Consider the following 72,089-nt stretch of genomic DNA (forward strand, 5'->3'; position numbering starts at 1 on the left):
TGGGAAGAATCAACATTGTGAAAATGACTCTACTACCCAAAGCAATCTACAGATTCAATGCAATCCCTATCAAACTACCACTGGCATTTTTCACAGAACTAGAACAAAAAATTTCACAATTTGTATGGAAACACAAAAGACCCCGAATAGCCAAAGCAATCTTGAGAACGAAAAAAGGAGCTGGAGGAATCAGGCTCCCTGACTTCAGACTATACTACAAAGCTACAGTAATCAAGACAGTATGGTACTGGCACAAAAACAGAAATATAGATCAATGGAACAGGATAGAAAGCCCAGCGATAAACCCACGCACATATGGACACCTTATCTTTGATAAAGGTGGCAGGAATGTACAGTGGAGAAAGGACAGCCTCTTCAATAAATGGTGCTGGGAAAACTGGACAGGTACATGTAAAAGTATGAGATTAGATCACTCCCTAACACCATACACAAAAATAAGCTCAAAATGGATTAAAGACCTAAATGTAAGGCCAGAAACTATCAAACTCTTAGAGGAAAACATAGGCAGAACACTCTATGACATAAATCACAGCAAGATCCTTTCTGACCCACCTCCTAGAGTAATGGAAATAAAAACAAAAATAAACAAATGGGACCTAATGAAACTTCAAAGCTTTTGCACAGCAAAGGAAACCATAATCAAGACCAAAAGACAACCCTCAGAATGGGAGAAAATATTTGCAAATGAAGCAACTGACAAAGGATTAATCTCCAAAATTTACAAGCAGCTCATGCAGCTCAATAACAAAAAAACAAACAACCCAATCCAAAAATGGGCAGAAGACCTAAATAGACATTTCTCCAAAGAAGATATACAGAATGCCAACAAACACATGAAAGAATGCTCAACATCATTAATCATTAGAGAAATGCAAATCAAAACTACAATGAGATATCATCTCACACCAGTCAGAATGGCCATCATCAAAAAATCTAGAAACAATAAATGCTGGAGAGGGTGTGGAGAAAAGGGAACACTCTTGCACTGCTGGTGGGAATGTGAATTGGTTCAGCCACTATGGAGAACAGTATGGAGGTTCCTTAAAAAACTACAAATAGAATTACCATATGACCCAGCAATCCCACTACTGGGCATATACCCTGAGAAAACCAAAATTCAGAAAGAGTCATGTACCAAAATGTTCATTGCAGCTCTATTTACAATAGCCCGGAGATGGAAACAACCTAAGCGCCCATCATCGGATGAATGGATAAAGAAGATGTGGCACATATATACAATGGAATATTACTCAGCCTTAAAAAGAAATGAAATTGAGCTATTTGTAATGAGATGGATAGACCTAGAGTCTGTCATACAGAGTGAAGTAAGTCAGAAAGAAAAAGACAAATACCGTATGCTAACGCATATATATGGAATTTAAGGGGAAAAAAATGTCATGAAGAACCTAGGGGTAAGTCAGGAATAAAGACGCAGACCTACTGGAGAACGGACTTGAGGATATGGGGAGGGGGAAGGGTGAGCTTTGACAGGGCGAGAGAGTCATGGACATATACACACTAACAAACGTAGTAAGGTAGATAGCTAGGGGGAAGCAGCCGCAAGGCACAGGGATATTAGCTCGGTGCTTTGTGACAGCCTGGAGGGGTGGGATAGGGAGAGTGGGAGGGAGGGAGACGCAAGAGGGAAGACATGTGGGAACATATGTATATGTATAACTGATTCACTTTGTTATAAAGCAGAAACTAACACACAATTGTAAAGCAATTATACCCCAATAAAGATGTTAAAAAAAAAAAATAAAAAAAACAAAAAAAAACAAAATGCCACAGGCTGGGTGGCTTAAACAACAGAAATTTATTTCTCACAGTTCTGGAAGGTGGAAGTCCCAGATCAAGGTCTGAGAGGGTTGGTTGATGGTGAGAGCTCTATTTCTGATTTGCAGACAGTACTTTGTCCTCACATGGCCTTTCCTCTGAGCTAGCAGAGAGACCTCTCTCTCCTCCTTTTCTTATAAGGTAACCAATTCTATAGGAATAAGGCCCCACCCTTATACCCACATTTAACCTTAATTACCTCCTAAAAGTCTTCATTTCAAATACCACCACATTTGAGGTTAAGACTTTAACTTATGAATTTTGAGGGGACACAATTCAGTATGTAGCAGTGCATTTAACATTTAACTGTAAAATATATCATTATCCCTTAGCCCTGCACTTCTTGAAAAGTCAGGATTAGGCTTTTCAGGTCAGCTTTGCACTTTTAGTCCTAACTTCCAACCTCTGGGTTCTGGTACCCTCCACTGGGCATCCATGAATCTCTGGCTTATACCTTATAGCTTATTTCATTGTGTATCCTTCTCTAGAACCTTAGTCTGAAATAAATTATAAGATTCTGATAGTAGGGACTGTCTTACTTGTCTTGAATTCATTCACTCAGGTAGTCACTTCATTATCAAATATGCATTGACTTCCACTATGTGCCAGAGACTATCTTCAAATAAACTTCTCACCAAGTCTTATATTCCTGCCCTCATGTTGGTTACATTTTGTGGAATAGGGACGGTGAGAGTGAATGACAGTCAAAAACAATTAAACTGACAGATAAGAGCAATATTTTTGCTCAGTAAGTTCAAAGAAGTTATTAAATTAGTGACTGTGATAAAGAGTAATGGGAATTCTCGACAATATTCATGGAAGAACTCTTTGATGTTAAATTACATTTAAGCTGAAGTCAAAAATGACAAAGCAACCACTGCTGCAAGGAGCTGTTTGTTTATGTTCCAAGAAGAAGAAACAGCATTTACAACATCTTAACATGAGAAATAATTTGGTATATTGGAAAAGGTGACCAAAGGTCTGGGTGGCCAATTAAGTTTAAATAGGATAAAATGACAGAGTAAATTTGGAGAAGTAATCAAGGGCCAGGTCACAAAAAAACATGTAACACAGTTTGGTATACAACAGGAGCTTATAAACATAGAGTAAATGAATAAAAATATCCAAAGTGAGTGGTCAGTGTAACCAAAAAAAGGGTGATTTGGAGATGTAATAAAACAACAGGCCCCTACCAAATACCCTAGAGCAGATCTCAATGTCTACACAAGGAAGGATGGAGACATAGTACTAAGCCCAACATCATCCAGGGCCCATGACATTGGAGGCACTCAACAATGTCAATCATTGTTCCTTCCTTCCATACTCCATCCATATATACTCTGCCCATTTTTACCCTTCACAGTTAGATGGTATATTTCTCTATAGACATACTTCTTAGTAGAAGACAAAAAAACAATTATTATTTTCCTACGAAAGCACAATATCCTTAAAGAAAAAGACTAAACTAACACTCAAGCCTTATCAGATCCTCCCTGTTAATTTAAACTAATAAGAACTGAATACCTATTAGGTGCAAAAGATATTGCTGTCTGCTACAGGAGTTGTAAATGTCCACAAGCCACTGTCTCTGTTTTCAAGGAGTTGATCATATAACCCACCTCCTCAGCAGGCCAAAATTCTACTTCCAATAAATGTACAAATGCATGGGGGTCTAATAAAGACTTGTCAAATGGCAACTGAATGGATGGGTGTATAAGGCAATTTGGAGATATAATTAAACCATAGGCCCCTGCCAAATATCTCAGAACAGACCTCAATGTCTGACCAAAGAAGGTTTCTACTAAATGTTAGATGAGAGAATAATATATAAACTATGCCTGCCCTCCCCAAACACACACACCATTCATAGGGTAATGTTAGTATAGTACGTGTGCTTATAACTTCTGACAATTTAATTTTCAAATTATGTGTCCAAGTCAATTTTCTTCTTAAAAAATTGCATATAAGAAGAATTTAGGTGGAGTAATGATACTAATTATTGAATGATAGCTCTATGAGGCTAATAACAATTGATGTCATTTAATTTATCAAACAAGCAATAAATCAAAACACACTGACCGGAAGCACAATGTATCTGATTTCTTCACTGAGACTCAGTAATTCTATTTACATGTGAAAAATAATACATAAAGAAAATTGGAATTTTAAGATTTCCCTCTACAAGTTCTCTTTAAAAGACAATTCTGTTCACGTAGCTGTAATTTTGCCAATATCAACAGTTCCAATGGCATTTTTTGGAAGGGTAATTTTGGCACAGCTTGGTTTAGACTAAGTAAGTACTGTATGATGTTTATACATTATAAAATAGGCATGTTTCTCAGGGACGTAAACCTGGGCTGTGAGATGTCATTATGTATTTGTTGATAGAGAAATCAACACTGTAATTAATTAGATCTGGTAGAACCATCAGCTGGCTCACCTGCCCCCACAGAACTGGTTCCAAGAATCTCTCTCTTAGTCAAATCCTGTTCTTGTTCATTATTTCCTTTCAGCTGAGCAGAGACAGAAGTCAGGAGCCCTTAACCTTAAACCAGTGTGCGTATCAACATTCTGGCTATTCTTTGGGGGGATAGTTTAGAACTGAAAAATCTATCCCCTTCCTTTGAAGTCTGTAAGAGATGGCAGCTTTGCATTAAATGCTTTATCTTCTTCCATCCTCACAACAGCCATGAGACTTAGACTGAACACAAAATCATGTGCTATTTTTCAGATGAGGATGAAGGTCTGAGTGGCCTGGTAGCTAGTAACTAGCAGATTGGTCTAGAGGGCTTACAGAATAGATTTTGAGAATCTTTATTTTCACACACTTCACCCTTGGCGTCATCAGTTCTTTATTTTCCCAATTGCACAGTTTCAAGCAGAGATCTGTTTTTATTCCTTCTGATGGAGGACCTCTCTGCCATCACTTAATTATAAATCCTGCACGTGATCCCATTTCAAAAGACTGGCAAACTGCAGTCATTTTTAAACCCAGTGGCAGACATTATCATAGAAATCTTTATGAGTGATGAAGAAAGAAACTATTAAAAGGAGAAAGTGGAGAGAAAAACTAAAGTTTCATCCCCAAGAAAAATGCTTCAGTCATTACATAAAAAAGAGGCAGTTTGCTGCTGGCACAAAAGAATATGGGAGGGATACTAAGGCAATTAGTGAAAAGAAATATTAGAATTTCCAGGACAGGTGGCTACACATACGTTTAAAATAGTAAGGGAAAAATTCTTCTTTCACTTTTGTAAGAGGTAATATCACTGAAATATCTTAATAGCATGTATATATATTTTATTTGTTAATTTTTCAATTTTAAAAACAGTATCCTAAAATGATTTAAATTACTTGAAATAAAGGGAAGAAAGTCACTTATATTTTCATCTCCTAAACACAGCTGTTTTCATGTCCATATGTCTTTCTTGTCTTTATATATAAACATACATTGTTTAATATAACACTCTTCAAAAATGTCATAGAATACTTGTATGGTCTATGCTTCAGAAAGTTCAGTTAAATAATGAATTAAGTTGTTCATCTTGTCTCCATTAGATTCACTTACTTTACTACTCACCCAGTATTTTATCCATGGTGGAAAAAAAATGAAGTTCCTTATATTGAATAGGAGGGAGGGGGGAATGAGTACCAACTGGCATTCTATCAGGGTGGCTTCTGGGTGATTGTCCACTGAGCCTAGGAGGAAGCTAACCAATTCTGAGTACTTACCCCATGAGTCAGGAATTGAACTAAGAAAAATGTTCAAGCAGGTATACATGTATGCATAATTTCACATACTTCTGGACAGATATGTACTATTAATCCTATTTAGTCATAGTAAACTATATTTTTGAATGATACATGATAATGATAAATATTTCCTTTATGAAAATAAAGTCTCAAAACTAACTTATTTTAGGACAAAAAATTTGATTTGAGGAAGCATGAGACTGTCTTGGGAGGACATCTCCTCTACTAAAACAAACCCAATTTAATAAAAAACAAAGAAAGAAACACTAATAATAACCTCATCATTGATGTTCTGTCTTGTACATGATTCTTAACCTCTCTATAGTTCTGTCCTTAAACAGAACAAGTCTTGCCTCTTAAGGCATTATCTGCCCCATACAGTGCCAATGGCTTTCTCAAAATTTTCTGAGTCCCCTTTGACATTATAGAGATGGGAGTGCCTTGCCTGCCATGAGCCTACACCAGATCTGTGTGATTTCTCCCACTTGGGAGTTCTTTGACCTTCTATTTTTCCCAAGGATATAACCAATGCACCTGGGAACACCAGTACTTTGCCTCCAGGTTTGCTTGAGGTTGGGATTCTTGTTCTAGGATGATGGCTGGTGAGGGTCCTTTAAGGTACCCATGCTGAATTTGTCTCATGGAATCACAAGACATTGGACCATCATAAGAGTACTGACCTGCTGATAATCTTCTCACAATATACCTGTAAATAAATCCCAAATAATTCAACAAAAAGAAAAAAATCACACACAAAGTGGCTGGAAGATTAAATAACTTAATGTCTATCAAATGTTCGGATCTGAATACAAGCTAAGAATAAGTGTAATGAAATAAGCAGAAGTGTTCTAAAAAGTTAAGTACAAAAAGAAAAATGCTTTTAAAAAGCTAAATGAATGAAATTCAAAAAACATAGCAAATAAGTGTAATAGCTATGTTAAAGAGTTATTTTTCATAATGAATAAATATCTATGTAGATCAAAGTTTAAGGGGAAAATCAGCAAGTTCAGTAGACAAATGGTAAGGATCACAGGGGCTTCATAAAATAGGAAATATCAATGATAATAATATTGAGCACTACACATTGATTTAAGGATGCCAAAGTAAAAGTAATAGAAGTTTGAGGCTTCCCTGGTGGCGCAGTGGTTGAGAGTCTGCCTGCCGATGCAGGAGATGCGGGTTCGTGCCCCGGTCCAGGAAGATCCCACATGCCGTGGAGCGGCTGGGCCCGTGAGCCATGGCTGCTGAGCCTGCGTGTCCGGAGCCTGTGCTCTGCAATGGGAGAGGTCACAACAGTGAGAGGCCCGCGTACCGCAAAAAAAAAAAAAAAAATTAATAGAAGTTTGTCTCTCAAATTGCATGTATTGGAAAAATGGCAATTCTCAGTGCTGGCAAGTATGAAGTAACAAGGGCATTTTAATACACTATAGGTAGACTAAGAGTCAACAGAGTTGATAAATAGAGTTTAATGTGGGAAATATATATGTTTAAAGAGATCCACATCAATATTTTTTATAGAACAAAAACCTGAAATGTTGAAAAAATATGAAAATAACTAGAGTACTTTCACATATTAATATCATGCAGCCTTTAAAATGGTGTTTACAGTGACCTGTCAGTCACTTGATTTTACTTTTTTATGCAATGTTAGCTGATAGACAGAGAATATAGTTGTGAATAACATGCATAAAATTTAGACAGAAATGCCTTAGAATATATTTTGAAATGGATATTTTTACATCATGTGTTCTTAAACTTGAGTGAAACTAAGAAACTTGTCTAAAGTGCCTATTCCTGGTCTACAGTCCTAACATTTCTGATTCAATGAATCTGAAGAGGAGGCACAAAAAGAATTTGTGATTTTTTTCTTTTGGCACTGAGATATCATTTTTCCAGTTTTATTGGCATATCACTGACATACAACACTGTGTAAGTTTATGGTGTACAGCATAATGACTTGACTTACATATATTGTGAAATAATTACCAAAATAACTTTAGTTTACATCCATCATCTCATATAGACACACACAAAGTTCAAAACAAAATTTTCCTTATGATGAGAACTGTTAGGATCTACTCTCTTAACAATTTTCAAATATTTCATACAGCAGTGCTAACTATATTTCATCATGTTGTACAGTAAATCTCTAGTACTTATCTATCTTATAACTGGAAGTTTGTACCTTCTGAACACATTCATGCAATTTCCCCTCCCCCCATTCCCTGCCTATTGTAACCACAAACCTGATTACTTTTTCTAGGGATTTTGTTTGTTTTTTAGTTTTCACATATAAATGAGATTATACAGTATTGTCTTTCTCTATATGATTTATTTCACTTAGCATAATGCCCTCAAGTTTCACCCATGTTGTTGCAAATAGCAGGATTTCCTTCTTTTTATGTTTTAATAATATTCCATTCTCTATATATTCACTACAACTTTATCCTTTCATCTGTTGATGGACACTTAGGTTGTTTTCATGACTCAGTTATTGTAAATAATGCTGCTAATGAACATGGCGGTGCAGATATCTCTTTGACATGGTGTTTACGTCTCCTTTGGATATATTCCCTGAAGTAGAATTGCTAAATCATATAGCAGTTCTATTTTTCTTTTTTTTAAATTTTTTGAGGAAGCTCCATACTGTTTTTCATAGTGACTATACCAATTTACAATTCCACCAACAGTTCTCAAGAGTTTCCTTTTTTCCATATGATAATGGGCATTGTAACAAGTGTGAGGTTATGTCTCATGGTTTTAATTTGCATTTTCCTAATGATTTGCTGTGTTGAGCATTTTTTCATGTATCTTTTGGCCAACCCTATATCTTCTTTGGAAAAAATGCCTATTCAGCTCCTTTGCCCATTTTTTTTTTTTTTTTTTTTTTTTTTTGTGGTACGCGGGCCTCTCACTGTTGTGGCTTCTCCCGTTGTGGAGCACAGGCTCCAGACGCGCAGGTTCAGTGGCCATGGCTCACGGGCCCAGCCGCTCCGCGGCTTGTGGGATCTTCCCAGACTGGGGCACGAACCCGTGTCCCCTGCATCGGCAGGCAGACTCTCAACCACTGTGCCACCAGGGAAGCCCCTCTCTTAGCTTTTGCTTGTCTGTAAAGGTTTAAATTTCTCTGTCGAATCTGAACGAGATCTTTGATGGGTAGAGTAATCTTGGTTGTAGGTTTTTCCCTTTTATTACTTTAAATATGTCCTCACACTCCCTTCTGGCTTGCAGAGTTTCTACTGAAAGATCAGCTGTTAACCTTATGGGGATTCCCTTGTATGTTATTTGTTGCTTTTCCTTTGTGGCTTTTAATATTTTTTCTTTCTATTTGATTAATATGTGTCTTGGCGTGTTTCTCCTTGGATTTATCCTGTATGGGACTCTGTGCCCTTCCTGGATTGATTGACTATTTCCTGTCCAATGTTAGGGAAGTTTTCAAGCATAATTTCTTCAAATGTTTTCTCAGTCCCTTTCTTTTTCTCTTCTTCTTCTGGGACCCCTATAATTCGAATGTGGAATTTAATGTTTTCCCAGAAGTCTCTGAGACTGTCCTCAATCCTTTTCATTCTTTTTTCTTTATTCTGCTCTGTAGTAGTTATTTCCACTCCTTTATCTTCCAGGTCACTTATCCGTTCTTCTGCCTCAGTTATTCTGCTAATAATTCCTCCTAGAGAATTTTTAACTTCATTTATTGTGCTGTTCATCATTGTTTGTTTGCTCTTTAGTTCTGCTAGGTCCTTGTTAAATGTTTCTTGTATTTTCTTCATTCTGTTTCCATGATTTTGGATCATATTTACTCTCATTCCTCTGAATTCTTTTTCAGGTAAACTGCCTATTTTCTCTTCATTTGTTTGGTCTGGTGAGTTTTTACTTTGCTCCTTCATCTGCTTTGTATTTCTCTGTCTTCTCATTTTGCTTAACTTACTCTGTTTTGGTCTGTTTTTCGCAGGCTGCAGGTTCTTTGTTCCCATTATTTTTGGTGTTTACTCCCAGTGCCTAAGCTTGGTTCAGTGGGTTGTGTCGGCTTCCTGGTGGAGAGGACTGATGACTGTGTTCTGGTGGATGAGCCTGGAACTTTTCTTTCTGGTGGGCAGGACCGTGTCTGGTGGTGTGTTTTGAGGTGTCTGTGAGCTTAGTATGATTTTAGGCAGCCTCTCTGCTAATAGGTAGGGTTGTGTTCCAGTTTTGCTAGTGGGGTGTCCTGCACTGCAACTTGCTCGTCATTGAGTGGAGCTGGGTCTTAGCATTGTGATGGAGATCTCTGTGAGAGCTCTTGCCAGTTGATATTATGTGGGTCCCGGAGGTCTCTTGTGATCCAATGTCCTGAACTCAGCTCTCCCACCTCAGTGGCTCAGGCCTGACACCCAGCTGGAGCAACAAGACCCTGTCAGCCACACAGCTTTTGGGAAGTCTGAGGTCTTCTGCCACCATTCACTAGATGTTCTGTAGGATTTGTTCCACATATAGATGTATTTTTTGTTTTATATTCCATATATATGTGTTAGCATACGGTATTTGTTATTCTCTTTCTGACTTACTTCACTCTGTATGACAGACTCTAGGTCCATCCACCTCACTACAAATAACTCAATTTTGCTTCTTTATATGGCTGAGTAATATTCCATTTTATATATGTATCACATCTCCTTTATCCATTCATCTGTTGATGGGCCCTTAAGTTGCTTCCATGTTCTGGCTATTGTAAATAGAGCTGCAATGAACATTTTGGTACATGACTCTTTTTGAATTATGGTTTTCTCAGGGTATATGCTCAGCAGTGGGATTGCTGGGTCATATGGTAGTTCTATTTTTAGTTTTTAAAGGAACCTCCATACTGTTCTCCATAGTGGCTGTATCATTTACATTCCCACCAACAGTGCAAGAGGGTTCCCTTTTCTCCACACCCTCTCCAGCATTTATTCTTTGTAGATTTTTTGATGAGGCCATTCTGACTGGTGTGAGATGATATCTCATTGTAGTTTTGATTCACATTTCTCTAATGATTAATGATGTTGAGCATACTTTCATGTGTTTGTTGGCAATCTGTATACCTTCTTTGGAGAAATGTCTGTTTAGGTCTTCTGCCCATTTTTGGATTGGGTTGTTTGCTTTTTTGATATTGAGCTCCATGAGCTGCTTGCAAATTTTGGTTGTATTTTTAATGTGTTTGTGGAGAGGAAGGTGATCTCCACATCTTACTCCTCTGCCAGCTAGAAAGTCCTCTCCTACTGAGTCTTCTCAGTCTTTTCTTTATTTCCTTTTTTTTTTCCTTTCTGTGTTTCATTCCATTTGAATAGTCCAGAAGGTCTCTATTTTAAAGAGAGATCCAAGTACCTGACAGGTTTCCTAGGGAAAAGCTGCACATCCCAACATCAGACGTGGTGCACAGTGAGTGCATTAGAGTCTCAGGTTAGTTGCAGTCAAGGATTCAGGGCCCTTTGTGTGTATGTTCATACAGTCGTCCCTTACAGTTGGTGCTGCAAGCCTGCATGGGTTCTGACTTTGTGGTTTCCCTGTACAAGTAAAATCTTCAAAAGAGTAGGGACACCCCCTCCTCTTACTGAAATAGTGGAATAGTATCCCAAGTGTCTATCTACAGACCTGGTATGTCTTTTAAGAAATACCTTCATTTATTGTCTCCCAGACACTGCTGATCAATGGCATTTTGAGGCTCAAGAACCTATTAAGGATTTCTACCTTCTGATGCTTGTTCAATTGGATCAAAATCTAGGAAAAGAATATTAAAGCATTATTTCTTGGCAGCTGCCTAATTCCCAACAATATTGTGTAACAAACAGTACTAAAATGTTCAGTACACTTGAGGATCTAAATAATACTGATGATGAGGCAATGGTCGAGTCTCTGTGGTCAGAGTGTTTGAAGTTTTGTACAGTTGTTTGAGGTCAAAGCAATAAGTAAGCCAGAATATTAAGTATTTCAAAGAAGAAGCACCAAAACAAGTCAGTAACATCCTAATGAGCTTTAACCTCATAGTTGGAACTGTCTACTGTCTATTCTATTTTCTATTTTCTAAATGGATATTTCCCAATGCCTTGATTCTCTTAAGTGTATGGGCATGGGAGCCTTGAGGTAGAAGGATAAACAAACAAGTTATTTATAAGTGATTTAATAGAAAAGATTGTATAAGGAATCAAAATAGGTTCTTTTGGATTCAATTTTGACAACTTTTAATCTTTTAACCATTTAGTTAGTTATTCCTAAGAAGAAGTATTTTGCAGAAATATAGATGCATTGCCTCTTTAGAAATTGACAACAATTTGAATATGGGCTACTATAAATTAGATATATAGATAGATCAAGTTTAATAAAAACGTTATTAATGTGAGTAGAAAGGTGCTAATGTTTACTCTTATGGTATTGGTTTACAGTAGAGATGTATTACAAACAATATGTAAGATCATAAGATACGATAATTCTTTAAAGGTCACTTTGGCCAATTCCTAAATTAAAAATAAAAAGGTAGGAGGGCCAAGCTTCAGAATATAGTGGCTAAGGCTATTGCCTAAAACCACACAACTATTTGGTAGATAAACTAAATTTTGAACAGACGGCTCCTGATCTCTAATTGAACGATCTTTCCACAAGCCTAAGATAGTGTTGCTCCAAAGTTTAACTTGTATTTAAAGTTTGTTGTTCTTATAAATTTGGGTTCTTTTATTTTTATTTATTTATTTATTTATTTATTTTTTGTGGTACATGGGCCTCTCACTGTTGTGGCCTCTCCCGTTGCGGAGCACAGGCTCCAGACGTGCAGGCTCAGCAGCCATGGCTCACGGGCCCAGCAGCTCCGTGGCATGCGGGATCTTCCAGGACTGGGGCACGGACCCGTGTCCCCTGCATCGGCAGGCAGACTCTCAACCACTTCGCCACCAGGGAAGCCTGGTTCTTTTATTTATTTTGTCTGTCCCCCCCCTTTTTTCATTCTAAGTTTCTCCCTTACATGTTGAAAGGGATATAAAATAGATAATTATCCAATCTGGTATAAAACACAGAGCAATTTGATAGTGTGAGCATGTTCCATATATGTTATGCTCAAATTCTTAATAAAAATTGTTAGCCTATAAGATGGCTTCTCCCTTCCTGCTTCTGCCTTCAGCCACTTATCCTTGTTGGCCTTGAATTTACACTAGATTCAATTTTACAAGGTCTAGATATTATTGTCTGACATTACCTCCATCCAGCCTTAGTCATTCCCCAGCTTCTGCTGCAGGGCCATCTTACCTTACCAAGGCCTTTCTCAAGGCACATCTGCTGGTGTCAGCTCAGTGACCATGCCTCACAATGTTTGACCATGCTCCATACCTGAGTTAACTTTGATATGATGGTGCCCTAGGTTGGTATAAATTCTTGACCTCTCCTCCAATATTATAGGGATAGCTATTGTCTATGACTGGTTTGATAAGGTTAATTCTGGACATTAATATTAGCAAGTGTTAAGAAACATAATTGCCTAGCATGTAAGTTATGTCTTCAGTCTAGCCTTTGAGAGAAATAAAGGTAATAACCGGTCTCCTTCTGTTGAATCCATTCCCTTACTTCTAAGTTGTATCAGAACCCGAGTGGAGAAGATAGATGTTCTTTTTTTTGTCACCCCTCAACCAAAACAAAATATCAGGAATATTCTTAGGCATTTCATCTGTATTTCCAGATTATGATAATTTATTTTCCCATCTCCTATAGCAAAAGAAAACCTATAACACTGTATCTATTCAGTTATCTTACTTTAAAAAATATTTACTAATTTGATAGGCAAAATAATATGAACTGTGCTTAAAAATCTTGTATTACTTGTCAATATTCTATCATGCCTTGAATTTTAATGAGTCTTTTTATAATACAGTGAAAGCTCCAGTTATCTATATCTAGTGAAAAGTCATGCTACTCATTGTATGTTTCAAACAGAGATTCCCCAAATGGTAACCTAAGTGTCTGGAGCTCAAACATGTTTTTGCATTTCTTCCTTCCCAGTAGACACACTTTGTAAATAATTCATAAACCATGTTTATAATTTTCTGCCAATTAATAATGCAATACCTAAAGCACACAAAATTGTCTGTAAGTGATTTACTGGTGATGGATCATTGTAGGATAATTTGGTGCATGTAAAATGCATATAGAAATCTCAAACATTTTAAAAACTAAACAAAATAATGCCATTTGCAGAAACATGGATGGACCTACAGATGATCATACTAAGTGAAGTAACTCAGACAGAGAAAGACAAATATCATATGATATCACTCATATGTGGAATCCATTTTTTTAAATGATACAAATGAACTTATTTACAAAACATAAGCAGACTTATAGATATCAAAAACAAACTTATGGGGGGAGGGATAAATCAGGAGCTTGGGATGAATATCCACACACTACTATATGTAACATAGATAACCAGCACAGGGATATAGCACAGGGAACTCTACTCAATATTCTGTGATAACCTATATGAGAAAAGAATCTGAAAAAGAATGAATGTGTGTATATGTACAACTGAATCACTTTGCTGTGCACCTGAAACTAACACAACTTGGTAAATCAACCATATTCCAATAAAAGTTAAAAATAAATACATAAATCTCAAACAAAAATGAACTCTGGGGAATGTGAGAGTAAAATCATGTCTTTGGGTGTTTTCCAGTCTAACATGTAAAGAACAACAAAAAATGATAACTTACAGACAAATCACATTTCAATTGCTAAACTTCATAAATATGTTTATATATGTTATTTGTTAGTTACACTGTGTTGAACATTTTCTTAGGAGAAGTAAAGGTAATCCTCATAATTTGAGAATTGTAAGAAAATTACCTAAATTTAGAAAAAGAGGTGTGAAAATAGTAACATAATAACCATAAAACAAAATTCAAGATCTCATTGTTTCAAAACTGGACTCACAAAAATATACAACCACAGAACATTAGAAATTGTTAGATTTTAACCCTCCATTTGAGCTTTTACTTCCCTATTTTGTTAAATGATCCCATAGATGATCTGAGTGAGTTTTACTTCTCATATTGCCTGCCCATTCATAATTTCCAGGCTGTAGATTTCATCACCAGTGATAAACGGATGTATGGATATTGGCACAGTGTAAAGAGAGATACATTAGACCATCTATAATAGATTGCTTACAAAATGGCTAAAATGATTCCCCTTCCTGTATCCATGCCCTATCACAAAGGAACATCTATTTCCACTCCTCTAAAACCCAGGTTAGCTTTGTAACTTGCTCTGGCAAGAGAATGCAGTGAAAGCGTCGATGTGGATCAAGGGGACTTGAGTGCATCTACTCTCGTCCTGCTTTCTCTTATATCCTTGTCATTAACATGTGAAGACATCTATCCTAACATGCTAGAGCATGCAGTGTCATATGAAGCAGGGACAGTTATTCTACTGAGCTGCCCCAGCAAAACTGGTAGCTGATCACAGCTTCACAAATGAGCCTAACAGACTGGAAAAGTCACCCAGCCAAGACCAGTCCAAATTACCAATCTGCAGAATTGTGAGCCAGTGGTTGTTTTGTTAAGCCATAACTTTTAGGAGAGTTTATTATGCAGCAGATGCTAACAGATACTCAGTCTTTTTAGCACTAGTAAAAAATGTTGCTGTTTGCTATAGGTTATTGACCACCCTGCAACACACAAGGCTCTGTCCAGCTAAAAGCCTAAAAAGAGGAACATTGCCTTTCTAAGGTGTCAGCAGGAGCTCAGATTGACATCTTACACTGGTGCCACTTAAAATACAAAAGATGCTTGTTTCTGGTTATAAGCAAAGGATAATCTGTTCCAGCCAGGTCATTCTGTGGTAGGATTAAGGAGCAGAGCCAGTGATAAGAAAATCTCTTTGCAGCCAAGGGCAAAAACACCAATGACTTAAAATAATGGAAAGATTTCTTTGAAATTAATCTCCAGAGTACCATGGCCCATCAGCCAATACCAATATGGAAGATCAGGTGAGAAGTAGTCTAGTTACTCAAACGAAGTGACCATTTAGAAAGCTTGATGCGTGTTGCCAGGAGGATGAAGGACATAGCAAATGGCACTTGACACTTGCTTTGAGAAGTCTTTTCTGCCAGCAGCATAGAGGAGACATGGGGTACATTGAGAACAGCCTGTGACAAGAAAGTATAGCAAGGCATTTCAAGTTGGGACATATGGGCACCCTGTGGAAGGGAGGTAGACAGAGTGGTCTAGAGGAATTCATCCAAGAAAGCAGACTGGATGGGTAAGGTGACCCAACAATGGAAAGGATGATGGGAAGAGAGGGTTTGAAAGTTAAGAAGTAAGTGGCTGAAATGAGTCATTACCTAGACCAAGAAAACTGGAACTGAGAGAAATTATATAGGCACTTCAAATAACTACTCCCTCTCAAAACAGCACAAAAGAAGGGAATTAGCCACATACAAAGAACACCTGGGCCAAATTAAAAATTTTAAAACCATAAAAGATTTTTCTCTCCCTTAACTCTTGTACCTTTATTTATTCCTACCCAGAAAGAACCCAAAACAGCAGTGACGAGTTGGAGGAGAAAATGGATAAAAAAGAGAGCTAAAAAAAAATAGTTCCTTCCCCATCTCAAGTTTTCTGATTTAAGTTAGGGTTCCCTAAGCTTTTTAAAATTGAATAATATGTGGTTTGATAGTATATTGAGGAGGACTGCCTTTAATAAACTCTTTTTAATTACTTGAATTTAACCAGATAACTTATTTTTAACTTTAGTATCATCCAAGTTTGGGGAAAAACAACTCAGGTAAAGTGCTTTGGAAAGACATTGGTCAGAAAGAATAAAGTGGTACAAGTGTAGCTCATGCAATAAATAAGTTTTACATATACATAAGTAGAGTTTAGTTCTAATTCCCTTTAGAAGATACATATTTAATAGTTATAATGAAATTACCTTAAAGGAGGAAATTATTTTATTTAACCAGAAAAAGAGATGACTGATTATAAGTCCAAGTGTTCAAAATGAAAAAATAAATGATAGATGTTTCTTCCCATAATTCCTAGCTAGTTGGTATATCATTTTTTCCCATGCACTTAAAAGTATTTTGTGGCAAATTAGTATTGCTGTTGTTTTCATTCCTGTGATATTTGTACACCAAGAGTGCATCCCATTTGGACCTCCCTTCTTCTTGGTAATTTTCACATATTTTCTTTCCAACCATTTATTCAATCAGCTGCCATTTATTGTCCATCTACTGAGCAAAATCATGTGATTGATGTTAAAGAGAAAAAGCAAAAGTCACAGCCCCAACCCCCACTAAAAATTTATAACATAGTACAGAAAATGAAACAACAGACAAATACATTCAGATAATCAAGATCAGTATGCAATATATGGAAACACAATGGAGGGGACTTTTCTTAGCTAAATGTTTAAAGATGAACAGAAATGTTCTAGGCAGAGAACCAGGAAAAGGGAGTCCTCCTAATAGGAAGAATGTTGGATGTAAAGACATAAGGTAACACCAGGTGTCTCAACTGGCTGCAGAGAAGGGCATTTGGGTCCAAGATATAAATAAAGGGAATAAAGAGATAAGAGCCAAACCTTCAACAGCCTTATTCTGAAGGCAGTGAGGAACCCAGCAATGGGAAGATTGACTTTCATGTTTACAGTTTAATGAGTAAATGTTCAATTGAATCTCAAAGTCATTTCCTACCACCAGCCTCACAGCCTTATGCTCCATGCTCTGAGGGGTCTGTGGTTTGTGTAAGTCTCCCTTTTCCCTAAGGTATGGGCTGTCTGGCTGTCACCATTGTCCATTCCTTGGAAATATGATTAGTAATTTTACAGAAGAGAATTAAAGAAAATAGCTATGAGTTTGGCAATTGTCTGTCCTTTTTCCATTTCCCTCTGTTTTTTTAATAACGCTCTGGGGACACTTTTTTTTTTTTAAGATAGAAAAGGTTTAGTGGAAAAGGAGAGAAAACAGACTAATTGAAGAGGAGATGAAAAAGATAGCAAAAAATACCAACCTAAGATTAAGATAAAAGAGTTAAGGCTGAGAAACGAGAAGAAAAATAAGCTAGAAAGACGTGAGAGAGTAACTGAGATTTGGTTAAGTAATTAGTGCAACATTTGGGGCCAGGTGGCTGACAGAAAGAAAAGAATAAATAAAACAAGCAAAAGAAGGATTAATAAAGCAGTATAAATAAAATGGTGATAAAGAACATTTTATTACAATACATTATTAATTTATATTGCATTATTTAATACTTGACCAATAGCATATTAGATACCGACTCTGGATGACCAGTAACACTTAGATACCGACTCTGGATGTTATAGCCATAACATAAATGGGAAATTGGAGTATTTATTTATTTATTTTTGTATCTGCAAAGGGCAAATGAACACTGAGGTGAATAGTATCTACAAAGGTGCACAAGTGGTCAGTGCTGATACAGAAAACCTCTGTTTCCTTAATGCCTCCTTTATAGAGACATGCCTGGGCTTTTCAGTAAATGTTTGTGATTGGGAATAAAGTGATGAATAGGAAGCCACAAAGTAAATCAATAGGAAATATGTAAATAGAACTCTTAACTCATGACGTGCATTTTTAATCATAGATCTACAAAGCTGTTCTCACATGTATAAAAAGCAGTAAAATCACAAGGGAGACATCTTCCTGCTTCCTCATGATTCAGTACTTTAATCCAGGGTAGGATTTCTCAACCATCGCCCTGCTGACATTTGAGTCCAGATAACTCTTTGTTTGTGGAGGTGTCCTGTGCATTGTAGCATGTTCTAACAGCATTCTTGATCTCTACTTACTAGATGCCAGTAGCATTACAACCAGAAAATATCTCCAGATATTGCCAAATGTCCTGTGAGGGGTAAAATCACCCCCCTGTTGAAAAGCAGTGGTCTAGTAGAAATGGCCATAGTTCAGGCTAAGGCAGAAAATAGATCTGGTCCCATAACTAACTTTGCAACTTGAAGCAAACCATTGTTGTTTCACTTCATTCATTCATTTGTATAGAAACAAAGATTCTCTCATTGAGCAAGTTCTACTCATATTTCCCTGAACTCTTTTTTCAACTAGGCTTGACTTTTGGACTTCCGTTATCCTCTCTGCATCGTCCAATTTTAGCAAGAATCCTGATTAGTCAGTTTAACCAGAACTCCCACACTCAATATCTAATTATCTTCAATATCTGATTGGGTTTCTCACCTCCACCATCCCCTAGATGAAGTCTGATCACCCTGCATGCCTTCAGCAAGAATCCTGTTAGATCAGTTAAACCAGAATCCTCCTTACTCCTGAGGTTTCCTCTAACTAATTTTCCATCCACTGACCTCCACCCTAATCCTTGGCCATAAATTCCCACTTGCACATGCTGTATTCAGAGTTGAGTCCAAACTCTCTCCATCACTGTAAAATTCCAACACAATGGTCCCTATTCCTACCATGATGGTCCTCCCTTGAATAAAGTCTTTCAAACTATGCTTTAACAAGTGCCACTGAATAATTTTTCTTTGACACTATTTCCTTTTTAACTGAACAAGATGCACTAGGTGTGAGCCTAACAAAAGAGGAAGTAATGATAAGAGGATTGCCAAAGCAACTCAAGTTTGGAAAGATGTTTGTAGCAGTCATTGATGCAGAGAGTTGGTGAAGACCAGAATCACAGATAGGAATCAAAGTTATAGCTGGGGGAATGATGGTCATTATCAAGAGCAAAGAGGCTACTATGGAAGTTGAAGAATGAGGAGGAATACTGATGGCAGTAGGGTCAATAGCAGAGTGAAATTGATTCAAGGAAGAAGAGTGGAGAATGGATATGAAGGAAGTAGAACTAAGGCTGAAGGACTGCACGTGTGGCTGGGGCTGCCTGCATATGCAGGACTTTGGGCCTGTTCTGAAGCTTGGCATGGGACACTGAGTGACATACAGATTAGAGAATGCTCACCCATGGTGTCTCATCATACTTGCATTTCATGTTTCACTTCAGAAATCATTTGTTAAACTTAAAGCACTGGCCTGGACACTTTTTTAATCATTTATTTAATATTCCCAACATCTGCTATCCTTACTTGCAAAAATTGAGATAATACCTTTTGAATAATCTGATGTATATGAAATGAACTACAACAGAACTTGACTTGCGGAATGTTCTTAATAAAAGCTACATTACCTCATTTTTTTCCTCTTTTCTCGGGAAACACAAAGATAAATGAAACATAATGCTTTCTTCCAGTAAAGAAAGGGTGGGAATAGTGGAAAGAAATAGTTGAATGATTTCATAGCATACCATGCATACAAGGTGTCTTTCAGTATTCAGAAACTTCTATGAAGTAAATATTATTACCCGCTTTTAATGGACAAGGAAAATGAGACTCAGAGAAAATAAGTTACTTAATACTCATATGAAAAATTAAGTGATCTAAAAGTCACATGTAGATAGGTCACCCCAGAATCCATGCTCTTTCACTCATACCACACCTCTACTCTCTAACATCTATCCTGATAGAATCAATTAGGTTAATGTTATTTGTAAAGGATAAGTACACTATAAATTATGAGATGTTATTATAATTTCAAAGTCAGGAGGAGAAAAACACACCTGGCAGTTGGAAAAAAAATTGGTAATCTGAATATATTATATCTCAGAATTTTAGAGGAAGTATTTGCTATTCTGTTAGCTTGTGGGAGTAGACAAACAATTCCAAAAATATGAAAAGAAGCAGGTATCAAATATTTGGGAAGCCTCCAAATTTTGCAAGGAGGTTGGCAAGCATTTTTAAATGCAGAATCTCATTCCAACGTTGCTAACTGAAGAATGTGGACAAGATTTCAATGGATGAAAATATACATAATGCTAATATTCTTTATTTAAAGTGTGCAAGATAATTTCTGAATCCATAATACTTTATCTTAAGTATTCAAGCCAGCCATTCCTTCTAATAGACAAAGCAATTACTTATTTCCTATGAATGAGAGAAACATACTTGCATGGACAGGATAAGTTATGCTATTGGATCATGATGAGAAAACAGAAACCTTTCTTCATCACAGTTACTGTAACATGACATTTTCTAAAAACTTCTTTTCTTTTAACTAAGAACAACCCCCAAAAAAAGAAACAAAAAAAAGATAATCAGTAAGCCCTTCTGCATTGATATATTTGAGGAAGCTCATATATCATAAGATGAGTGGTCTTCCATTGTCTTCGCTGGGAAAAAGGGAAAGTTGGATGAATCTGAACAGTTGCTTATAATTGTGCTACTTCAAATTGCCATATCTTAGTCCTGGACATTTTATCAGTGCCAAGCATTGGAGAAAAATAGTGCTTAATAAGATAGTATTTGAACTAAGGAGCCACAATTTTGTCATTATTACCAGCACAATGGAAAGGCTCACCGGAATCAGCCAGCCAAGCTCTGAAGGGGCTTGAAGTTAATTACATCAACTTAGACAATAAGTTAGTCTTTGTGGTTCCAGTTATCTCTGTGCACAGTTGGCTCTATTTTTTTGTTGTTGTGTAATGTCCCATTAATCACAGTTACATTTGTTCCCTGCCATGTGATTCATCATCCTTTCCCCCTGAAAGGACTTTCATTCTCCAGGACTCAAGATAAACCACTAATTTAAAGTGACAGTGGCCAACCTTGCCTATCACAGTGGCATACTGTGAATGAAGAGGGTCAGTGGCTGACTTGAGGAGTTTCAGTCGACTCAAATTATCTCCAGTGATTGGGTTCAGGCACTGGGACAGAGATCAGGTGTTACAATTACAGGATGGACTCCTGAAATGGATCTGAAGGTGCATTTGCCTCTGGAACTGATCCAAGCACCATTCATTTAAAAAAAAAATGACAAAGTGAAGTATATGGAAAAGGAGCAAATATAATAGAAGAAACACTGGCTAAGTGTGGGGATAAATGTGTTCTAACTTTCGCTTTAAAAGAAAAGAAGTATGTTACTATGAACAAGTCATTTCATCATTCTGGGTCTCATTTTCTTAATTAAAAAAAAAAGTGATGACCTTAAAGCAGACAGTGTATCTACTTTTTTTTTTCTTTTTCTTTTCCTGAAGTCTGATTTCTTGGATTTGTGTATTGGCATGGGAAGGCCTACTTTTGAACAACTATCAACAAAAGAATCATGTAAAACATTCTGAATTTTTTTCTAAAAATTATTATTTGGTGAATAAATTAATTCCTGCTGTAAATTATAGCTCTTTCCCCTTATCAAATCTGGGGCTTCAGGAAGAGGTAGTAGCTCTAGGCCAGCTGGTGTTTATTTTCTTTTCATGTCCTGCTAATCCTAACTTTGCCAAACAATTGCAAATCCCTCTTAACTCTCTGGTTAATTATTTTATGCTGTTTAGCAGACTAAGGAAGAAACAACTTGTATGAGTTCCTCCAAAGTATTTTTTAAGTTTGGTTAAAAGGATTCATTACTTAATACAAATAGCTAACCCTAAAAGGAAATTTCCAGAGATGTGGACTATTGATGGAAATTTTGGAATTGTAAACCAATTATTATTTTACCAAATTAATATTGTACATAAGGATAATCATTTTTATCACATCAATTCTTACTCTTGAGATGAGGCATCACAGAAATATCACCCCTCTGAATCTGTTCCCTGTATTAGTATAATTCATTTACTTATTATGTGCAGGCCACCTTGTACTGTCACTATGTTTCTTTTTACCTGTCAGTGAACTTCTTAAAGACAGGGTCTAGATATCACACATTTGAAAATTCAGTTTTCCATAATCCCTAGAGAGAGCACTCAGTAAAGTGGTAAATATAATTCTCTACCCAGTGCAGTGCTGATCAAGGAATATTTATTTTCCACCTCTGCAGTCCCGCCCTTAGGCCTTATGAAGAGCTCCTAATTGCCACATACATTGGTCTAAAATGTGTTCTGGACCACACATGTATCATTGCTAAACTTCAGAACACTTGTGTAAAGCAGCTGCTTCCACCTCCCACTTACAGATGAGAAAATGGAGACTTAAAGAGTTTAAATTATGTCTATGAAACTGTATACTGATTAGACAGTGGAGTTAAGAACCACACCCAGGTTATAGGCCCCCAATGCCCTTGCACTTTCAATTACTTAGTGCTGGCTAAAGCACATAAACTGGTAGACTTATGATTACTGGGAATCATTGACTTAATGTATGTGAGGCTCTGAGGAAATCTCTTGGCATGTCTATCTCTTATAGCCAATATGTTAGGTCCCATAAGTTTTCAAATTAAGAACCAATTAAGATTATATGGAACATGGGAAACATTTAGACCAAATGAGAATGAGCTGCATGCAGCACGTAAGAACCCATCTGTACTATCATAAAGATCAGTGCTTCTCAACCATGGGCAATTCTGTGCCTCACAAGATATCTGGAGGCATTTTTTAGTTATCACAGTCGGGGCAATGCTACTGACCATATATTGCAAAAAGGCCAACGATTCTGCTAGATACCCTACAATGCACAGAACAGCCTGCCTCTACAGTGAATTATCGGCCCAAAATATTAAATTGTGCCAAGATTGAAAAACCCTGATATAGTCAGATAATAATTAATTAGAAAACATAATTGTAAAAGACATTGAGTGCACATTAAGAATAATAACAAAGGCTAGAGATATAACAAATAAAACATAGAGAGAAATATAAGAAATGTACAGATTCATTTGTGGGAAAAAACTATACAACTTTTCTCTAGAACATATTTAGAAAAGAAAAACAGGAAAATACATACAGCTCATTCTAGGATAGCAAAACTTAGTCATGTAAATGTGCTAATTCTCTATAAAATAATCTCTGCAGCCAATGAGATCCCATAAAATTGTGTTCTGAGATGCTGGAACAGCCTGGGGCAGAAGTATATGTGGTAGCAAGGTTACTATAGTAAACTAAGAACTGTGGCACCTTGTAGAACATTGTAAAAATTAAAATTTCTCTCTTTGTGGAAAAAGGCTAGCACTGGAAGATTCCAACAGTTTTGAAATTTAAAAGTCTCAGTCATGTAGTGATGTTGAAAAGTTTGTGTGTGTATATTATGATAGAGATGATCACGGTTGAAGTAAAAAGATAACTAGGATGCTATTGCAGTGGGATAGGTGAGCAATGGTGGTGCTTGTTCTTGGTGACAAAGAATATTATAGAAATTGGTTGGTGAAGGGAAGTCTGAAGTTAAAGCTAAGAGCAGTTGCCTTGTGATGGATATCTATAAATGTAGAGAGAGGAATTATTCAAAAATTACTTAAGTTTTTGACCCACATGCCTTCTAAAGTTTAGATTTGTTATTTACTGGGATGGGAATAACTGAGACAGAGTAGATTTGAGTGTAGGTGGAAAAGAAGAGCTGGGTTTTGGAAATCTTAAGTTTGAGATGTATATTAGACATTCGATAGATCTCATAGACAGTTAGATAATTGAGTGTGAAGTTCATTGGGAGAAGTCAGGACTTGAAATACACATTTAGGAATCATCAATGTTAAGGCACATAAAATCATTCAGTTGATGAGGTAACCTAAAGTGAAAGCTGACAACAAAGAACAGGTCTAAGAACTAAATACTAAAACATTTCAATCTTTAAAGACCTGAGAAAAGAGTAAAAGATACTGAAAATGAGCGGTCAATGAGATTAGAGGGCAAATTACAAAGACATAAAATCAAAGTGTAAATAGGATATTTTATAGCTTCCAGTTTAATTGATAAAACCATTTTGCTAGCAATTAGACTGTTTCCCAAGAGTGATAGAGTGTTTTAAATAACCTTCAAAAGATAAGTACCACTTTAAAGAGTTTATCATTAAAAAATCCACGATATAAACAAAACTTACCCTAAAATTCTAAATATATCTATTTTCATGTATTGGCAATTTTTTAAAAAAGGAAACAACCAGTAAGAAAGAGGAATTTACAAATGCGGATAATCTGAATAAATTTTTATAAGTACTTTGATGTAAGTTAACATTATAAGAATATGATAATAGCTAATTATGTTCACACAATGTATTACTCATTGTTTTATTTTAAGTCTACAAAGATATTCATGTCATCAGCCTTAGATAATTCAAACTGTGCTCCACTTAATGGCCCATCTTTGAATAATCTTCTTATATTTCTAGTGTAGCACTCCGTCTACTGCCACAACAGTTATAAAAGTTTCATGTATCTTACACATTTTATGAAGAAATATTTTCTTAAGGGAGTTATTGCTCACACTTTGAGAAATAACTTTCAAAGATAAACTCACACTTAGGGAATAAATATATATAGAAGAGCAGAAATCAGTCTGTATGTTGGCCACGAATATTTGACTACATTAACTACTCTAATCTTTCTACTTTGTACAGCTATAAAATTATTTCAGTGAACAACAGTGGTCCTTCTCCCATCCTTCCATCCAAAAATAATTATTACATTATTGATACATGACAAGCACTACTAGTTGTTAATAAAACTGAATCAGACTTACTTTCTGTCTCCAAAAGAAAGACAAGCACACAATGACAATACAAAATGGAAAGTGCTAGAATATGGGTATGCACAAGATGTTTGTTATTAGAGCATAGACAAATTTGGGTAGAGGTAGGGGGATAAGGAACACTCCTTTGAAGATGCAATACCTTAACAAAAACAGAAAAAACTAGCTGGAATTAGATAAAGATTATAATGAAGAGAAGAAAACACTGTGCAGAGATAAGGGCAGGTAGAGAGGCTCAGGTGAGAGATAACATGTCTGTACTGTGTTCAAAAGAGGAAAAGGTGAGCACATATCAGGGTGGCACACCAGGCACCTGGAGGAGGAAGTAGTGCATCTCACATTCAGGCAATAAATGCGTACATTCTGAAGAATGTTAGTGCAAAAGATCAATGCAGCTATTATTGAGTTTTAATAGTATATATATGAGATTCAAATTGATACACATTTGATATTTATTCTTTAATAAACATTATATTTCTCATAGAAGTTAATTTGTAAAACTCCAATTAATACCATCAGCCCCTGACACACAGACTTGGGTAAATGTGTTCTATTTGAGAGTAAGGACACAATTAAGTTCACAAGGGTGTAGAATAGTTCAAGTTCACTTGTGAAACTTTGAGTCTCCAAACTCTTTGGTACTTCATATTTCTGCACTAAAAGAGCATATTCAAAATAAACAATAATATCACACTGATTATAAAACTGAAGAAACACCACTTAAGTTACTTCAATTACACAATTCTATATATACATTTGGGATATATATTTGTATTTAAAATAGTAAAACACAATGTGAAGTGAATATTTTTATTTGGTAAATGCAAGTTTTTGCTCATACAGAAAATTATTTTGCTGAATGTAAATAATATGTCTACAATTAAAATGTTATTATAAAATTGGTAATGATTTGTTTTAAAAGTAAAAAATAAAATAAAAGAATGATTATTTATTACTGAAAATAATTGCGTTGCATAGAGGAAATGTGATATTAAAAATGGAATCTCCGAATAATGTCAAAATGGCAATAGTAAGGACTTCCAAAATTCACTTCTTTATAAAGGTAATAGATAAATGGAACAAATTTCCATAATCAAATTTTTCAGGTTTCTGGAAATTAACCAAAAGCTTGCAAAAATTCAAGATTTTTTAAGAAAAACGGCTGATTCTTGGTAAAAGCTGTGAGATTTGTAGTGTCCTAACTAGCCCTACTCCTTTCTCCTGCTCTTCAGTTCTGTGGTAAAATTGTAAATCAACATCTTGCTATCACAGTGAAAACTAGCAGCCTGACAGCCTCCAGAGGTGGTAAAATAGGGTTAGAATTCCTTCAAAACCTCATTCTCAGAGTACTGACATTATTTATCTGTCTAGTGTTTCCCTGGAAGTCCCAGGTGAAACATTGTCAATATTTGACTTTACACAGAACTTGACTAGTATGAAAAAACTTTTCTCTGGGGTCTGTAAAAATATATATATAGGAAAATTATTAATTTTGCAGCTTCCTGAGAAAGTGGATAACAGTTGGGGCAATAAAATAACCAAAAAGTTTAAACAGTGGAAGAATGAGCAGTGCATAGGGCCTTAAAAATCTTCAGCATATTTCTCGGAATGCCATCTGCACAGGTAAGGCTGTGTTCATGCCCAGAGGTTTGCACACACTCGTCTGAAAAAGTTCTCTTATCCTTGCCTAAGTTTAAGGCTCTTAACAAATAGGAATGAATTATAAGGCACATGTGTCAATTGTCTATCTGAGTGTTTAAGTTTTACACAAACATGCATACAGATCCCCTTGGCAAAGACTGGGAGAATTATTGGTTTGTAGGCGTCTAAGGAAATCTTTGTACAATCATTAGTTGACTCTTAAATAGTAGAACAGTGGTCAGACATGATAAAGAATAGAGACTTTAAAGAATTAGTTCAGAAAAGTCACTAAACAAACAAAAAGAACAAATAGAACTAAAAACAAATCTTGAGGAGAGAGGTTGATTTACAAAATTGTTACCTTATATTATTTTAAATTCTTGTTTTTTAACAAAAATATGAAATATGAAAAGAAACAACAGAGTATGGCTCATACACAAGAAAACAAGAGCAAATCAATAGAAACTCTACCAGAGGAGGTCCAGGCATTAGACTCACTAGAGAGACTTGAAATAGGCTATTTTAAATATTTTCTAAGAATAACATGTAATCTTGTCTAAAGAACTAGAGCAAAGTATGAGAATGATTTTTCATCAAATATAAATAGATAGAAATTAGTAAAGAACAAACAACGAATAGACATTCTGGAGTTGAAAAATACAATAACTGAATTAAAAAATAAATCACTAGAAGGGGTCTACAGCATAGTTCTGCAGACAAAAGAAAGAATTTGCAAACACAAAGATGTTTATATTAAGATTATCCATTCTGAAGAAGAGAAAGGAGAAAATGAATGAAGAGAAATAAAGAGACATAGAAACTTGTGGGACACAATCAAGCATATCACATGCATAAAAGTGAATCTCAGAGTCCCATAGGAGATGAGAAACAGAAAGAGAAAAAAGAATATTTGAAGAAATAAAGCCTGACCACTTTCCAAATTTGATGAAAACCTTCAATCTACAAATCTACAAAGTTCAATGAAATTCAAGTAGGATAAGCTCAAAGAAATCCACACCTAGACACATTATAATCAAACAGAGGAATCAAGGACAAGGAGAATTTTGAAGGCAGCAAAAGAGAAGTGACTTATCATGTACAAGAGCTCCTCAGTAAGATTAACAAAATATATGAAGTTCAGAAGACAAGATAGCATTCCAAGTGCTGAAGGTACACTTGGACTATTCTACAGGATAGACCACACATTCGCCCATAAAACAAATATCAATAACTTCAGGATGCTTAAAATGGTTTGAAATTAGAGGATACAACAGATAAAAATTTAGGGAATACACAAATGTGTGGAAATTAAACAACACACTCCCACATAAACAAAGGGTCAAAGAAGAAATCACAAGGGAAATTAGAAATTATGTTGAGCTGAATAAAACTGAATAAAACAGCATATCAAGATTTATGAGCTACATTGAAAGCAGACATTAGATGGAAATATATAGCTATTAATACCTATATTAAGAATGATAGCAGGTACCAGTATTAGTTTGCTAGGACTGCCATAAGAAAAAACTATAAACTGAGTAACTCAAACAAGAAAAATTTATTTTTTAACAATTCTTGAGACTATAAATTTAAGATCAAAGTGTTCACATGGTTGCTTTCTTCTGAGACCTCTTTCCTTGGCATATAGAGGGCTCTCTTCTCCCTGTGTCTTCACGTGGTCTTTTCAATGTACATGTCTGTGTCCAAGTTTCCTCTTCTTCCAAGGACATTAGTCATATTGGTTTAGGGTCCACCCTAATAACCTAATTTTAATTGAAATACATCTTTAAATACTCTATTCACTGGTAGAGTAGGAAGATACTGAGCTAACCTTCTCATTCATATACCAAAATTACAACTACTTACAGAAAAACTATTGATGAGAAAGACTGGAACTTATGAGAAAAGACCTTCTAGAACTAAAGATATAAAGAAGGAACCAAGATGAGACAAGTAGGAAGGACAAAGTCACTGTACAGTCAAGGTCCATAACCCAGGGTGGGCAACCCACAAACGAAAGAATAACTTTAATTGCAGAGTCTCTCCCAAAGGAGCCACGGGTCTGAACCATACATTGGGCTCCCCAGGCCAGGGCTTCTGTCTTGGGAAAATGAGCCCCTAGAACATCTGATTTTGAGGGCCAGTGGAGCTTACATTCAGGAAAGCCAGACGGCTGTAGGAAATAGAGGCTCTGCTCTTCAAGGGCACATACAAAATCTCACACACTCTGGGACCCAGGGAAGAAGCAATAATTTAAAAGGATCCTGGGTCAGATCCACCTTCTGATCTTGGAGAGTCTCCTGGAGAGGCAGGAGGCAACTGGAGCTCACCCTGGGGACACAGACACTGGGGGAAGCCATTTTTGGAAGCTCCTTCTACCATGTGGACACTGGTGCTGGAAAGTGCCATTTTGGAATCCTCTTTCTAGCTTATTAGACTGAGGACCCAGTCCTGCCACACCTACCAGCCTAGAGGTACCAGTACTATGACACCTCAGGCCAAGCACCTAACTGGGTGGGCACACAGCCCCAGCAACCAGCAGACCATCTTCCTTAAGACCCCCTGAGGGACTTCCCTGGTGATCCAGTGGTTAAGAATCCACCTTCCAATGCAGGGGATGTGGGTTCCATCCCTGGTCAGGGAACTAAGATCCCACATGTGGCGGGATCTTAGTTCTCGTGTGCCACAACTACTGAGCCCACATACCACAACTAGAGATCCCATGCACCAGAACTACTGAGGCTGTGCACCACAATGAAGAGCCCGTGAGCCACAATGAAAAGATCCTGCGTGCTACAAATAAGACCCAATGCAGCCAAAAATAAATAAATAAATAAATATTAAAATAAAAAAGACCTCCTGTGCCCCCAGCCACCCTTGGACATGGCCCTGCCCATCAGGGAGACCAGGACCCAGCCCCACACACCACTGTGCAGGTACTAGACCTGGGACCCCCAAGGCCCTGTAGCCAAAGACTCCAGGACCAACCTCCAATGACCAATGAGCAGGCACCAGCCCCAGGATCTGCTGGCCCTCAGCCTCACCCATCACACTTCAATACAAGCTTTGGGACACCACAAACCCCACAACCATCTGTGTCAGGAACTGGCTCCACACACCACAGGTCTGACACCAGCTCTAGGATCCCAGGGTCCTTCAGCTAGACCCCAGCACCTGGCTCTGCCTGCCAGCTTGTTGGCACTAATCCCAGGACCTGGCTTCACCCACTGGTGGGAGGGCATCATCCTCGAGGTCTCCTGGATCCTGACTCTGCCCACCAGTGAACTAACACTACTTCTGGGGCCCCTCAGGGTTTTTCAGCCAGCTTCCTCATGACCCTGTTCTGCCAACCAGTGGTTGGCAGCCTCCCCACAAGGCAGGACTTGGCAACCAGCCAAACCAGATGCCAGCAACTCCTACCAGACTGCCCACAGTAGTCAGCTCACCACAACAGAAGTACCAACGCAGCCCACATTGAGTGCACTCCTAGAGCGTATAGCTCTGGTGACCAGAGAGGAGTGTGCTGTTGGGATGCATAGTACATCTCCTACAAAAAGCCACTTCTCCAAGGTTGGGAAACATAACCAACCTACCAGATACATTAAAAAAACCCCAGCAAGTTAGGCAATATGAGATGACAGAGGAACATGTTCCAAAATAAGGAACAATATAAAACACCAGAAGAACTAAGTGAAGCGAAGATAGGCAATCTATCCAAGAAAGAGTTCAAGGTAATGATGGAAAGATGACCAAAGAACTCAGGAGAAGAATGGATGAAAAGATAGAGAAATTAGAAGTTTTTAACAAAAAATTAGAAAATATAAATAACAATAAAACTGAAATGAAGAATACAATAACTGAAATAAAAAGTACACTAGAAGGAATCAACAGTATACTAAATGATGCAGAGGAATTGATCAGCAAGCTAGAAGACAGAGTGGTGGAAATCATTGACATTCTGGGACTGCTATTCCTGATTATGAGCAACCGGTGTTACTTGCCTGTTAGTTTGCACAATGCAGGGTTGGCACAAAAGTACACCATGTCATGGTGGAGGCACAACAGACTATAAAGTCTCTAGGATTCCCTGGGTGAACCTGGGACTTCTGCTCGCTAGGTACATGTGGGCAATATTATAGAATATGTCATATTTGTTCAGTATGTGACCTCCCTTCCTAGCTTGCACAACCAGAGCTGAAACGTTTGGATGGAGCAAAAAGTGCAGTGGATTCCTGTGGAAGTTGTAGCCTCAGGACTTGAACAAACAGCCTGGGTAGATATACCAGGGCAGTCCTCACCCTGGATCATTGGACAAGAGCATCTCCAATCTTAGGAGTTTCATAAAATGGGAGGAGGGTGGGAACATGCATTTTACCTCTCCTCATTCCTGCAGAAACCTCTGCTGTGTCTGGCACAAAAACACCGGGATACAAATCAGAACAGTTGTGGTGACAGAAGGCAGACTCAAACATTGCTGGATCTGTCATCCCCGACTGAAGTCCCTCTCATCCTGCACTCCCTGTGTAACGGCCTGGTCAGTGCACAATAACTTGGACTTTTCTTAGGCTCCAAGACCAAGAAGACACACTAAACTCACTAGCCAAGGTGGTAATGAGCAACTGAAAAGCCCTCAATTATCTGCTGGCGGAACAGGGTGGCATTTGTGTTATTGTCAACATCTCTTGCTGTGTGCATATAAAAATAATTCAAGAAAGGTAAAAATTGAGCTGTAGGAAATCCAGAAAATCACCTATGAGAAATCTACAGCCAACATCATGGTGGAAAACTTAAACCTTTCTCAACTATATAGGACCAAGACAAGGATTTCTGCCTTAACAACTTCTATTCTACCTTGTACTGGATGTTCTAGCAAGGTAATTATGCAAGGAAAAAAATGCCAGCCAAATTAAAAAGGAAGAAGTAAAACTATATTTATTTTCAGAAGCCATTATATTTTATGGTCTTAAGAACCTGCAAAATAACTATTAAAGCTGAAAACAAATTCAGCAACATTGAAAATATCAATATAAAAATCAACTATATTGTTATACGATAGCTATAAAAATCTAAATTTTAAATTAAAAAAATATTTACAATAGCATGAAAGAGAATAAAGTACTTGGAAATAAATGTAGCACAAAAGGTGCAAGAATTGTACACTGAAAACTGCAAAAAAATCATTGCAAGAAATTTAAAAAAAAGTAGATAAATGGAATGACATCCATATTCATGGATTAGAATACTTAATATTATTAAGAGGGCAATAATTCCCAAGTTGCTCCAGAGATTGAATACAACTTCTTTCAAAGTTGCAGCTGCTTTTTCAATAGAAATTGACAAGCTGATCCTAAAATTCATATATAAAAACAAAAGAACCAGAATTGCCCAATCTTGAAAAATAAGATTAAAGTTGCAGGATTCACACTCTGCAATTTCAAAATTTTTTACAAAGCTATAGTAACCGCAAGACTGTGTGGTACTGGTAGAGTATGTAAATAGGTATAGAGATCAGTGGAATAGTATTTAGGGTCAATTGATTTTTATTAAGGCTTCCAAGACAATTCACTAAGGGAAATACATCTTTTTAACAAATGATTCTGGCACAATTGGATACTCACATGTAAATGAATGTGAAGTTCTATTTCACATTATATACAAAAATTAACTCAAAATAGATCAAAAACCTAAATGTAACTACTAAAACTACAAAATTCTTAAAGAAAATAAGGAAGCACATTTTTTGACCTTGGATTAATCAATTAATTTTTAGATATGACACCAAAAGAATCAACAACAAAAGGAAAAAATAATACAAGACCAGTTAGGCTACAAGAAGATTAAAAACTTGTGTGCTTCAAAGGATAATGTCAAGAACATGAAAAGACAACTCACAAAATTGAAGAATATATCTGAAAATCATATATTTGATAAGGGTTTGGTGTTCAGTATATAAAAATAACAATTAACACCCAAGTATTAAAAGACAAATCACCAAATTAAAAAATCTGTAAATATCTGGATAGACATTTTCCCAAAGAAGATATGCTCATGGCCAAGAAGCACATCGTGCACTTAACATCATTAGTCACTATGGAAAGGCAAATCAAAACAAAAATGAGATATTGTTCCATGCACATTAGAATGGATATAATCAAAAAGATGAACAATAACAAGTGTTGGAGAGCATCTGGAGAATTTGGAACCCTCATACATTCCTATTGAAAATGAAAAATTTTGCAGTCACTTTGGAAAACAGTTTGACATTTTCTCACAATGTTATATATAGAGTCACTATTATAACCTGGAAATTGCACTTTTAGGTGTCGACATATATACCCCAAAGAAATGAAAGCATTCATCCATACAAAACTTACACACAGATACATAGCAGTATTATTCATAATATCCAAAAAGTGGAACAACCTTAATGTCCATCAACTGAGGAATGAATAAAAAATACTTAAAAATTTGTAAAATGGAATATTACTCCACCATAAAAAGGAATAAAGTACTGATGCATGTTACAGCATTGGTGAACCATGAAAGTATTATGTTAAATGGAAGAAGTCAGGCATAAAAGGTCATATCTTGTATGACTCTTTTCATATAAAATGTTCAGAATAGGCAAATCCTTAGTGATAGAAAATAGATCAGTAGGGCTTCCCTGGTGGTGCAGTGGTTGAGAGTCCGTCTGCCGATGCAGGGGACACAGGTTTGTGCCCTGGTCCGGGAAGATCCCACATGCCACGGAGCGGCTGGGCCCATGAGCCATGGCCGCTGAGCCTGCGCGTCCAGAGCCTGTGCTCTGCAATGGGAGAGGCCACAACTGTGAGAGACCCGCGTACCGCAAAAAAAAAAAAAAGAAATGAAATAGATCAGTAGTTTCCAGGAGCTGGGTATGACCAGGTCACATCCATTGTCCTTCCATTGGTCACAGAAGGTCATAGGGTCAGTCTCCACAAAAATGATGTGCAGCCATCCACATATACTGGAGAGAGCCACCAAAAATCACATAGCAACTCTTGGAATTGTGTCTCTTATAGGAGAGAATCAATTAAGAAACTAAAACGATTTACCATATACATGTTATTAATTCAGTCTCTCACTTACCTCTTTGTCTTTTCAGATATTGCATCTCTAATATCCTTCTGTGCCTTGATGCCTGGTAACTTCTATGAAGTCCTTCCAATCAAATCTCTATTATAAAATTAAGCATATGCTACCATGATTTTGTTTTTATTTATTTTCTATTACCTTTGTCTAACAGTAAGCTACTCAAGAGTCAGGCTAGAAAAATTCTCTTTGTTACCTGGATTCAGAAACTGTAAGTGTTCAGTGAGTATTTGATGAATTAATGACAGAACAATGTCAAGTTCTGTTATTAAGCTGGGCATTTTATGTCTTATTTGATGACATTCTCTTCTTTCCTCCTCCCTCCTTCCCTGCCTTCTTTCTAACTTTAACCAACATTGGTTGAGTGCCTTCTATTTGTTCAACAATGTAGCATGAAAACAACAATGAATAAAGCATTCTTTGTATTATTCAGGGTCCCACAGTTTACTAGGAGACAGAAATACTTGAACAAGAAGTCAGATTAACTTTAATAAATAATGCCCAGATTGATGATACCAGCATGAAACTGAAATCTGACAGTCTCAATATCTTACCAGAAATTCAATTGCAGGGCTTTCTGTATTCCAATTCAGGGCATTTTGAATGGCATTATCTTAATTGTAGAATGTCTAAGGGAATTCTGAACAAATTACCTTTCTGTCAAAATTCCTTGGTCATATTTTTTGGCTGACACACTTGCTTTACTTTTCAGACAGTTGTCCTTTGTGGCTCATATAAGACAATCGTTTCCTCTAAGTCTGTATTTTTGTGGTTTTCAAACTGGCCTGCTGACTTTTAAATAGCCCTTAGCATGTTATCAGAGCTTCCATCAAATCACCATTATTATCTTTACCCCAGCATATTACGGTTATCACCAATGTGTTCATTGTTAATTAAATAATTAGCTATACTATAAATGTTAACATTTATAGTATTTGATATGGCTAAAATGGAAGCTAGTCATCTAAATTAAAATACTTCCTGGGACTTCCCTGGTCGCGCAGTGGTTAAAAATCTGCCTGCCAATGCAGGGGACACAGGTTCGAGCCCTGGTCCGGTAAGATCCCACATGCTGTGGAGCAGCTAAGCCTGTGTGCCACAACTACTGAGCCTGTGCTGTAGAGTCTGTGAGCCACAACTACTGAGCCCATGTGCCACAACTACTGAAGCCTGTGCCTAGAGCCCATGCTCCACAACAGGAGAAGCCACTGCAATGAGAAGCCCGTGCACTGCAATGAAGAGTAGCCCCGCTCGCCACAACTGAAAGCCCGCATGCAGCAATGAAGACCTAACACAGCCAAAAATAAATAAATATTAAAAACAAAACAAAAACAAAAACCTTCCTGGTTGAAATAAGGAGAAAAAGCAAAAACACTTTTTCTAGACAGATGAAGCTCTCTGAGAACAAAAATACCTTTGCAGTAACACAATTTTGAGGGTAATGAAGTAGCTACAAGTTTTGGTATTCTGTTCAGAACAGACAAATCCACAAGGGAAAAGGTAAAGAGCTAATTTTCACTGGTGCAACAAAGTTTGATCTTTCCCTTAATGTAAGCTTTCTCTGTAATATCAGTTGATTGGGCTTGTCAACTGAAGAAAGTGAGTTGATAACCCAATAATCCAACATCTCAGATGCTTTTGAGGAAAACAATAGGCTTAATTATCTGAAATGATTAAATCATTGTCCTAGGAGGAAATTTCAATCTTACCACCACGCTTTTAACTCTTTTTGACTGTAGAAAGCGTATTGTGTGGGTTCTTCATGTCACACTTTAGAAGAAAACTTAAGCATTGTTGTTTCAATTGCTGTATAACAAGTTACCACAAAACATGGAAGCTTGAAACAGTACATTTTTATCTCACACAGTGTTCTTGGGTGAGGCATTTGGGAGTGACTTAGCTGAGTGTTTCTAGTTTAAGATCTCCTGTGAGGTTACAGTAAAAATAGGAGACAGACTTCGGCCATCTGAAGGCTTGCCTGGGACTTATCACGCAGAGGAGCAAGTCACCTCATGCTGGAAGTGCTTTCTTATATTTGCAGTAGATGTGAGCACCACTTGTTCTCTAAGGCCAAGTTCTGGTTCTCCCATCAGAAAAATGCTATGACTTTACCTGGAGAAAACACTGAAACCAGTAGACACTGAAGGTTTCCTATCCAAAAGTTATTTTATCCCTTTCAGCTCTCTGCCTCTTATTTTATTCCTTTGGTGGGGGGAAAAAAGCAACTACTGCCATCCATCAAAGGTGGAAGTCATGAAAGAACTAATTGGTCTTGAATTTAATCTCATTAGGGGGTCAAGACAAAATTTGTATCAGAGCTGACAGTTTTGAGGTTGTCCTTAACTTATTGTCTTTGGCAAAAAGAAAAGATGAGATGCATTTTTCAAAAGTAGAAGAGAAAATAATCTCTCAGGTATCTAATTTGTATGTTAGAAACAAGCCTTGGCTATCAGGGTTCATGAAAGGGATAGTCAACTCTCAGATAACAAAGGAATGAAAGGGAACATGGGCACAGATAACCCCAAACTGTGGCATCAGAAGGTACTGTTGAGATGACTAAGTTGACACAAGACCTGATAGCTCTTCCCAGCCCACCCACTGTGGGTATGATTCTCTTATTCTTTTCTTTTTTCTATGTAAGTACTTTTCAATGTCATGCTTGTCATCTATGCTTACAAAGCTTATAGAAGAGGAAATACATAGAGAAACCCCAGTCAATAAAGGTCTCTATACCTCCTTTTGACTTGATCCTGACCAGCTAAAATTCCAACTTCTTCTCTCAAAACCCCAATCATCTAGAAAATCCAGGCCACATATCTATTAATTCCTGTATACCAGAACCAGCCTGAATTACTTGATTTAAAGTAACATATGGGTGAAGCAATGTAGGAGGAACCATGTGTTGAATTTAGAGAGAGTAGAAATTAAAGGTTGCTTAATAATGGACCCCCACCTCCCTGAAAGGGAAGGACATCTCTGTGTGAACCACATAGAATTTGCAAACCAATCAACATGACACTGAATAACTGACATTTGAGTGTTTACATCAGATATTCCTGGAGTCATAGATCCTAAGAAGTATGCACCTACCCTAATGTTCAGGGCTCAGTGAGAGCTGGATTCCTACAAGAATTTATAATATACTTAATTTGTGGAGGGTCCCTCCTCCAAACATCCCTCATCCCACTTCAGTTGAGTTCAATTTGACAAACATTCTTTAGACACATGTTATGTGCCAGGGACTAAGATACTGAACATACAACAATGAATAAGATAGGGTCCCCCTTGCTCATAGACTAGTGGGGAAAGTAGCTATAAGTAGACAATTTCATTGTAGTATTATAAGCTCAGTGGTAAAAGTAAGCATTGAAGACTATGTAATTAGAGAGATGTGGATACCCTAAATGGGGCAAATCTTTCTTTTCCATCCATAAAAAAGGCACCTGCGGGGCTTCCCTGGTGGCGCAGTGGTTGAGAGTCCGCCTGACGATGCAGGGGACACGGGTTTGTGCCCCGGTCCGGGGGGATCCCACATGCCGTGGAGCGGCTACGCCTGTGAGCCATTGCCACTGAGCCTGTGCGTCCGGAGCCTGTGCTCCGCAACGGGAGAGGCCACAACAGTGAGAGGTCCGCATACCGCAAAAAAAAAAAAGAATGAATTTAGAAAAAAAGCAACATGCCAGGGATAAAGAAAACATGTCAGAGAACATGGTGAGGGGTTATGAACCAGTCAAGCAGGTTGCTCTATAAAAAGTATTGGAGTAGCTACCAAGTTGGAAGAATGAAGCAAGAGATATCAAAGGGCATAGACAGGGCAAGTACAGAAAATTCAAGGACTGACTTTGGACTTACATGTTGAATGTTGACGTTTTTGCCCATGGAGTTTTTCTTACGTTGTTTCATAATTTGTCTGTACTTCAGTCTTCCCTAAAGTATATTGGGATATTAATAATACCTATCTTATAGAATTCTGTGGAGGATTATACTGATATGTACAATATACACACATACACACACAAAATATGTATATGTATACATGTTACAACTGTGCTGGGCTGGCATGTAAAAATTTAGAAATAATTCAACAAATACCTATTTTTATTGTTTTATTACTATTTTGTAATTTTTGGAATGACATATTATAGAGTCTGGGACTAGATCCTTGATGTTGATGGATGTTCCTAAACATCCTTCAAGTATCTTGGGGCATATGATTAGTGGCAATTTTTTGCTCTGTTTCAACTATGCCTCTTCTCCAACCCCAGTAATTGAGGGTGAGGGATTGTGGCTTCTCTGCAGTTTGTAACTTCCTCTTATCCCTCAAAATCCTGACATTTGATTTAATCATTGTAAGTCCTGCTTGGACACAAGCACACATCAAATGTGATCCATGGCTCCAGATTCCCCATGATCATTGGCTGATTCTCTTATTATGACCAGTAAAAATATTTTAATACTTTATTTCCTTAATAACTATGTATTAAGTGTCTGACATAGTTCATTTAATCTCCACGAGGTTATTGCAACTGCCGCTACTGTACAGATAAGACAACTGAGTGTCTGTCAGAGGTTAACTCACTTATACAAAATCAAATCACTTGGGTAAATTGGAAACCCTGGATTGGAACCAAGGGCTGTTTGGTGTTGGAGCTCAAGCTCTTTACTCTTCCTCCTGCTGCCTCCTCATAATTCCATCATCAAGTCATAATGGTGTCTCCTGTCTTGCACTGCACTCTCTAGAAGTTTGCCAGTCCCTTACCCTGAAGCCATCTGCCTTAATCTTGTGATTTGGAAGGATCAAATGCACATTCCTGAATTTCTCCCTTCTTGTCTCTATCTTCTGCGAATGTTCTGATGTAGCCTCTCTCTCTCCCTTTAGTGAACACCTGCAGCCATCTGTCTGAGTCCCCTTCACTCCCCCTGCCAGCTGATTAACCCCTCAGCATGCTAAATCCTGGTCATTCACAGTAGCAGCAGCACCTCCTGGGAACTTAGAAATGCAAATTCTCAGGCCCACTCCTAACCTCCTGCACCAGAAACTCCAGAAATGGGGACCTCTTGGTGATTCTGACACATGTTCAAGTTTGAGAATCACCGTGATAGTCTAGTAATGTGGACATCACACGGATAGGCCCACACATTGTTTAGCTGTGTAAAAATGCTAAATGGATCATCTCTTGTTCAAATCAGTGAAATGATAAAATACAAACATTTAAAAATATTCTCTCATTAGAAAATTCAGTTTTATCAATTAGATGATTACAATAAAACCAGGCCCTTGATAAGTGCTTGTATATGCAGGGGTGGGATGGTGCACAGAAGGAACAAAGGAATCCCATTGAAACATTAGGAAATTGTTGGCTAGAAACTAAACTTATGGACTCTGAGTTACAAAAAATGCAGCAGTTACATTTTGAAGACCCAAAAGACTTTGTTCTTATGTTGATTTCTGGTGAATGGGTCAGTCCACTTCTTATTCTACAACAAAATCTGCTATTTGCTTTCCAAATTCTTAAGGAAAATTAGAGAGAAATGCAGGGAATTAAGAAGAGGCCAATTACCAAAGGAAACAGAGAAATTTAATTATGACACAAAGGAAATGCCCTGAAGAAGCACCGCTTGTGAGGAAAACTATCTTAACAGGAGAACTGTTAAACTTGGATGAACTCAACAACGTTGAACTCTTACACAGCTAATTATAGTCTTTCTTTATCCTGCTTTGCAGAACTAAGCAGAAATATTGGTTTGATTATGTGACACTGTCCAGATCAACCAAGGGTTTCATATAATAAAAGGCATTTGTTCCATATTATGTTTCAAAAATCTGAAAAATTCCAAATTCCCAAGCACCACTGAACCCCTATGTTTCAAGGAAAGGATGAAGCAGTGAGCCAGGAAGCTGCATTCTTTATCCAGGTACATTTACACAGTGCACCTCTCACCATTCCCCTTTCACACCCAGTTCCCTCTTCCTCCTCCACTTAAACTAGCTCCCACACAACAGGCAAGAACCTTGCAGAAATGATCCTTCTTCTGAAATCCTTAGAGAGATAGAGTTGCTTTTCCTCTGTGCTCCCATTTTGCCCAACCCTTACCACAGAAGTGAAGTGATTTTCCTAATATCACACAATAGCACAGATTTGGAAACCAAGCTCACCCTTAGAAAAAGAGGTAAAAAAAATATAAGAAAGAAGTGTTGAGTACAAGCAGGGCCTCCACCTAGGTGTTCAAATGTCTTAAAACTCTTGGTTCCAAAAATTCAGAGAAGCACAAAGACTGTCCCATTCTGTGATCTCAGTAGGAAACTCTTGAAGCATCTGCCTTCAGAAAGGGGGCATTAGCCAGTCCCCTCTCCTGAGTGGCTATTTCCTCTTCCATTCAGAAGCAGAGAAAGAGGTAACTTATTCATACTATGTTTCTTTTTTTTTAACATCTTTATTGGAGTATAATTGCTTTACAATGGTGTGTTAGTTTCTGCTTTATAACAAAGTGAATCAGTTAGACATATACATATGTTCCCATATCTTTTCCCTCTTGCATCTCCTTCCCTCCCACCCTCCCTATCCCACCCCTCTAGGTGGTCACAAAGCACCGAGCTGATCTCCCTGTGCTATGCGGCTGCTTCCCACTAGCTATCTATTTTACATTTGGTAGTGTATATATGTCCAGGCCACTCTCTCACTTTGTCACAGCTTACCCTTCCCCCCCATATCCTCAAGTCCATTCTCTAGTAGGTCTGTGTCTTTATTCCTGTCTTAGCCCTAGGTTCTTCATGACCTTTTTTTTTTTCTTAGATTCCTTATATATGTTAGCATACGGTATTTGTTTTTCTCTTTTTGACGTACTTCACTCTGTATGACAGACTCTAGGTCCATCCACCTCACTACAAATATCTCAATTTTGTTTCTTTTTATGACTGAGTAATACTATGTCTCTTTTTTCCTCTTTAACTGCTCCCCACTTCCCAATACAGCTCTTCTTAAGAGTCATCCATCGTAACACCTAGCCTATGCCGCATTCAAGCCCTAATAGGTTCCTTTTTACCACAGGGAGATTATTGTTAAGGCTTGAAAGAGCAGCAGCTTGTATTTACTTCTCTTGTAAATCGTTCATTATCTTTGCAAGGAAGGACAGTTTCTTGCCATTTTCATTATCTGAGATACTCATGTTAAATCACTTTATGTGCACTTTTATTTGCAAATCATATATATCCATCCTTCAATTTCAATTTTAGGAAGAATAAAATATTTACATCTTGAAGTTTGACAGCTTGAAATTTCTTAAAAAAGTGTCTGATCAGTTTTTAAGCTGCAATAATCAGCTTCCAAAGACTATAGCATTTTGCCTTCAATTCAGTTAATAAAATAACAGAAGATGTGAGGTGTGGACGTGCTAATGGTGGAGAACTTTGGCCCTGGAGACAGGCTGACATGCCTTTTATAGGAGGTGCTGCTTTTTACTAAAAGTGGGTTACTAAACATCTTTAAAAGCAGTAGTGATGGCTAATATTTATTCTAAGTTCCCTTAGTGAAAGTTACTGTGATAAGAACTTAACAAGTATTATTCTCTTTCAGATTTATGATAATCATGTGCAATAAGTACAAATGCTATTCCCATTTTACAGATGAGGAATCTGAGGTCAAACAACTTGCTCAGAATCACATAGCTGGTAGATAGGGAACTGGGATTCAAAGCCAGGCGAGGTGTGACCAAAGTCTACTCCTACTGCAATGTTCTTTTAAATGTGGGTTTCTTATTTTGTAAAATGGGGATAATAATGTTGCCTATATGAGGGGTTCTTGAGAGGATGTGGAGAAACAGTGGGACTAAGACAGGCAGCACACTGCCTGTCTGGCTTTGTAAAGTCCCTTTCCAGAGACCACCATGAGAAACTTCCCAAGGTCACAGGCAAGTAAGGAGCTGAAGTTATGCAGGAACTTAAGGGAAAGTCAAACAGATGATAAAGAATTTTGGAGAAATTTAGAAGCTGGGAGCATTTAAATATAAGATTTGACACTTTGGGAAATAGCACCTAGTTCCTATTTTAGAATATATCACAACATATATACCTTATATCAGAAGTTCTGATAAAAGGAAAACTCTTCTCAGAAATGTAAAAGAAGTATAACTTGCTATATGTGTTTTTTTACTCTCTTGGGGTTATTTTTTTCCAATCTTTCTCTTATGTTCACCTTTTTCTTCATACAGTTTTTTCCAGCAATATGACAGAACTATAAATGTTTTGCATGGTTTATGGCATTTATGGAAGGAAAAGAAGCAACTTTTTAACTGTCCTCTCTGTGCCAGGACCTTAGTTAGGCTCACTCCATCCTCACAAACTCTGTAAGAAAGATGCTGTTATCCCGTATCACAGATGAGGAAATTTGCCTTAAATCCAGGGAACAGGCCTTACCCTCTGTCTTGCCTGACATCCAGGGATAAGCTCAAAAGAGTTGATTCTCACAAAGACCCATAAATAATAAACACTGCATCAACAATGAAAATCCTATGTGTCTGTTTTAAAGAAAAATCTTCAATTTGTTTCCCTTTTATTTATTAATGTAGCAAATTACTCTCCTCTTGTAGCTCTGTGTTTGCTTCTCCAGGGAAGAGAAACCTGTTTTTACTTACTGTTTTTCTGACTATAGACTGAAAACTGGTTTACCGCTCTGCATTCTCAATCAACTATAGGGGGCTTATTGCTGGGATCCAGGTACCCCAAGGGCAGAGCAACTGGTCCTTATTTTGAGAGAGCCGCAAGTTTAGAACTGTACTTAGAACTTGAGCCCTCAGCATTCATTTGCTAACTTTGGACTTGCATGGTTTGACTAGACATGAGATACAGATGAAGTGAGCTGAGTGTGCATTTCATTCCTCCTCCTAACCTTTACCATGAGCTTCCATGCACCCAAAATCATCTGTTCTTTACCTTACCATTTCAGCTCCTGCCATAAGAGGATTTTGCTAACTTACCTTAATTCTGAACCATAACCATTCTGTTCTTCCTGCAGATATTTTCCCCCCTCTGCCTCCTTATTTCTCCTTTTATTCTAAGGTTGAAATTAGGTCACTTATTTCCAGAATGTCATGGTGGTTTTTTTTTTTTTTCTTTTTTCCAGATTGGTAGCAATAAAATAATGAAAACTGAAGTCCTAAACACAGAAGATAGGGAGAAACTGAAGTTTCCTTTTTATATCAGAAACTTAGGCTCCCTGGAGGCTCTCACAGAGCTGATTGTCTTTCACTCTAAAATTGTCTCCTGGCACAAGCATAGAAAATAGCATTTCTTTTTGCATTTTTTAAAAACACAGTAATGTAGAAAGGTTGATTTCAAAGACTTCAGGTGAATTAGCTTGATTGTATATCCCTGAGGAGATATTACCACAAAGGAAAAGAGCTAAGAGGGGAATATGCACTTAGGACTTAAGGATGCTAAGAGTTTGTACTTGGTCATATAAACCCAGGTGAAAGAAATAGGGAAGGGAAGAACATTGCACTTGAAAAAAATTCCAGGATCTGACTTCATAGAGAGAGACCCTGGCTTAGTCACATTGTCCCCTGAGACTTGGTTTCTTTCAGCTGTGCAAAATGTCAATGCTATTTTCGTTTAGATTAATAAAAGAGTATCAAGAGAGAAGAGGAAAGTAGTGGTGCTGCTAAAATCTGCAGTCATCCTTGGCTCTCCCCTTCAGGTCTCACTCCAAAAGAGGACCTTTCCCCCACATAAAAAATAACCCTCTTCCTGAGCATTGATTTCTAATACATCCCCATCCTTTGGGATGCTGTTAACCAATTACAGCCTTTCTCCAATATCAATTCCATTCTCCCTCCAATATCTTCATCATCACTTTCTTAACTGGTTCTTTCCATAAAGAATTTAAAACACTTGAGTCTCTCTCATCATAAGGAAAGAAACAAACCAAACATGATTTTCTTTTGACCCCATGACCCCTTCATGAATTGCTCCCTCACTGTCCTCCCCTAAGAGCCAATCATTCCATTTTCTTTAGAGGCTTTCCCCACTTTATCCAATTTCCCACTCCCTCCTCATCTCTGTCCCCTCTTCTCCTTTCTATTTTCCCTTTTAAACATTTTCCTTTTGTCTTCTGATAGTCACCTCTATATCGTCACTAATAGTATTTTTACAAGACATTATTTGTTGGCTTTGGCCATGAAAGGTGAGAATTCAACTTTTTTTTCCCTTTCTGTTTCTCTACAATTTTGATAGTTATTATTTTATTTCCATTTCTCTTCTAAGCTCTTAATTTTATATCATCTTTGTGGTTTTCCCTCACTGAGATGAAAATATGATTACGTCCTTCTTTCTACTTTACCTTCCCCACTTCTCCCCCCTATACTCTGTTAACTGTAACTTGACTTTTACATTGAAAAAAATATATATTTTTTTCTGTTTTCTAAACATTATTCTGTCTTCTGTGTTTTGTCAAAGGTTGATCCTTAAAGGTTGACATCAACTAAACAGTGTTTAATCCATTTTCTTCTTTTTTGCATTGTTGAAATAAAAAACGTGTGTTTCTTTACCCTCTTGCTAATATTTTTTTCCCTTCTTAGTAATTCTAATTTGGGATCCATCCCACATTTATTTTTGCAGTTTACAGGTTTAATATTCTAATTTAGACCAGTAGCTTTCTAAGCCTGATTCTCAACAGTGACTGTGATTTTTGTATATTGGGTTCCTGCTCTAACTCATATCTACCTCAAGCCATATTTTGCTACTGTCAATTCTGTGAATTCTATTAAAATTTGATGCATACAACTGCCTGTAATATTTTAAAAATGTTTATACTTAGGATATATATTTGTGGGAAGTGGTGGCTTTTACTAAATTCAAGTCATAAAATAAATGTTATTTGAGAAGCACATATTCATGAGAAATTAAATATTTAATTCATATTTTTAGAAAGGAAGATGCCCTTAGACTCGTCTAAGCATTTTTTTAAAGGTAATAATAAATAACAGAATGTTCAAACCACCAACAGTTTACTTTCTAGAGTTATCCAGAGAACTGAGGTGAGTGGAAATTTTCATATATAGAGATGAGATTAGAAAGATACATTTGCAGATAGAAAGTGATAAAATAGAAACACTCCATACTCCTATTTCCCTATCATTGCTTTATTATATTCAACACCCTATAAAATCATAGTTGTTTTAATCACCTTCATAATCATCATTATAGTTGTCAATGTAGAATTTCAAAATAAAGGAACAAATCAAATTACAAAAATTTCCTCTGAGTCTTCCTCATTTCCAAACCCATTAGCCTTATTATTATTATTTTTTAAATTTTGGCTTTATTGAGGTATAATTGGCATAGAACATTGTAAGATATTTAAAGTGTACATTGTGGTAATTTGATATACATATATATTGTGAAAGAATTCCCCCCATCTAGTTAACTAACATGTACATCACCTCATATATTTGCCTTTTATTTTTCTTTTTTGTGGGAGAATAGTTTAACTCTATTTTCAGCAAATCTCAGTTACGCAATACAGGATACTGTTATCAACTATAGTCAATATATTAGATTTTCAGACCTTATTCATATTATAGTTGAAAGTTTGTACCCTTTTACCAACCTCTCTCTATTTTTCCCACCCTGCGGCCACTGGCAACTGCTCTTCTACTCTGTTTCTATGAGTTTGACCTTTTATTTATTTATTTATTTTTTAGGTTTCACATATAAGTGACACCACGTGTCTTTCTCTGTCCAGCTTATTTTGCTTAGCATAATGTTCTCAAGATATGTCAATGGCAGGATTTTCTTATTTCTAATAGCTGAATAATATTGCTGATATAGGGTGTATATATACCTCATACTTTCTTATCCATTCATCCATTGACAGACACTTAGATTGCTTTCATATCTTAGCTATTGAAAATAATGCTGCATGGGGGTGCAGATATCTCTTTAATAGTCTGTTTTCATTTCCTTTGGATACATACCCAGAATTAGGATTGCTAGATCATATGGAGGCTTTATTTTTAACTTTTTTGAGGAACTCCATACTATTTTCCATATTGGCTGTATCAATTTACATTTCCACCAACAGTGCACAAGAGTTTCCTTTCACTACAGTCTCATCAACACTTGCTATCACTTATCTTTTTTTGTGATAGCTATTCTAACAAAGGAGAGGTAATATTTCACATTGGTCTTCATTTGCATTTCCTTAATGATTAGTGATGTTGTGTACCTTTTCATATACGTGTTGGCCACTTGGGTGTTTTATTTGGAAAAAAAATCTATTCAATTCCTCTGTCCATTTTCAATCAGATTGTTTACTTTCTTTGATATTAAGTTGTATGAGTTCTTTATATTTTGGATATTAATTCTTTATAGCTTTGCAAATATTTTCTTCCATTTTGTAGGTTAGTTTTTCATTTTGTTGATGGTTTCCTTTGTTATGCAGAAGTTTTTAGTTTGATGTACTCTCACTTGTTTATTTTTGCTTTTGTTGTCTTTGCTAGTGGTGTGAAATCCAAAATATCATTGCCAAGACCTACATCAGGGAGTTTATCCCCTATGTTTTCTCTAGAGTCTTATGGTTTCAGGTCCTACATTTAAGACTTTAATTCATTTTGAGTTGATTTTTGTGAATAGTGTAAGAGAGGGGTCATTTCATTCTTTTGCATGTGGCTGTCCAGTTTTCCCACCATCATTTATTGAAAAGACTATCTGTCCCCCATTGTATAGTCTTGGGGTTTTTGTCATAAATTAATTGACCATATATGTGAGGGCTTATTTCTGGGCTCTATATTTTCTTTCATTGATCTATGTGTCTGTTTTTATGTCAATACCACACTATTTTGATTATTATAGCTTTGTAATGTAATGAAATTAGGAAGTGTGATGCTTCCATCTTTGTTCTTTTGCAAGATTGCTTTGACTCTTTGGAATCTTTTGAAGTGTCATACAAATTGTAGGCTGTCTTGTTCTATTTCTGTGAAAAATGCCATTGGAATTTTGATATGGATTGCATTAAATTTGTAGATAACTTTGGATAATATAGATGTTTTTAACAATAGTACTTCTCCTAATCCATAAGCATGGGATATCTTTACATTTATTTGTGTCTTCCACAATTTATTTTATCAGTATCTTATTCTTCAGTATACAGATCTTTTACTTTCTTGATTAAAGTTATTAGTAGTTCTTATTTCTTTTTTTGCAATTTTTGTGCATGTGATTGAATTTTAACTTTCTCTTTCTGTGTATAGAAATGTAACTGATTTTTATATATTGATTTTGTTTCCTGCAACTTTACTAAATTTATTTATTCGTTCTTATAAATTTTTGGTGGGGTCTTCAGGTAAACCCATTAGTGTTAATTTCCAGTGTGTATTACTTTTCTAAAACTACTATTTCATTCTTTTAATCATATTCTAACAGGGTGTTTTAATCCAAGTTTTCTCTCCCTTAGTTTATCTTTATGCTTATAAGCTCTGACATAAAAAAGAAAAAAAGAAAGAAGGAAAGAAAGAAAAAAATAAGAAAAGGGAGATGGCGGAGGTCAAGCAAATAAACTAATACTTTTCTTTGAAAGTAGAATATACCACTTATAGCTTCAATGATTTCAAGTTTAAAATCTTTCAGAGTTCAGATGTAAGCAAGAGGGTCAGAAAGAACAAGATTTGGTTTATAAAAGAAGAAAAGAGCTTGCTGCCCTGTATTTCAATCCATTTGATCTTAGCACAGTACCAGCTCAGAGAACATTTTTTAAAGTCATTTACTCATGACAGAGGCAAACAATCTCACCTCCTGAAGGTGATACTTTGTTAAGAAGCATAATGCCTTCCTAATAAAATCCAGGTGATTTATAGCAGGTACACAGAAGAAGCAGATTTGGGATAAAAATTGACAGTTACCCAAATATCAGAAATGCCAGCTGCTGCATTTTGGTTCCCTCTGGAAAGGAATTCACCCTCTTGCTGGGAACCATCTGCATAGGTGTAGGAAGAAACATTCCCAGGAAGTCTCTTCATACCTATGTGCTAAAATAATCTAAACAGACTCTTATCGCCCTCTTTCATGTGGTTAATAATAATAAAATTAATAATACATATTTTAATACCAATTCATCATAAACTAGCAAGAATAATAATTAAAGATGTTAATGAATAACTAAACATTTGGGGTGGTGTGTTCATTTAAGTTCGAGTATCCCTTCCTTTAAGCCTTCCTCTCTGATCATGCCCAGTCCCACAAGGACTAAGGACTCCTCATGGCACCCTACCATAGCATCCTGAGCTTAACCTTTACAACAACTGACACACTGTATTTTAATTATTGCTTTCCTTTGTTTTGTTTACTGAGATTAGAGATTACATCTCACTTGAATATATATACCCAATATGTGGTTTAGTTCCTGGTGTATAATAGGCACTTAATAAATTTTAATGAATGAATGAATTCACAAAGCACTTGCACACACAATTTCTCATCTGATTACTATAATTATACTGCTGAGTTGAAAGCACGGAAAATTTTATTAGCACCCCTTTCACAGATGGGAGGGAGCAAAAATGATTTGGGACATGACTTACAAATGTTATACCGAAAATCAATGGCAGAGGCAGTGTTTCAAGCTCTGCTCTTTCAAGCTGCTACCTTGCACAGAGAGATGATGATGAACAACAGATTTAGTGCCCACGTCTCCTTGGACCCTAGATGTGTGCTACAAAATGAAAACCCTAAATAAACTAACATTTTTTATCATTTATAATCCATAAAGAATGATATGGCCAAAAGTGACCATTTATGCATTCATTCACGGGGAGCCTATTTAGAGACTAACTGGTTAGGTTTTCACTCCTAACATCTACTCCCTTGCACTTCATTATCCATGCTGTAGCCAAGTGAACTTTCCAAAAGGTGATACTGTTGTTTCCTAACTTAAAACCTTCCAAGGGCTCATGGTATCTTAAACCATTTGCTTTGCAACATGATCCTTTATGATGCAACCCCTTCTTACTACATCAGCTTCATCAAGATGCAGTCTCCCCTCTCTTCTGGGCAACTCTTGTCTCATTGGTCTTCTATACTTCTTCAAAAGTGTATATATTCCCCCAAAGTGGATAAGGGATGGTAGATAGATGGATGTTATATGTGTGAATATATATGTATATCTATAGTAACAAGGATATGAACATGTAGTACACAGTGTGGAGGTCTTCTGAAAAATAAAGACCTGCATCATAAGGTATTATTATAGCCATTTAAAATAGTGCCTAGGGCTTCCCTGGTGGCGCAGTGGTTGAGAGTCCACCTGCCGATGCAGGGGACACGGGTTCGTGCCCCAGTCCGGGAGGATCACACATGCCACGGAGCGGCTGGGCCCGTGAGCCATTGCTGCTGGGCCTGCGTGTCCGGAGCCTGTGCTCCGCAATGGGAGAGGCCACAACAGTGAGAGATCCGCATACCACAAAAAAATAATAAAATAAAATAAATTAAATTAAATAGTGCCTAATGTGGCTAGTTATTTTCTCATTTAGGGAGCATTTATTGAAATCTATAATTATATCCCTTACTAGAGAGTGCCTTCCAACTTCCTCATGTACTTTAAAGCCCTCTGTCCTGGGTTTCTAGAGGACCTTAGAACCTTATATTTCTCCTTTCATAAAACTTATCTTTTTTTTCCATGTCTGTCTTCACCATAGACTCTAGGTTCTGTGAGGCCAGAAAACCTGTTTACTTTATTCATCACTATGTCCTCAGGATTTAGTAGAGTTCCTGTCACATAGTAAATGCTCAATAAATATGTTTTGGATGAATAAATGATGAAAAGACATATGAATGTAACATGCTGGACTTGGCTTAAGTGAAAAATATAGAAAATTGAAATGCATTGTGATAAATGCTGTGAAAATACATCTACAGGTTTGTCTTTTAAGCATCCTCTTTCCTTTACTTCTTTTGGGGAGTCATCCTGTCCCACATCTTTCACTCTTGGCACCATTGGTTCAGGCAGGCTGACCCAAAGTCTTATCCTCAGGATGTGCATGTGGCCAAAACAAGGATGTTTAACGTCAGTAGAGGCACCTTGACTGAGATTAATAGGAAAGTTATATCATCTTCCCTTTATTGTTGTTTAGTAGAATATAAGCCTATATCTGCAGGGAGCCCCGTCTTTGGACCGCTTGAGCAGAGTCCACTAAATAATGGCATCATTACCTGTGAGAGAAGAATTGAGCTAGCAAAAGCGAGACCAAATTCCAAAAACCTTTTTGGAAAATTCTATCAGGTCATGCCTGAATTTAGTGAGCCTTTTAAATTGTTTCTTTAATCAATAGTCCACTTTAAGTTAAACTTAATTTTAGTTTAAGTTAGCTTGAATTCAGTTTCTGTAAGCTGCAGTGGAAAATATTTGAACTCATGTACACAGGCAAGTAGAAGAGGCAATGAGAAGGAGGAGGCTTTAAAGAAGCTCACATAGAGAAGGTTATAACTGAAGCTAAACTCAAACTAGTGTTGTTAATACTTGCAGAAAATCAAACCTGAACTTGGTACTAATTGCATTTTTGGAACCCATGTTCCTGATAGAAGGCAATGAGTCATACAGAAATGTATAGCTTTATTACCTGGAACCAAAATATGCCTAAGACTCATACTTATACTTAGCCAATAGTCTTCCCTTCCCTGATCCGCAATTATCTGGGTGTTGCAGGGAAGCATAACTTCCAAAGTTGTGTACCTACCAGAGTGGTGGAAAAAGCAAAAGATCTTGAACTGACTCTAATTGCAACATCTAAAGATAGTATTAAAATACCACAGGAATGTTTTTCAATTGCAGAGATTTTCCTCTTTCTTATCTGTAAAAATTGGACAGTAATACTTATGTCAAAAGAATGGGATAACATACAGCAAAGAGACTGGCATATAGCAATCAGTTTTAGTTTAGCTAGCCAAAATGTTCTACTGAGAGAATCCTGGATCATGAGTTCTTACAGGAAAAGATATTACATCACTTCTCTAATTTAAGTATAAAGTCTAACACAATTTGGACATTCAAATGTTTGTGAAGGAAACAAAACTTTCTCAAAAGACCAGCATAGGCTCACTGGACCCAATTCATCATCCAACTCTCTTTTCTGTCCACTGTAACCATGCATGGTTCTATTTTCACTACTCCATGGAAATATCTTATGGAAATATCTCATCTCCAAGTTCAATAGATATATTTTAGCTGTTATCTAACTTAACCTCTAGGCAGCAATTACATTCCATGGGCCTTTTGGGCCATTTTTCCTTTCTTAAAACTATCTTCTCTAAGTTTAAAGAACCCACTTTCATTTTCTTCTCCTTAGTAAATACCTGCCTCTGGGTAGTCTTTCTGTACCTGATCATTAAAAGTTGGTGTTTAGGTGACTACTAGGGGCTGAGGGGAGAAGAAAATGGAGAGTCAGTGTTTCATGGGTACAGAATTTCAGTTTAGGAATACAAAAATATTTTGGAGATGGATGGTGGTGATGATATCACAACATTGTGAATATACTTAATGCCACAGAATTATGCACTTAAAAATGGTGAAAATGGTAAATGTTGTGTTATGTATATTTTATTACAGTAAAAATGTTCACGTTGATCCAAATTGTGTCCCTGCCTTCTTTGTTCTTACCATTCAATACTTTTTTTTGGACTAATCCCATCCAATTCCAAACTTTCAGCTAACTCTTATGCCTTAAGCTATCACTTATACTTAATTTAAAAATATATTACCTCTAGTTTAAAATGATCCTCTAGCTCCATCAATTCAGTCATTCAGAAACCATTCACTGCATGCCATTTTCGTGTCTAGCACTGGACTAACAATTAGGAGTAAGCTATAAACCAACAGATATTTTCATTTGAATATCTGTTCTAGTCTGGGTTTACCCAAAAGTAGACCCCAAGACAAGGCTTGAATACAGATAATTTGTTTGGGTTATAAGAAGCACGAGAGAATTGGTGAAGTGAGACAGGGAATAGTGTGTTAATGAGGAGTTAGGTATCACTGTGGAATACAAGCATTTCATCCTTTTGGAGACCCTCTGAAAATTGTGTAAAACTACCTGGGAATTATCCCACCAGAGTTTTGGAAAGCTATCACATGAATCAACAACTCCCATCTCCCACTGTTTGAGGGTTGCCCCCAGGAGCATCAACTATCTCATACTTGTAGATTGTGCCTGTTTGAAACAGAACAAGTCCCAATGATATTGGAGAAATTTTTCAAAGAAGAGGGACTCAGATCCAGACTCCTGAGGTAAGGAATTAACAGTGTGCTGAAAGCTACACTCTACAACTACCCTGGAGAACTCAAGTAGACCAGGACAGTGTGGACCAGTGAGACAGGTTGGGACCTGGGACCATTTGCGGCAGTGCTGCAATGCTTGCACCTGGACAAACCTCTCCTCGAGCAACAAAATACAAAGAAACTATATGGGACTACAACTAACTGCATGCATGCTCAGTAGGGGCAAATTATAGACAGAAAGATACAAAAAGACCAAAAAACCCAACTGCCACTTCTGAAGAGCTGGGAGCAAAAACCAGGTGTCAGGAGCAAAAGCAGGGTACTGTGCCTGCCCCCTGCACTCAACACCACAAAGGGGTGGGCAGAACACCTAAGCCACCCCTCTGGCCTGACCCCTGGATATACCCCTGCCCTCACCTCATATAAGGAATCAGCTTGCCCCTGCTCTGGGAGTGAGCAAGGGAATCTGTTACTTGTTCTTTCTCCCCTACTGCTGCAGTAGGGGCCCCAGTACAACCTTGCCTGAATTTCTTGTCTCGCCTCTAGTCAAATTCTATTGATTGGGGAAGGCCAAGAACCCTGGTCTGTATCACCAGGACAGCAGCACTTGTTACGTCTCCTGGGCCTCTCAGATCAGCATTCCCCAAACTAAACATTCAGTCATCTCTCTCACACCTGTTCCTGTGTCTTCTCATCATAGTAAATAGCACCAGTATATATCCCAATCAAATGTGAAACACAATGTCACCATTATCACAGTTATTATTCAGTAAGTGGTATTTTCCAGCCACTGAAATAAGTTTATTTACTGTCTCTTACATGTTCAAAAATGCTGCAAGAAGGAAGTATGTTTCTTATTCTACAAGTAAGTAAATGTAAAGATCACAGCCTTCAAGTAATTTGCCCAAACTCATAGGACTGTGATATAATAGAAGCAGGTTTAAGATCCAGATCTGACTGATTTCCAAATATAGACTCTGAACTATTTTATTATATATATACATATATATAATTTTTATTATACATATACATATATAATTTTTATTTTATATATATATCATTTTCTGCTTCTGTAAAATGAGGATAATGTTACTTCTTCAAAAACACTGATGTAAGAATTAAATATATTAACACATATCTAGTATCTGACATGGAGACTACCATCACAGATATTTCATACATGTTGATGGCCCGGACTGGTCCATCTCTTTCTTGGTAAAGCAGTTGAAACAAAAGCACCCCAAACAAAATTTTTAAAAAGAGTGCTGTGCTTTCTTTTTGCTTCCAGTGCCTTGTATAATGTCTGAAATAATAGTAGATGTTCAATTTTACTCAGTCTTTTCCCTTAAATGTCTCCTATCTTCCAAAATCTACTGCTTCAATTCTTTTTCCATTTGCACTAAAATGATATAGCCAAAATGAAAACTGCATTGCACTGCATCCTTGCTTAAAGCGTTTAAGGATTATCATCACTTATACTGTAATCCACAGTTTTTCAGCGTGTTACTGAATGTGCTTCATGGTCTGTGTTGTTTTCCTATACACACAACACCCAGCTCTTCAGGGTTCCCTGTTGGTTCTGGGATACTTCCCTCTAAGGCCTCTGTGCCTTCAGTCTGTCTGGGATCTTCTTCTCAAACTGATTTTCACCCCCAGATCAGGTTACTCATGCTCTGTGAATACTTCTTTACTTGACTATTGAGCTCCATACCTTCCTCCAATCCAGTCTATAACTTCCCCTTTAGTATGTCCTCCATGCCTTATGCATACTCTGTAATAGTACCTATTGCATCCAGATGCTGCACTCCACAAGAGAAAAGATTATAGTTTATTTATTATTTCTTTAATCCTGAAATCTAATCAATGACATAATAAATGATTACTTATATAGTTTAGAGAGTTAATTGAATGCAGTTGTAGTTCATGCTAACCTTTCTAAAATCTACAAAGAACGGTCTCAAATAGTTTTACAGGTAGAAGTTACATTTTAATAAGTCATGATATGTAAATAAGGCTAGTTGATTAAATAAAAATTTTGCACAGATTGATCTGGAACTAAAAGGAGATTAGAGAACATAGTTTTTTAACTAGTGGGAAAATCTACCAAGTCACAGTTTATATATTATGCTTTCTCTTCCCTTGAGGGTTATGGGACTGGGAACCAGTCTGAGAATGTGTGAACACTTAACCACCAATCCTAGTTTTGTTTTTGGCTTTTGGGAGTCTCAGAGAAGAGCAAAAGCAGAAAACAAAGGTCCCATTTTAAATTCTGTTACACAAAGTTATAAACATGTGCTGGATATAATACACGGGGGTGTTGAATGCCAGGCCAAGGAAACTGGAAAAACATTAAAAATTCTCCAAACTAAGTTTTAGCAATGTTTGTTCTTGCCTTTATTATATGTATTTCTTTGTCTCTGCTTGCAGGTTCCACTAAAGCTCAAAAATTTTAATGGCACAGGCACTTTGGAACCCAGCAAAAATTTGGTTTTCATTATATGCCCCAGATAATAAATCAGCTCCTATTGATTTGCAACTTGACTGAGGTCTTCTAAAAAGACTTAAATTTCTTTTCTGGGTTGTTAGATTGGACCAATTTCACTCAATTTTGAATTTCATTACAAACTGCCTTCTGCATTCAGTGGAAAGCTGATTTCCTTTGCAAACCCACCAAACGCATCTCTCCAAATTGTAGTTGAACTTTTCTTAGTGGGATGTCTGCAACCTCCATGATAAATACTGATCTTGTATTCAGACATTCTAAAATAAAATATTTCCCATTTTCATGTGTTTCACCTTGTGGAGGTAAATCCTCCAAAGAAGAGGCTAGTCTTCACCTCTCATCAAATAACTAGTACTACCAATTTCTATTGAGCCAAGAGAATCTGAATAGGTTTTCAAATGCCTTCTCCCAAAATCACCTTTTAGAACTTGAAGTCCAATAATCAAACACATATTGAGAATTTGTGGTGTCAACAAGAAAATTACAAGCATGTTCACGTATAATCTACGCCTGGGAAAGGGATTTCTTTTCACTGATGGAAAACTGATCTTTTTGCCTAAGACTACAGATGTAAGTACCTAACGGATATATTAAATTTTAAACAGTAGAAAAAAAAATAAAAACATTATTGGCTTTTTGTTTGTTTGTTTTGCGGTACACAAGCCGCTCACTGTTGTGGCCTCTCCTGTTGCAGAGCACAGGCTCCGGAGGCGCAGGCTCAGCGGCCATGGCTCACAGGCCCAGCCGCTCCGCGGCATGTGGGATCTTCCTGCACCGGGACACGAACCCGTGTTCCCTGCGTCGGCAGGTGGACTCTCAACCCCTGCGCCACCAGGGAAGCCCGCATTATTGGTTTTTGATTAACATGCCAGAGGTCATTCTGCCTCTAACTCGAGTCTTTCTAAATTCATCTATCAGTTAGAGACATTCTAATCGTCTCCTTAAAATCTCAGTTTTATCCTGTTACATCTGAGCCCCTCAAATTTTACTGTTTCTCCATAGTTTAAATTTCCAAAGTCTTAGCCTAAGGATCTAAATCCTTTGCATTCTGATTCCAGCTTATTCTTGCAGACCCATTCCTCTCAATTCCTGCAAGAATGGACTCTTTTCTTAAGTACCTTGGCCCAGTAAAGATGTAGAATTTTCTAGCTTTTCCCTGTCTGTATCTCAAGGACACCAAGTTCTCTCAAATTATTTCATAATTGACAAATTTTAATACCACAAAACCTTAGACAAGGACTTAGGAGTAGGTTTATTTGGGAGGTACCCCTGAATACAATTGTGAGGGAGTGGGGAGAGTGTGACAAGGAGAGGAAGGTACATTATGAAGCAGGTTACCATGGTGGAATATGGGACTCAAAGCTCTTGGGGAATTTCAAATCTGCTAGAATGAGCTTAAGCATTACCTTTCTGAAGGCTGGAACAAGGGGCATTTACCCCCTAACTTTCATTTCCCAATAGTGGGGAATTCACTTGGAGGCATTTATTCACCCACCATTGTGTGCTGTACCAGGTACATGAGCTAAATAAACTTCAGTGACTTCAGAGAAATCATTGTAGTAGAAAAGCAGTCTCACTAGGTATGTTTGGGGTGGGATGCTCTCAGGGTAAGTGAAACCATCCACCGGAATGTCACAGAAATCAGAGGTGGGCTGAGGGACATGGTTTGGGGCACCAGTAGCATTGGACCATCTTCCACTGGCATTAGAGTAAGGCCCAGAGTAACTCATGTTTGCTTTCTCCTTATTCCTGACTTCAGATGGACTTCCTGGCTTCTGGTTTTATAGCTTCTCAGCAGTTCATGGGTTCTATTAATGGCCTCATGAACGGCTTCTCACAAGAAAACATGCCCCCAAGACCTCCAGCCATTATGTGGTTCTATAGTTAGCAGTCCTTCTTCCAGTGGACTGAGGGATACAGACATTACATTCCTCCCCAAACCCTGTCCTCCAACCAAATGCTGTGCTCAGTGACCACCAAAGAGCCCTTTTATTTTCACAAATGCTTAGAACCTTCTTTCTACACAGTTCACCCTCCCACATCCCCTTTATAACCACTATTTAATCCCTTATTTAACATCAATTTTGGGTTTTAGAAAACAGCTTTATGCTTCAAAGTTCCACCTGGCTGCTGTATCATCTATGACATGTTGTATGATTGCCCCAATATAAAATGATCCCTCTTTTCTATTAATTCCTATGATAAAAACAGAAAGAGTAATTATTTCTCTATGAAATGAAAATGTCAACAGATACACCCTGTGCTTTCAGATTTAAATCAATGTAGAATTAACCCTTTTCAAGCATTCCAGGGATTCTGGGAGGAAATGACTCACATTTTCTCCAGGTACCCCTGATTAGCAGTTTCTGCTTCTTCTGAATTAATTCAATTTGTGGATCATCATGGAGATGATGTCTCTATTCACGCATATGTCAAAACAAACCTGATATGTAGCTCTCTTCTCTTGAGTCCAGCAACAAAAATAACAATAACATACCTATCCATCTATATGAAACTTCTATTTTCACAGAAGACTGAAAAGATAATTCTAATGTATCACTGGAATACAAAAATTACATTGGCCATTTATACCAAATAGGGATTCAGTTTTCTTCTACGTTAATGAATGTCATGCAATCATACCTCCCTTTATTCTCTCATGCCTCTCTTTACCTCAATCCTAAATCCCTTTTCATCTTATATTTAGAGTTCATTTCTTTCAAACCATACTCTCAACCCTCAGAATCAACCCCAATGTACCATCAAGGTGTTTACCTAATAAGGTCTTTTACTTCCCTCAAAGAAACTCAGAAAATAATATTTTTCCTTTAAAGGTGTAGTCATCAATAGAAGATAGACATGGATCTGGAAATGGTGAAGTGTCTTCTAAGAGAAATCCTCACTGGATTCTACTCTAAGGGCCCAGATACTGCTTAACTAGCCCCCAGTAATGACAAGACACTAAGAGAATGACTCACGAAGTAAACAAATACAAAACCAATATGTTCTCAGTGTGTCATTTTATCAATTTACAATGAGAAATATAATCATCTTGTGGGCCAGAGATGTTCAGATCTCCTGTTTAGCGTTTTCTTCCTCTGTAGCTAATGAACAGGGACACCAAATCACAACCAGAAACAGTCATTAAGTAACCATGTGAAATCATTGTCAGAGAGTGTAAACAATCAAAGTCTTTGTCATCAGTGCAGTATCTCTTTAATGCCCTTCAGTAGGCATGAAAACAAGAACTGTGAAAAAAGTCCCATGGTCAAGGGCAATTGGGCTAATATATTCATGGTGATCCTTGCCAGTGACAGCTGATAGCTTGGACACTGATCATAAATTCCTCTGATTCTTCTCTTTCTATACTACAAGGCAAACCCATTCTTATGGGCACATTATTTTATAAGTATATTAATATATTTGAAAATGTCACTCTGGAGTCTAGTTATCCCAGGCACTATATTCTGCTTCAGATAATTCTACATCTCTTTTCTCTGTCTTTTTACATTATCTTACAGCTTAATTTCTCTCTGTTCCAAGTTCTTAGAGCAGTTACATACTTTGGTTCAGGCACAGCATTGATACTCTACAATTTGTGGCTCTAGTCTTTAAAACTCACATTATAAGTTACATTTCATTAGGGTGAATTTTATAGTCTATATCTTCTCCTATTAAACTGATATTTGCCTCATGATAGATATTTGTTTATAGTCCCAGTATTTTCTTCTTTAATTATGAGCTCTCTGAAAGCAAGGGCAAAGTCCAGGGACAGTAGGAGACCTACAGATATGTGAACTATACTATATAAACTGAAATGCAAATGAATAGCTGTAGCAACCATTTCACAAAACTTATAAAAAGGCAAAAAAACTGTCTCAAATACTGTTGATAAAAAGTCGTCATTAGGTTTAATATTGAGGAATTGAAGATGATTTTTTTTTCTGAAAATGAGTAACATTGGCCTTGATACAGGGCCATGACCTACCCAATGAAGAAGAGTATGTGATGAAAACCACACTGGTCACTTCAAGAAGAATTATAAGACCCAGGGAGAGAGATTGCATCCAGGAAGAGGGATGTGATGGGCTTCCCTGGTGGCGCAGTGGTTGAGAGTCCGCCTGCCGATGCAGGGGACACGGGTTCGTGCCCCGGTCTGGGAAGATCCCACATGCCACGGAAAGGCTGGGCCCGTGAGCCATGGCCGCTGGGACTGCGCGTCCGGAGCCTGTGCTCCGCAACGGGAGAGGCCACGACAGTGAGAGGCCCGCATACCGCAAAAAAAAAAAAAAAAAAAGGAAGAGGGATGTGATTTGCCAAATGGGATGAGAAGCACATTTTAAGTTAAATGATGGATATATTATCATTGCATGAGAATCAGCATGAGAAAACGAGAAGCAAGGTGGGTAAAACTCAGTAGGTGAGTTTGAGGTATAGCTCTTCTACTTGCTGCTGCGACACCTTCGTAAATTTCTGTTTCCTCATCTGTACAGTAAGGATGATAAAATCTGCCTTAGAGAGCTGTTGTGAAGATGGCTTTGTAATAGCTCGTATTTATTTAATATGCACCATGATCCACCTAGGGACTCTGCTTGTATAATCCCATACAATCCTTCTAACAATACTGAGATAGGTATTAGTACTTACTATGGAGAAAAAAAGGCACAGGGAGATCACTCCGTGTCATGCAGGTAATATATGTTAGAGTTAGAATTTGACGCCAGCATTCTGATCCTAGTGGCTCTCCGCTCTTAAGCCAGGTTGCTGCACTGCCTCCTAAATGACCCATTACTTTATTAAAGATTTCCTTTTTTGAGACAATGTACAAAAAGTCTTTATACCAGAATTTAGAACATAACAAAGACCATTTCTTCTTACTATTTTATTGTTATTAAATTTATAATTATCAAATTCTATGGAACATTATTAGCCCGGATGTCGGGCAACCTTAATTCTGGTGTTAGCTCTGTCACTAACAAGATGTATGGCTCTGGGCAAGTTGCTTCCTTCTCTGACACTTATTTTTCTCACCTGTAAAATAAAGCACTGATATTGTCTGAACTTACTTTTTGTCCCAATATCTTATGATTCTTAGGGAAATTTAAGAACTATTCATTAAACATCTTAGAGGTTCCACTAAACATACATTAAAGTCTTTAACTTTGTTTCCTGAGTACATGGTTTTACTAAGTATTTTAGAGAGGATGCCGGATTGGAGGGGAATTAATAAAGCTAGCATTGTGTGTGTGTGTGTGCATTATGTACGAATGAGAAGAAACTGAGCAGAAAAAGAAAAGCGAGTAGAAATCTCATTTTCATTGTCCAGAAAGAGGCTCAGAGCCGCAGAAGCGGAGAAATTTCACTGCCTGTCCAGAATTATCTTGGATGTCCCTTGAAATAAATTGATCCAGGGTTCTAACATATGTAATTTCAATTTCGTTAATGGTAGGTTTGCAGCATTAGTGGCAGTTGCCAAAAAGTGTTGACATTTATTACAGGCTCAGACATGGAGAAAAATGATTCTTCACATGAATACATTTGCCTAAAGCAATGATAGTCTCAGAGGGAAATCATAAACAGAAAGAAAATGCTACTTGACTGCCCTCGAATCTTGAAAATCCTAGAAAGGCTCAAGAACAAATAATTAGCTAAATTCAGGAAAATTTGCTTCTCTTTTTCCTTAGCTTATTGTCATGGATTCTGCTGGTTCTCTGCCAATATCCTCTTGGTACTTTCCATTTTGTGTGTGCCAGTGACCTGCTCAGGTACCTGTGCTTCTCTGCCTGGGGGCTTTCTCTGGTTGAGCGAGGGGCAGGCCAGAGGTACCAGGTCGTTGATACTCCTGTGAAAAGTCCTCAGGTAATGCCACTTAGCACCTTGTGGATGAGTATCTCAGCTTCCTCATCCCTCAGGTAGGAGGGTCTTTGAGGTCTGTTCACAGTGTTCAGACGTCCTGAGCAAGATTAAGCCCAAATGCCCATGTCATTAGCATGCTCACTAATACACCTTGAATTGGCTTCTGTTTTGGCTTTGAGAATACACCTGCCAGATATCTGACTGCAGGAAATTAATTGCAAGCTCCATCTGCTTTCTGTTCTCAACTCCAGCATCACCTTTGCACCAAGACCATGCTTCCCATGGATTTCTCTCAGCCAACAACTGAGAGATACAGGGATACTAAGGCAGATGCAATACTCCTCTGATAGTTTACTAGGGTTCAAGAATTCCCTGTAGACCTTAGCGAACTCACTTAACAATCTAAGAAGCTTCCAACCAACCTTCCTTCCTTCCCTCTCTCCTTCACAAAGAAGGAGAGAGGGAAGGAAGGAAATCTGCTTCTCAGCTTCTCCTAGTTCCTCCCCATTTTCTTTTGTACAGATGTTTTCTCCTAATAAAATCATTATGCTTCTAATCCCATCTTGGTGTCTGCCTCTCAGAAGACCTGTAATAATACATCTGTGTTCCTTTTTCTGTATTATTTCTCTGCTCCTTACCAGTGTTTCCTGGGATCACCCAAGACACTATTTGCATTCAAAACTTCATCTCATACTCTACTACTGGGGAAACCCAATTTAAGATGACCCTTCCTCCTTTAATCTATAACACCTTGAAACTTGTAAATTCTACATTCTCTCTACTACACATACACACACCTTCACACACACACGCATGTGCAGAACGCACACAGTGGAGTACTTCAATAGAAAATCATTTGAGATGATGTCCTTCCATAGGTTTAAACAGAGGACTGCAGAGAATGTTAAATACTGACATATATTGGGAGACTCCAGAGATTTAGTGGGAACAGTTGAAATCTTAGATTCTCCATGATTGATTATGTTCAGTTTTTTTATTTCTTCTTTGATTTCTTCACTGGCCCACTAATTGCTTAGTAGCATGTTGGTTAGTCTCCACTTGTTTGTGTGTGTGTGTGTTTTCTTTCCAACTTTCTTTTTGTAATTGATTTCTAGTTTCATACCACTGTGTTTGGAAAAGATGCTTGACATGATTTCTATCTTCTTAATTTTATTGAGACTTTTTTTGTGATCTATCCTGGAGATCCATTCTGGCCTAGCATGTGATCTATCCTGAAGAATGTTCCAGGTGCACTTGAAAATAATGTGTATTCTTCTGTTTTGGGGTTGAATATTCTGTATGTATTTATTAAGTGCATCTGGTCTGTGTCATCTAAGACCAGTGAAATTGTTTTCTTATTGGAATTCTGTCTGGGTGATCTATCCATTAATGCAAGTGAGGTGTTACGGTCTCTAATATTATTGTATTACTGTCAACATCTCCCTTTATTTTTGTTAATATTTGCTTTGTATATTTAGGCTCTACTATGTTGGGTTCATATATACTTACAATTTTTAAAGCCCTTTATTGTGATGATTCCTTTATTATAATGCAATTTCTGTCTTTGTTTCTTGTTACTGTCTTTGTTTTAAAGGTCATTTTGTCTGATATAAGTAACGCTACCCCAGCTTTCTTCTTGTTTCCATTTGCATGAAAATCTTTTCCATTCCTTTACTTTCAGTCTATGTGTGTCTTTAGATTTGAAGTAAGTGTCTTATAGGAACCATATATATGGATTTGTAAAAATCCATTCAGCAACCCTGTATCTTCTGACTGGAGAATTTAGTCCATTTGCCCTTAAAGTAACTGTCAACACATATATACTTATTACCATTTTTTTTTTAACTTGTGTTCTGGCTGTTTGTGTAGTTCTTGTCTGTTCTTTTCTTCCTATCTTGTTTTCTTCCCTTGTGAATTGATGACTTTATTTACTGTTATGTTTGTATTCTTATCTCTCTATTTTTGTGTATCTGCTTTAGTTTTCAGTTTGTGTTTTTTATGAGGTTCATATATAACAGTCTATGTATATAGTAGTCTATTTTAAGTTGATGGTCACTAAAGCTCAAGCACATTATTAAAGTACTACATTTTTACACCTCCTCACACATTTTATGTTTTTGACATCATATTTTACATCTTTTTTATTTTGTATATCACTTTATTTTTTTTAGATATAGATTTACTTTATTACTTTTGTCTTTTAACCTTCATGCTCTCTTTATAGATGTTTGTTCCACAACCTTTAACCTAAGTTTGCCTTTACCAGTGAGATTTTTGCTTTCATAATTTTCTTGTTTCTAGTTATAGCTTTTTCTTGTTCATTTAAAGAAGTTCCTTTAACATTTCTTTTAAGGCTTGTTTAGTGGTAATGAGCTCCTTTAACTTATACTTGCCTGGGAAACTCTTTAGCTCTCCTTCAGTTCTGAATGATAACCCTGCCAGATAGAGTATTCATGGTTATATATATTTTTTTCCTTTTGGCACTTTGAATATATTGTGCCAGTCTCTTCTGACCTGTAAAGTTTCTGCTAAAAAATCAGCTGATAGTCTTATAGGGATGCCCTTGTATATAAGCAAATGTTTTCTCTGGATGATTTTAAGATTCTCTCTTTATCTTTAACTTTTAACATTTTGATTGTAATGTGTCTTGGTGTGGGTCTATTTGGGTTTATCTTATTTGGAACATTTTGTGCTTCCTGGACTTAGATGTATGTTTCCTTTTTCAGGTTAGGAAAGTTTTCAGCCATTATTTCTTGAAATAGGTGTTCTGTCCTCTTCTCTCTCTCTCTTCTCCTTCTGGAACCACTGTAATGTGAATGTTGGTATACTCAATATTGTCCCAGAGGTCCCTTAAACTATCTTCATTTTTGTAATTTTTTTTTTTTTTTTTTTTTTGCTATTTCAACTGGGATACTTCTACCACCCTATCTTCCAGATCACTGACTCATTCTTCTTCACCCTCTAATCTGCTGTTGAGTCCTTCTAGTGTTTTTTCCATTTCATTTATAGTATTATTAGTTCTAATTGGTTATTTTTTATAGTTTCTATCACTTTGTTGAAATTTTCACTGCATTCATCCAATCATACCCTGAGTTCTGTGAGCATCTTTATGACTATTACTTTGAACTCTTTATCTGGTAAATTGCTTACATCCATTTTTCTTAGTTCTTTTTCTGAGGTTTTGTCTTTCTTTCATTTGAAAGCTATACTTTTGTCTCCTCATTTTGCTTAACTCTCTTTGTTTCTATGTATTTGCATATCAGCTGTATTTTGCAGACTAGAAAAAGTGGCCTTACATAGAAGGTGTCTTGTGGGGCCCAGAGGAACAGTATCCCCTGGTCACTAGAGCCAGGTGCTCCAGTGATATCCCCTGTGTGGGCTGCATGTGCCTTCCTGTTGCAGTTGGGCAATAATTGTTGTAGCTATGTCCCTGGCCTGGCTCACGGCATGACTCAACTGTGACTACTGCAGACACATTGGTAGGTAAGGACAGTCCCCACCCTATAAAGCCTGGCTGCAACTTCTAGGTGAAGGCTATGTTTTTCTTAAATGGCACTAGCCAGCAATTTCATCAGAGAAGATTCTACAAGATTCCTGCCCCTCCAGCACATGCTCTAAAATTAGTCAATGAATCACAATCTCATATGACTCAGGTACTCTTCTTGCTGCTGACTGTGCATTGGAACTTGGAGTGGGTGAATTTGTGTGTGAACCCTTCAACAGCAGAGTCTCAGTTTCCCACAGCCCTCTGGCTCTGTCCCACATACGCCCTAATGGTTTCTAAAGCCAGATGTTATGGGGGTTCACCTTCCCAGTGAGGGTCCCTGGACTGGGGAGCCTGATATGGGGCTTGGGCCCCTCATTCCTCAGGGGAGACCTCTACAGTTGTAATATTCTTCCAGTTTGTGGAGTTTCATACCAGGTGTGAGTTCTGACTAGACCACATCTCTACCCCTCCTACCCATCACCATGTGGCCTTTTAAAAATATCCTTAGTTAAAGAAAATCTGATCTGCTAGACTTCAGGTTGTTCTCAGAGATAGTTGTTCTCTATGTAGTTGTAGTTTTTTTGTGTCCATGGGAGAAGGTGAGTTCAGATCTTCCTACTCTGTTATTTTGATTTGGACACTCAAGCCCTGAGATCCTGCTTTTTGAGAAATATTGACTAACACTAGGTTGTAGAACTCATGGGAGGAAAAAAATAAGGCAGAATCTAGAAAAATTTGAATAAAGGAATTTGATATGGCCAAAACCATTCCAGAAGTTCAATATGCAGTATGGTAAAAAGTTTTACTTTATTTGAACCTAATTTGAAATCCAAGGATATCCAATAGCATGGTCAGGTACAAGTACACTAAAATAGGAAGTTCTTGCAGGAAAGTATCTATAATTTCAGGGAGGTGGTGATGAGATGTTTCTCAGAGGTCAGCCTATTTTCAACGAAACATCTATTTAAGCATGAAAATCATAACATTGTCAGAAAGGAAACTGGATGGTGTTAGGTGTTGTGCAGAACCTCATGCCCTTCCATGCAGGCAGAGCTATTATGGTAAGAAATATGACAGAACTGTAAAACATGGTTGAAGTCACCTAAATAAATGAATAAACATAAGTATAATTGTGTACACTCTTTAAAATCATAAAATGGCAGAAAAAGATAAGATAGAAAACAAAAGACAAGTATAGACAGTATGGTTTAGCTTAAATCTTGATGCAATTTTATTGTCCTTATTTCATAGAGATATTCATCACAGTCATATTCAAACAATATGACCCCTCCTTCCAAGAATTATATATATAACTATATATATCAGTTACTGAGGATATAGAGACCCAATTTCCTGGAAGTTTAAAATGATTCCAAACTATGAAAGATGCCAGGGTCTCAGCCAAGTGTCCTGTGGTTTAAGACAGTGCCAGTGGGAAACCAGATGACTAAGCAGGACCAAAGGATGAAGCCCACTTGGATAGATTGGGTGTGCAGTTGGAGAAGCTAATTCAATGGGTGAAGCATTTACCTGAGGTAAACCAGGCAATTAACTTATGGCAACAAAGAGAGTTATAGGGCTTCCTTTGTGGTGCAGTGGTTAAGAAATCCACCTGCAAATGCAGGGGACATGGGTTCGAGCCCTGGTCCAGGAAGATCTCACATGCCGCAGAGCAACTAAGCCTGTGCACCACAACTACTGAGCCTGTGCTCTAGAGCCCATGCACCAGAACTACCCACGTGCCTAGAGCCCATGTTCCACAACAAGAGAAGCCACCTCAATGAGAAGCCTGCACACTGCAATGAAGACCCAACACAGCCAAAAATAAATAAATAAAAATTAAAAAAAAAAAGAGAGTTATAGACTTCATGAGCTCTCTGGGGAAAATGATGCTGAGACATAAACTATTGTGCCCAAGACTTCTTATGAAGTAAGTGATTTAGGGAAGGGCAGTAAGGGGTCACAGTATCTGCTGAATAAATCTGGGGAAGGCAGGGCTTGAAGACTCTCAACCAGAGTTGCAGCTGTGCAGCCGATGGTGTACAGCATGAGTCTGTTAGAGAGAGACGTTTCCCATCCACTATAGCCACTGAACAGGCATTCTTTAAGGGACTAGGGCAGTGATTCTCAATTCGGAGTGATTCTGCCACCCAAAAGACATTTGACAATGCCTGAAAATATTTTTGATTACTACAACTAGAAAAGTTGCCACTGGCATCCCTTGAGTAGAGAACAGGGCTACTGATAAACATCATACAGCATCCTACAGCCCCTATAACAAAATTTATATGACCCCTATGTCAATAGCACTGAGACTGAGAAATCCTGGACTAAGGCAATGTTGACAAGCTTCTCAGAAATTCTCAGTGTGCAAGAGAAAAGGGACTTACTTGACATAAGGCGGGGGTGGGGATTACACTTCATGAGCGCCTGTTATGTGTCAGGTCCAGCACATAGCTACTCTTCAATTTCATAAATGAGAGTAGATATTATGACATCACTTTATAGAAAAGGAAATAGAGTTTCATAAGGAGAAGGAACTGCCCAATAAATAACTCATTTTAGCTTAAACTTAATCCAAAGCTTTTAGATACAAAGCCCAGAGATGAGATGTCACTGGGAAAAAAATGCATAGTTAGTTTTTTCTAGTTTCAAAATGGAAATCCATTTCATTGATCACTTTTTTTTTTTTTTTGCAGTACGCGGGCCTCTTACTGCTGTGGCCTCTCCCGTTGCGGAGCACAGGCTCTGGACGCGCAGGCTCAGCAGCCATGGCTCACGGGCCCAGCCGCTCCGCGGCATGTGGGATCTTCCCGGACCAGTGCACGAACCCGTGTCCCCTGCATCGGCAGGCGGAGTCTCAACCACTGCGCCACCAGGGAAGCCCTCACTTACAATTTTTAACAAGGCAGGGAAGTGTCATTGTGCTCATGACTGGCTTTATGTGTCAATAATTTTAGCCTGATTTTAGTAGCTTTTAATAAATGTAGGCACCATGCTATTAGGATGCTTATTTAAACATTAAAGTTTATTTAACACTGAAATATCAGGAATAGCTTTATCAGGGAGGTAGGATTGCAGGTTACTTTTATTACTATCTAATATTTTTCTTGAATTTTGCAACTTTTTACAATAAGCATATATTAAAAACTATAAAGTTTCCAAATAGCTATATTTTAATGTAGTATATAATTATTTTAAGAAATTGCATAGAGGATAGAGACTCATTTATTTTGGAATTATATGGATTTGTCGACCATGAAATCTAAAATTCCATTTCATTGAATATTTCCTTATGTATTACAGAAAATGGGGGGAAAAGGAAAAAGGGGCACACAGTTTTTGCCTCTAAGGAGCTTGCAAAACTCCAAATAATGCAAATGTTTGGAGTGCTTTCTCCTCAGAGCTGCCCTTGAAGTTTCCATGTATAATCCCTCAGCCAATTATAATTCCAACTTTTCCACAAATATTTCATCCACCATTATTGGGTGTGATATCCTCTCTACCTCCACTCTAATAGCACCTTGCTGGAATTTCTGATGTAACATTCTAGCTGCGTTATTATTAGCTTCCTCCCTAAAATTATGAGTCTCAAAGGCCAGGTTTTTATGCTTATTCAACTACATATTCCCCTATCACCTAATGCAGTGTCTTGCACATAGTAGAAAGTCAATAAATGCCTGCTTATTTGAAATAATTCCAGCCCTGGGGCCAAACGCTCACAGATTTCCATAATCTCAGAGAAGAGACAGGTGTGGAGGTGTTGCAGAGTGCCTGTGCTTAGCAGGCACGTTTATATTCGGGGTTAGTGGCCTCTATTTTTAATTTACCGGATTTTTCTACAGTATCGACTTTTTTCTTAAATAATTCCTTATTTACATCCGAAGATCAAAAGTCTTTCAAGCTTAAGTCTTGCCTACACACACATTTATGAGCTGTGCTCACAGAATGCTCAGGAACATTAAAAATTCCTGACATGATAAATATGTCGCACCACAAGGTTTTAAGATGAACCAAGTAAATAAATACGTAACTCGTTTGCGGAGCAGTGCTAGACAGAGGGTTAGACTGCTCTGGCGCAAAGTTTAACAGGGCATCTAACAGGAGTGGATAAAATCCACTGGAACAATGAGCGAAGCCTGCCATCTACAGGCCAATAAATGTATCACCATGTAGGTACTGGTAGACTTTGAACCCAGGGTGTAATAAGTCTTAGGTAATACTCAGTATAGGAGCTCAAAGAGACGATTCTATGCTGAATTATTGGGAGCCAATGCTCTGTTTCTGTCCTTCAATATCAGTATATAAGCAAAAAGTTAAAACTGTCTTAAAAGCAATACTCTCTTCCACCTGGTTCCCTGCAAAATCATTACTTCACAAAACTGAAGAAAAACTGTCTCCCATTTTTATTTTTATGATGATGCTCTGCACTTTTTAAAATTGTAATTATCTTTGTGTATTTCTATCTTCCCAGGAGTTAGTTAATTCCTACAGTGCAAGGGACCTATAAAATTCATCTTTGTGTGACCTCTTGCCTAGCCCAATGTCTGACATGTGGCAGATATTCTAAAAAGATATAATGCCTGAATTATTAAAATCATGAATGAATAAATAAATGAGAAAATAAATCAACAAACTAATTATTTCTTGGTTTCCTTGTTCCAAATCACATAAAAATTTATGAATAAAATATTGTAATCTAATATATATGTATATGAACACATACAGATTTATGTATAAATATGAATATATGTATGTGTACATATGTATGTATATGTGTTATATATATACATATATACATATATTTGTGTGTATAGCCAGTTGTTTTGCAACCTTTATAATAAATCAAGTGTTTTAACGCTTTTTATTAAAATCCTGAAACCCGTATATTAAGATCTTATAAATTCAGCTTTAGGGTCTTGGCTATGTCATTTTATCAGACAGAATATTCTGAAAGATTCATTTTATTTATAAAGCAAACATGGCACCAAGGCCATAGTTATGGTTTCGCATTTATTTTTTTCCTTTCTGTGATTGACCAGATAGCTCTCATCAGATGAAATGAGAGCCAAGGAAAAATGTTTAGATTATTATGGAGGTAGAATAAAAAAGAAGGTGCAGAAGTAAGAGAAATATTGTTTCTTTTAAGAGAACTTGGTTCTCTTCCCACTTCTCTATCAACACAACCTTGAAGAAATTTTTTTGCACTTTTAACCTTCAATTATCCTTAAAAAGAAGGGGCCACATGGACAGACCTAGAGATTGTCAACTGAGTGAAGTAAGTCACACAGAGAAGGACAAATATCACATGATATCGCTTATACATGGAATCTAAAAAAAATGGTACAAATGAACTTATTTACACAACAGAAATAGAGTCACAGATGTAGAAAACAATCTTATGGTTACCAGAGGAGAAAGGAAGGGAAGGGATAAACTGGGAGATTAGGATTGACATATACACACTACTATATATAAAGCAGATAATCAACAAGGACCTACTGTATAGCACAGGGAACTCTACTCAATACTCTGTAGTGACTTATATGGGAAAAGAATCTAAAAAGAGTTTTATGAATACATATATATGTATATATAAAACTGATTCACTTTGCTCTACAGCAGAAACTAACACAACATTGTAAATCAACTATAATCCAATAAAATTTTTTTAAAATAAAAAATAAGAAGAAGGGGCCAATATTCATTGTTCACTGCTGAGTAACAGGCACTGTGCTTAGTAGTTCTATGAACTGTCACATTTAATCTGCCCAATGGCCCTAGATCTGGGAGACATCTACTGATACACCCACTTTTTGGACCAGGAAACTGGGTCTCAGAGAATTTTTCTGCAGGGTTACATTGTGGGAAGTACACTGAACCCAGCTCACACCAGCTTATAAGAGCTCACTCTGTGTTCAGGGGTGTCACTTTGGTAGCAGAAAATCAGCCACAGTGGAATTGTTTACAACATGTAAATCAGCAATTGCTAGGAAGCAGCCCTGGCCCCTGCCCTGAGAGCCAGCTGTTAAACATGTACCAGCATACCACGGGGTATGAAGCAATAATAAAAGTTTAAGAATACTCAACTCCAAAATGTATGTTCTTTCAACAGACTGCAGTACCCAAGAGTTAAGGAATTGTCCATTTAAGACTTACATAGAAATTTATAGTTGGTAAGAGAATATTTTACACAATAAAAAGAACCTGATTTCCATTTCACTTTTCTTCCTCCCTGTTTTCTACCCCACCCCTTCCCCCTATTCATCACTGCCACACACTGAGCTTCTGCTAAGTGCTAGGTTTTTGACATAAATTGCAATATTTATATAACACTGAGGAAAATAAGGTCTGGATAAGTCAAGGGATTTAGAAAAAAAACATGAATTAACTAAAGATGGAGCCCTGAATCCAGAATAAATATTTCACTCTTTTTATCTGCTTTGAGAGTCATATGGTTACGCATAACTGCTCGTCATACTGAAAAGGAGTATTAAGAGTTAGGAGAAGAGGAGCTTTAAGATGGCAGAAGAGTAAGACTTCTTGGCAGAAGAATTAAGAATTAGCAGAGATTACCTTCCTCCCCACAAATACATCAGAAATACATCTACATGTGGAACAACTCCTACAGAACACATACTGAACACTGACAGAATACCTCAGACCTCCCAAAAAGCAAGAGACTCCCCACGTACCTGGGTAGGGCAAAAGAATAAAGAAAAAACAGAGACAAAAGAATAGGGATGGGACCCACACCAGTGGGAGGGAGCCGTGAAGGAGGAAAGGTTTCCACACACTAGGAAGCCCCTTCGCGGGCGGAGACTGCAGGTGGCAGAGCGGAGAAGCTTCAGAGCCACAGAGGAGAGCGCAGCAACAGGGGTGCAGAGGACAAAGCGGAGAGATTCCCGCACAGAGGATCGGTGCCGACCAGCACTCACCAGCCCGGGAGGCTTGTCTGCTCACCCGCCGGGGTGGGGTTGGGCGGCTGGGAGCTGAGGTTCTGGCTTCGGTCAGATCCCAGGGAGAGGACTGGGGTTGGCTGCGTGAACACAGCCTGAGGGGGCTAGTGCGCCACGGCTAGCCGGGAGGGAGTCTGGGAAAAAGTCTGGAGCTGCCGAAGAGATAAGAGACATTTTCTTGCTCCTTTGTTTCCTGGTGCGTGAGGAGAGGGGAATAAGAGTTCTGCTTAAAGGAGCTCCAGAGACGGGCATGACCCGCAGCTATCAGTGCAGACCCCAGAGACGGGCATGAGATGCTAAGGCTGCTGCTGCCACCACCAAGAAGCCTGTGTGCAAGCACAGGTCACTATCCACACCTCCCCTGCCGGGAGCCTGTGCAGCCTGCCACTGCCAGGGTCCCGTGATCTAGGGACAACTTCCCGGGAGAACACACGGCGCTCCTCAGGCTGTTGCAATGTCATGCCGGCCTCTGCCGCCGCAGGCTCGCCCCGCATCTGCACTCCTCCCTCCCCCCGGCCTGAGTGAGCCAGAGCCCCCGAATCAGCTGCTCCTTTAACCCCATCCTGTCTGAGCAAAGAACAGACGCCCTCAGGCAACCTACACGCAGAGGCGGGGCCAAATCAAAGCTGAGCCCCGGGAGCTGTGCTAACAAAGAAGAGAAAGAGAAATTTCTCCCAGCAGCCTCAGGAGCAGCAGATTAAATCCCAAAAATCAACTTGATGTACCCTGCATCTGCAGGATACCTGAATAGACAACGAATCATCCCAAACTGAGGAGGTGGATTTTGGGAGCAATGATACATATATTTTTTTTCCCCTTTTTATCTTTTTGAGAGTGTGTATGTGTATGCTTCTGTGTGTGATTTTGTCTGTATAGCTTTGCTTTTACCATTTGTCCTAGGGTTCTGTCTGTCCATTTGTTTTTTTATTATATCTTAAAAATTTTTTTCTTAATAATTACTTTTTTATTTTTCATTTTAATTACTTTATTTTATTGTATTTTATTTTAACTTCTTCTTTCTTTCTTTTTTTCTTTTTTTCCTCCCTTGTATTCTGAGCCGTGTGGAGGACAGGTTCTTGGTGCTCCAGCCAGGCGTCAGGGCTGTGCCATGGAGGTGGGAGAGCCAAGTTCAGGACACTGGTCCACAAGAGACCTCCCAGCTCCACGTAATATCAAATGGCA

This window comes from Delphinapterus leucas, chromosome 5 (assembly GCF_059928025.1).
Source record: "Delphinapterus leucas isolate spDelLeu-1000000601 "Yukka" chromosome 5, BTC_Dleu_Yukka2, whole genome shotgun sequence".
NCBI classification, from domain to species: domain Eukaryota; kingdom Metazoa; phylum Chordata; class Mammalia; order Artiodactyla; family Monodontidae; genus Delphinapterus; species Delphinapterus leucas.